This window comes from Hermetia illucens, chromosome 4, assembly GCF_905115235.1.
Source record: "Hermetia illucens chromosome 4, iHerIll2.2.curated.20191125, whole genome shotgun sequence".
NCBI classification, from domain to species: domain Eukaryota; kingdom Metazoa; phylum Arthropoda; class Insecta; order Diptera; family Stratiomyidae; genus Hermetia; species Hermetia illucens.
In genome coordinates this window covers 65,718,727-65,790,815 of record NC_051852.1, presented here as the reverse complement: position 1 = coordinate 65,790,815, position 72,089 = coordinate 65,718,727, and the positions used below count along the sequence as shown (strand labels likewise).

Sequence of the window (72,089 nt, the reverse complement as noted above, 5' to 3'; positions counted from 1 at the left end):
CTAACCAGTCAGCTACCCGGACACCGTTTCTGAGAATGGGCCCGTTAAATAAATGATCACTTTTTTAGCCATATACGAATGGAAAAATATGCGTAGAAAGTTTCTCCCATATGATGAGCACAAAACCTTTATACCCGGAGCGCCAGCTTCCGGTATTCCGACTTGTTTTTTATACCGTGTGCTTTCGATCACTTTGTCTAACTCAACAAGAGATTTAGGTTTCTAATTCAATACTTGCACCTTGATAATGTGCTAATGGTTTTTTTATAAATAAATCAGGTCTGTTTTAAATGGTTCAGCTTTTCTAACGCCATTCAGAGGATTGAAAGATCGATCCTTCAAGTTAGGTGTAGTCAGCCCACACAGCGCGCAGCGAGTTGACTTGACGATGATGTTGTGCCGCCACGTCAACCACGCCCCTACTTCCGATGTCACGAGACAGGTTCATCCGCTCCACGGCAGACTTCGGATGATGCATTCGGAATTTGGACATAGTTGTCCGTATCCGCCGCTGGACGTTTCCCAAATCAGTCTTCGTATAGGGCGATCTTCCGAATGCATAAGCCAGTGAAGGGCTATCGAATATATTCTATGCGCTTATTTTATTCTTCCCCGAGAGATGCGTTGTCAGTACCAGCTTTACACGTCGCAGGAATTGCAGAATTTCTAGGTACTTGTAGAAGTCTATCTCGATCATAGTTTCGATGTGGAGGTCACCATTGCTACGTCCGGCATGCGGCTCGTGATGACCTTTGCGGATGGCTTGGATTTCAACACCTATCTACTCAAAACTCCATCCGAATATCACGACTGTGCATGTCTACTATTCGCAACAGACTTCTAAAGTGGTCGTCAGTACCAGCGTATAACTTGATGTCATCTAAGTACACCAAGAGTGTCAGTTCGCCGTTAGCACCTAGGTCATACTTTATTGCAAAACCATACCCTCTAGCATCATTTAGTAGTCATGAAAGGGGGTTCAGTGTCATGCAACACCAAAGGAGGCTCAAAGAACCCCCCTGGAAGGTGCCCCTCCGTATATGGATAGGCTCTGAGGTATTAGTACCCTTAGATGAAGGCACTGATAAGGTGGTATGCCTCCCTTCCATGACTGTCGCCAAAAACTTGATTAGTTTCGGATCAGTGCGATACAATGTAAGACATCGATTAGCCAGGTATGCGGGACGCTATCAAAAGCCTTGGCATAATCGATATAGCAACTAACGAGGTTTCTTTGCGCCGAGGTCCACCAATTCGATATCCCTAAAAGTTGCCAGGCGTCCTGACCTACCCCATCGCTCCATCTCAGGCAGGGTCTGCCTCGTCTTCTTTTTCTACCATAGATATTGCCCTTATAAACTTTCCGGGCTGGATCATCCTCATCCATACGGAGTAAGTGACCTGCCCACCGTAACCTATAGAGCCGGATTTTATCCACAACCTGACGGTCATGGTATCGCTCATAGATTTCGTCGTTATGTAGGCTACGGAATCGTCCATCCGCATGTAGGGGGCCAAAAATTCTTATGAGGATTCTTCTCTCGAACGCGGTCAGGAGTTCGCAATTTTTCTTGCTAAGAACCCAAGTCCTCGAGGAATACATGAGTCTTGTACAGTAAGAGCTTTGACCCTATGGTGAGACGTTTCGAGCGGAACAGTTTTTATCGGTTGTGATTCTCGACCCTAGATAGGAGAAATTATCAACGGTTTCAAAGTTTTTGTCTCTTATCTTTATTCTTCCCGTTTGACCAGTGCGGTTTGATGTTGTTGTTTGGTTGGTTTTTGGTGCTGACGTTGCCACCATATACTTTGTTTTGCCTTCATTGATGTGCTGTCTTGCCTGCTCGATCTGGATGAAGGCAGTTTATACGTCTCTGGTCGTTCTTCCCATGATATCGATGTCATCAGCATAGGCCAGAAATTAGGTGGACACAGAGGATCGAACCTCTTACATTTACCTCAGCATCACGGATCACTTTGTCGAGGGCCAGGTTAAAGAGGACGCATGATAGGACATCTCCTTGTCGTAGACCGTTGTTGATGTCGAATGGTCTTGAGAGTGATCCCGCTGCTTTTATCTGGCCTCGCACATTGGTCAGGGTCAGCCTAGTCAGTTTTATCAATTTCGTCGGGATACCGAATTCTCTCAAGGCCGTTTACAGTTTTACCCTGGCCATGCTATCATAGGCGGCTTTAAAGTCCATGAAAAGATGGTGCAACTGATGTCCATATTCCAACAGTTTTTCCATCGCTTGCCGCAGAGAGAAAATCCGATCTGTTGCTGATTTGCCCGGAGTGAAGCCTCTTGGTATAGGCCAATGATGTTCTGGTCGTATGGGGCTATCCGGCCTAGCAAGATAGCGGATAATATCTTATAGATGGTACTCAGCGACGTGATACCTCTATAATTGCTGCACTGTGTGATATTTCCCTTTTTATGTATGAGACAGATAATGCCTCTTTGCCAGTCGTCAGGCATTGATTCTGTTTTTCTTTTTTTCGTAACAAGTTGTTTTCCGTGTAATGTTGTCAGCCCTACCCAACCTGGAGGACCAGTTGGTACAATTTGTCCCATTTTTAGGCGCGAAGACTCACCTTCATCCTTCTTCGTCTGCAGCTTTGCGTTGAGAAAGAGCTGCCAGCTATCACCACGTGGAGGTATAGATAGCTTTTAGTAGTAAAGCTGTTGGTGTTTGTTCGGCAGGCATTTCCCAGGTTTTATGCTCCATCGTGGGTACCAAACCACGTTTCGCCCTGGGACCTATACTTAGACCCACTGTACACGAGGCTCTTCATGTGCCCCCACACATAAAAATGCATGGGGGTTAGGTCTGGACTTCTGGTTGGCCAGGGTAAAGGCCCACCTCTTCAAATCCATTTATTGGGATAATTTGTGTCCAGCAAACTTGAAGTAGATTGAATGGGAGATCCTCCATTAAGTCGCCTAGATCACCTCTCAGGAAATGTTCGCAGTCTTCGCCGTTTAAATTGTCAGGCAGAAAGTAAGGCCCAATAAAATGATTAGAAATGACGCCCATCCACACATCCACGCTGAATCTTCGTTGTGACCCCTTGACTCTCTTCTTATTGGGATTTCCTTGTTCTTTTGGGGCCCAATAGTGAGCGCAGTGGTAATTCGTAATCAAATCTTTATCAAATTTTGATTCATTAGTCCACAATATTAATTTAAGGAAATGCGGGTTTTCCACATCAGCATTTAGCATAAAATTGCAAAAACCTAACCTTCTCGCGGAATCTCCTTCTTCGATAGCTTGTATCGGCGTGTAATGGTATGGGTATATGCCCGTTGTATGTACTGTAAACCGCACTTTTCATTGAAAGAGTGCCAGTTCACGGGCAACAATATTATCGGAAGTGGTTGGATCTAATCTAAATCGTTCCATTATCTCTTTATCTTGCTCTTCGTCATCATCAATGGCACGTGGCCTTCCCAAGTCTGTATGTCGTCTTGAAACAGTGTCTTCGATACACTCCGTCGAACACGCTCACATCTGGCACTCGACGCCCGGGATAGCTATATTATTTTTAAATCCCATGTAGCATAAGAAGCTAAGTTTTTTCTATAAGTAATAAAATCTTAGATTGTTATAGCTCGTTGGATAGCTGGTAAAACGTAGATCTTTTTAGGCACACGTAGATATATTTAGGCCATAAAGCAGTTGGAATATTTTTTGGAGATATCCTGTAAAGAAAATTAATTTTTTTGAATTTGTACTAACTTTTTTAACTTTCTATTGTCTACAACTACCTATTTAGTTAAGTTACGTACAATTATGGTTATTGAGGTCATAAAGCATCTTATTCTATATGTAAAAATTAAATAATAATAAAAATACGAGTCACATATTTCAAAATATCTAATTCAATAGTCGAAAAGTCGGCCATTTTTATAAAAAAAAAATTAAAACTTATCTTGAAAACAGTTAAGTTTGGGGTAGGGTGTTTCATAGTGAAATCAGTCAGAAATAATGGATACTATACGCCTTTAACAGATGTAGGTCGACTTCTCTTGTAGTCCTAAGCGTATTTGAATGGACCTTTGCCCCATTTAAACCTGGCGCATAATGTTTATGTATTTAGTTTATCAGACCATTCACTTGAGTATGAACCTGACATCCAAAGCCTTAGAATGCAAGAAATTTACACTTACACTCTAGTAGGGGGGGGGGGGCTGTTAAATAAATAACTTTATGTAAACAAGTATCGGTATGGGGAGTATTTTGGGGCCTAGATACTATGTGCATGGACCACCATATTTCTTTTGAAATATTTGAGTTTTTGGAGTAACTGACCATTTTCGGACACCGTGCTTCTCCCCTTGCCACCCAATATGAAAACCAATACCTGCTTCTTAAAGTACTAATCGAAACCTTTGATTTGGTACACCAACATGGCTATTACATACATGAAAATAGCCCCGCAGTTTGAAGCTAATCTCGCAAACAGATTCCCTTTACCAAGCGAACTTATGAAGCGGCGGGTTTTCGCACTCTTTTGGGTACTTTTTTCTTCTCAATGTATCCAGCAGAGCAGTTGTATATTGTTATTATATTTTTTCTATTTCTTCTTTAATTGAGACTATGCTTTAGTTTTGTTAATTTTGTCCAAGTGATAAGCCCACAGCAGCGGGAAAGCACAAACACCCTGACGAATTGCAAGATTCGAACCTCGTGCAACGAGATCGAAAGGCCAACGCTCAACCAACTTAATAATTATGCATTCAATGTAATGTATTTAATAATAACTATGGAGAGTTTTTAAGTAAAAGGAGCTGAATTAAATTAGACATCTGGATAGTGTCCTTTTAATTTCATTTTCAATTAGACATCTGGATAGTGTCCTTTTAATTTCATTAAGATCATTTTCTCTGCAGACACGGATATTTCGACCACTACCTAGAAGAAATGTAAGACCGTTCTATTACATTGTGGTTCGGGGGTCAATTTGTAGATAACGAAAATTCGGGCTTGAATTTTAGCTTCTGAGAACTTTGGGGAAAACATCATTCACTGCAAACTATAATTGCTTCAAATAAAACTCTTAGGGACATAAAAGAAGTATATTTTCTTCTGTAAATTAAAGTCCCATTAATAATTTCATGAGTTTAACATTTTCGATAAAATGTTGCTAATAATCTTGATAAGTTCAAGCGTACAGTAAAATTCCAAAACTTTTATAATTTTCTTTTTTAGGTTTTGTGTAAAATAAAACTTTATTAAAATTGATTCAATGTCTGGTTGTGTGTCTGTATATCAGCCCCGAAAACTGCTAGATCGATTGTCACGAAATTTAGAAAGAAGGAGAGAAGGGGGGTTCACACACACGTGGGGGTGGAGTGTATATTTTTTTCACCAAATACGGACATGTAAGTTATTAAATCAAAAGATTCCATCAAATTAGAAAATGGTCTTGCTTCTGATATTGGGCGAAACATTGAGGGATGAGGGCTCAAAATGTGTGCCAGTACATTTCCGTATTTTAGAAACTTATCCGGTAACCACCCTTCAGTTAAGGAAAAATCTGACACTGGTGCAAAACCCGAAGCAAATGTGTTTGTGTTCATCTTGCGCTAGAAACATATCACGCGTGTATATAAATTGATCGTACACATATTTCCGATTTACTTCGTGCACAAAAGCGTACATATATAGTACGTATATTGAATACTGGTGTACTAAGGTACAACTATATCTAAATTGGACACTGCCCGGAAACTTCATTAGCCATATACATTTTATACATACATACATCTGTCGTCTCGGGCAATTGATGCTGATATACAAATAACGAAAAAAAACTGAAAAAGGAAATGTAAAATGTTCAGCTGCGCTCCGCCGTTCATATATATTTATATATGGTTGTCCTTTACTTCTTGGTCGGATACACCGTGTCAACCACGCCTACGCGCCATCGCTCGCGGTTATCTGAAATAAGCTTCAGCTTTTTTGTTTCACACAAAACCTTCAAAAAAAGGGCTCCACTTCTGCCATGATTCCGGCCGTTCTGATTATCTGGAATCAAAAACCAAACCGCCATTTTAATTGAGACTTCAGGCTCTACATGGAACTAAAGATAAAAGTACAATTCCAAAAAATAACTTTTATGTGTGCTTTATAAAAAAACAATTTTTCGCACTATTTTTGGGCCTATATAGCTGATAAAAAAACTAACTAAGCAGTATGATTGTTTTAGTTCAACTTGAGCAGAATCAATGAAATAGTTTTTGAGATATCATGGCAGCAGCTTGAAAAATCGTGTTATGAGAAAGACAAGTTTGAAAGTTGTTATATATGTATAACACGCACCCCGTACACTCTCCTACTTGATTTTTATTCTCCGACACATTAGACGACTCCCTTAATGTCACGATTAATTGACGCATTTCAGAAGAAGTTTGCTTTCCGCTAGGAGCCATAATACTAATCGAAAAAAGTCAATATAAATATTGACCATATATCCAGACAATGTTTGCAAGACATAAAGTATCAAACAAATGTAAATAACGGGACTTTTTAAAGGTTTTGTTTGAAAGAAACCCTTATTAGAATCAAGTCGGTGTCTGTCACATCCGCTTTATTCGGAAAGGGCTAAACCGATTATCACGAAATTTGGTGAGAACGTGTGGTTTGTGAATCCCCTTACATGTAGCAAGTGGTGACATTTTATGTTGAGTTTAAGGGGCGCTCCTCATACATACGGTAGGGGATGAATTTTTTTTAACGGAAGGTACCATCGGGTTTTCTAAGAGAATCCAACTTGGCCTACTCATCCCTTTTAAGGACTCTGCACAGCCTTGAAGTCTCTCCTTTGCCTTTCAGTTCCTCACAGTACGGTCTAAAGGAGTCTCGTTTCGAACACCTAACGAGCCTCTCATATTCGCGCTGTGAGTTCCGGAAGTTTAACCAGTCTTCGTTCTTATTGCTTTTGCAAGCACGGTTCAGAAGTTATCTGGTTTATTTTCTGAGTTTTCAGTTCCCGATTCCACCAAGGAACAGTTTTACCGCTTTGGCCTTGGGTAATAGGACAAACCTCTTCGTAGCACTCTAAAAGTGTGCAGTTTAGAGTTTGAAATTCATCTTCTAGCACCAAAGGAATCCTTAGTCGCCTAGGGAGCTGTACTTTATTGCCAAGAAGTTCATTGAACTTTGTCCAATCCGTTTTTCTAGGGTTTCGTCTTTGTATTGCAAAATATTCGTCCGCATTAGTCAGATTGAATTCTAGGTATCGGTGATCTGACCGCCAGTGTATAATCAACTCTAACACTTTTGAGGTACGCTTCTTCTCGGTCTCACAAACGTAGGAGCGTGCCCTACGTTTGCAGCTGAAGTGATGAAATCAAATAGCCCCAATAAATATCTTGAACATTCGCATCGCAACCTATTAATAGTTCGAGACCATTTGATTCTGCATACGCTACCAGATCCAATACGTTCTTCCGTCGGTGGAGGATACGAAAAATCATAGGGTAAATAAGTGGAGGCAACTATGATGGTTTTTCTCTCGCCATTAATCTGATTTTGTACGATGACCGCAACTTAGTCCTGGAAACAGAACTGTTTCAGCATAGTTGCCTCTAACCGTCTTGACATCCGCACATATCTTCAATGGATCTTTCATCGTAGAAGATTCTAGCCTCTTACACCAGAAAAATGTAGGGGTAGTCCTGCAGTTTTATCAGCCTCGCTGCCAACAGATAGGAGAAGGCTTTGACATGCTGCAGGTTACTTTGACAAATCTTTATGTTTTTCGACATAAACTTAGTGTAATGTGTAATGGAAAACAGAAACGGTCCGCGTGTGACGAGGTTTCCCCCATATCGTACCGCCCGAGACTCGATCCCCTCGTCTTTGATTTCTCTGAGAAAAGCCGGACTTAGAGGTACAGCAGTTCCCATGTACTCAGGACATTCGTCTGTTTTCCATTTAGAACCTTGACTGGTTTTTGGTGTCCGGTTTGCATAGATTCGATCACTCGAACTCCGGCTTCTCTTCCGTCTGTTTCGTGCAAGGTGTAGGAGAAGTTACTAGTAAGTAGGATTCACTCTGTAGTCACACTAACATCCGCGGGCAGCTCCATTTTGGGAGCGCGCACGGAAGATGTTGCAATTTGCTCTATAGTGTGTGAGTCGAAGAACATCATTGTCCTTCGTTCTCAAAATGGAGATGATGCTCTACGGTTTGCTGATATTGAATTTCACTCTATCTAGGAAAAAGTGGAGCACCATATGGTGACTTCTCCTGAGCACATTCAGAAACCCTCCCTCCTTCGAGGGCCCGGTAACCAACACCCGGCATGTTCTGACCTGCGCAGCACAATAGTGAACTTGGGCCGGCCGCCAGAATGCAAAGCCGGGATTACCTGCTGGAGCCACTTTAAGCACTTAAAGGCAGTCTCATCAGGGCACTCCAAATGGAAAAGCCCATTACGAAAACCTTAATTTTTTAATTTTGGCTTCGTTCCAGGCTCCAGCATTTTTTTTCCACAGGCGTTCCCGGAGGATAGTAAATTGTCCCTCTGACATTTTACCATCTTTGGAGGAAACTCCCACGACACCAGGCAGACCTGAGGTTGCTGCTTACGCATACGTCCTCTTTCTTTCCCCCTTCGTGTTCGTATTCTTATGGGAGGTGCTAGCTTCATTGAAACTTCTCTTGCTGATTTGATCACCTCTCGGCACACCGGTCCAATCCGCGCGGGACTCGTGGATGTAAGCCCTGGTACGGAGCACAATAGAGTTGGTCAGCACAGATGTGTTCATCTTACGCTTCTTGCGGGCGTTCCCGCTGACAGAAGGGTCTGGTGCGTCCAGTGTGGATCTCACCGGGGTTACCAGTTTATCCCTACCTTCCACCGAAGATTCCACTTCCTCGCATCCGATTTCTCTGGACGTTCCCGCATCTTGTGGCATAGCCACGTCCATGTCGTCATTCCCAATATGCTCCATCTTCCTTCGCAGTGTCTTCTTCCGCCGCCGGCTTAGGGCCTTTCCAGTTCACGGTGTCCGGGCTACTTGAAGACATTTCCACATACCAACGTTAAACCAGTAGCGTCCACGTCACCAGCTTCCCTTTGTTTCGCTCCTCCCGCTAAGGGTAAAGGAGAAGGTTCTGACAGGCACGATTTAGCCCGTACTCTCCCCTCCTTAATGGAAATACACTACAAGATTACAGTACTCTGTAGGAGGTGTGGAGCTGTGATCAGCATTGGACTCGCCCGTAATTATTACCTTGATTTTACACAGGTACTAATTCACAGCTGAGTCGACTGGTATCCGACAGTCAGTCATGATACAAATCATACTGCTACCAGTGAGATTTGAACCGCGCCTTTGCGCTCCAACCACTGAACTATCCAGACACTGGGAAGGTGGGAACTGTAAGTAAAAGCGGTCTACGTTGAGTTTAGGGAGATATTTAAGGAGAGTGTAATTTTTTTCACCATATATGTCATGTGGAGTATCAAATGAAAGGTTTCGATTAATATTTTTCAAAGCTACCTTTAGCTTTGCCATTTGATGCTAAAGGGAAATCGTAGGTTGGAGAGGGATCATTTCTTTCAAGGACCCATTCTCATACGGTACTATACAGTGCCAAGATTCCGAAAAACCCTCTATACCGATATCTGTTCAAATGCACTTAATATATTATATAATATTATTACTATGATTTTTAGTAACTGGCTGCAAAACCCCCCTTACGTTAACCATAGAATCATGAAATTTTGCAATAATATAAGCTATCAGACAGACATGATTCTCCAAGTTTGATACCGAATTTGTCGCTTTTGGGTAAATTGTCAGAGATTGAATGTCAGCATCACACTAAAATGAGTAGTCTGACGTAATATATTATATGTACATATACGACTTGTTTTATTAGGTGTTTAAAATCTTTATAAATAAGCATTGATGTCGGATTGATGTGATTATGAGCACTTTAACAGTAGGTTGCTCCCTTAAGAACCAGGTATTTTCCTCCTCCATTCTTCAAGCGTTTGAAGTTGTTGCACTAAGTTGAGACATATAGGTAATTCACGATACACCTTTTTTGGGTGGGTGTATGGTTGGCCGTCAAGCACACTTTTCTCCAAAAAAAGCTTTACCGACTGGAACGAGTTAAGTGCTATGCTATGACAAGCTGATGTGATTAGATGCAGAAGTAATTTAGATTCACATTGGATCCTTGTTTAAAATATATGTAACTACTCTAAATATATTAGGTCATATTTTTCAAACGCTTTCGGAGGAACAATATATCATTTCAATTATAATATTCTTAAATTAACAATTCAAAATAAATGTTTCTCTTATATTTTCTTTTCAGTTAATCTAGAGCTAAAACAAGACATCAAAATGGATAGAGAAAATACATTATTTCCTTAGTGATGATGACAGCGTCATGATACATTAAAACCAGAGTAGGAAATAGGGATGAAGCACCAGTAACTTCGTCAAATGTAATTCTGTTTTATTCGAAATAAAGCTTCAAAGCAAATACTACCTAGAACGTAAAGGGTCAGTTGATGTTATTGCAGAAGAAACCAAAATAAAATGAGATTTAGGTGAACATAAGTTTTAATAAGTTAAAAACTGTACAAAAAAATAATTTTGGACATTTTGCTTCCATGGCTTTGAGATTTTTGAAAGAAAAAATATATTTCGCATTTTGAATATGCGTACAGTAATATTTTTATAGAGTTTTTCTTTTTTTAAACTTTCGATAATAAATGGTAGAATAAGTCTGAAAAATCATTGGTTTGAAACGGATATCATAAATCTACTTTACTTACTTTTTCCAATTTCTTAGATCAGATCTTGTTGAACATTGTATTTATAAACTATAGTAAAGAACAGCAATAGACGAAGCCATAAAACCATGAGGCAAAATTGAAAATGCTCTACATTTTCAACGAAAAATTCAACAGTGTGACAAAATAATAATGCTGCCAACAATCGTGTTTGTTTATTACTTTTTTAGTGTAGTGCTTCATTATTGTATCTAATTTATAAATTTTACCAATAATATCAATAATTTCTGATTATCTTGGGATTTTCTTTTCATTCGTTTTCTTATTTTATTGCATACAGAAATTCTATTTATATATATATACAAGCGATTGTTACTATATTTAACAATATATAAAATAAAATAATTCTAAAGTTTGAAAATGTATAACTCTTTGAAACGTAATTCAAACGAAAATATTCATTAAAGTATAAATTATTTTGAATAGTAACATGAAATATGCAAAAATTTTAAGGGAAGAGTATTTCGCATTAATTGTCTTTTTAGGAATATAGTAATAAACTTCTTAACAACAAAAGCAGTAGCTGGAAACATTGATTACATCTATGCTCTTCAAAGGTATTTAATTATTTCTATCAAATATTGTTGAAAAATATATCTATTTTTTCCCTGCTATAGTGCACTCATTTCCGACTTTCTAATGATTCGATAATAATATAATAGAGGAAAAATAAACATGTGAACTGAAAGGAATTATTTGAATTTGTTATTTATTTATTTGACATTTAAAAAATTATTAGATTTGAACAGTTCAGCGAACAGGTAAGTGATAGTCGAGTCGAATTACGGTTTTAAAATATTCTTCAGTTAGGTCAACGCAACGCCGTGTACAAGAATTTACAAAAAGGCAGGGGCGGTGATGTTGAATTTAATAAGAAAATTTAGATAGCATATATTATTTATTATCTTATTGAAAAAGTCATTCAAGGAGCCCAATTGAGGGTAGGAATAGAACCCCAAAAGAAACCCTTCTTGCACATAGGCCTGGTTCGAATCGAATTAGGAGCGCAAGATATGTATAATATTGGGTGGAATATCTCTGATTTACGAAGAGTTAGAAATAATATTGAAGTAAATGATAACATAGACAGGGTAAAACTGTACACGGCCATGAGAGAATTTGGAATCCAAGAATTTGAAAAATCTTTCAAAAAATCTGGACCATACCACCACATTTTATTTTTAACTAAGTCGATTGGTAACATGCTCCTACTATCGAAATCACCTGGATTTGATTTCGTGTTTGTGTAATACCTTTGTTCAGGATTGGAAATATTCAAAATCTCACTTACGCTATTATTAATGTAAATATCTCTACATAATACCTTAGTTTTTATCCAACTCAAGGCTATCATACTGTCGGAAAAGAGTGTAATATTTGGGTCGTGATTTAGTTTTAAAGTAGTTACTATCCATTTCATTAATTTAGCTAACAAGACAGTTCCATTTAGTTCTAATCGCGGTAAGGTTAATCCCTTTGTTGGAGTAATCATAGATTTGGAACATAACTTGAATTCATGATTTTCCTCTCTCTTGGTTCTGATATAAACACAGGCACCATATCCATCCAATTACATCAACAACTTCGGACTCATTCATTTCAAATGTTCTATTAATCTTTATATTCTCTAAAAGTCCAAGCTGAGATTTAACCATAGTTCACGTTTTTAATATTTCAACTGGAATATTATCATCCCAGTTTGATTCAGACTTCCATATTTGCTGCATTAAATATTTAGCCTTAAACGATGTTGGACCCAATAATCCCATTGAATCATATATCATTGAGATCTCACTTAAACATTTTTCTTGGTTATGTTATTCATATTGCAGAAACAATAATTAGGAAATTAAAAATAATCATGCAAGACATTCCATGATACACCTTGTACTTTTGAGTTGCATTTTGAATCAAACGCGTCTACACTCATTTGTGATATGTTTTTAAGGTTTTGTGTAAAACAAAACCTTATTAAAATCGTTTCAATGTCTGTCTGTCTGTCACACGCATTTTTCTCCAAAACGGCTAAACCGATCCGAACGAAATTTGGTGGACAGATGGGAACTATGGAATCCCACGCATACAGCGAGTGGCATAAATTTAGGTGGAGTTTAAAGGGGGGCTCCCCATACATGCAAAAGGGGGATTCAAAAATTTTTTTCACCGGATATAGTTGTGTAGGATATCAATGAAAGGTCTCGATTTGTACTTTCCGAAACTGACATTAGTTTTGGCATAAGTTGCAAAGTGCGTGAGTAAGGAGTCAAAATGTACGCATTTGAAGTGAGACAGGACTCATTTTCGGAAACTACCCAACCTAAAAATCCGGAAAAAAATCGAGGTGGTGCGCCTAGATGAAATCTAGGCCTCAAAATATGTCCCATTCCGATATCTGCTCAAATAAACTTACTAATAGTATATTACTACTTTTTAGAAATTTACTGAAAAACCCCCCTTAAATTCATCCTAAGACTTCCGAATTTTGTACCAGCATAGGGGACAATATTTCGTATATATGTGCTAAATTTCATGGAAATCAGGCAACTAACGCCAAAGTTATAGCAGTTCAAATTTAGCAATTTCGCGCGAGTTTACTGTTTCCAAAGCCATGCAAATCAAATGCTGACGCCATAATTACCCGGAATAATTGACATTCGCGTGGAATATTAAAGTCACATTTATGCAGAATCTATTTGCCTGCAGCCCTTTTTAAGGTTTTTTGTAAAACACTTATGTGAAATCTAATCTTCGAGAGATGTCCCATTCCGGTATCTGCTCAAAAAATTTACTAATAGTATATTATCAACTTTTAGAAATAGACTAAAAAACTCCCCTTAAGTTCATCCTAAGTGTACTAAAATTGCACCGACATAGAGGACAGCCTCGTGCATACACATGCCAGGTTTCATGAAAATCCAGCTATTAGTTGGAAAGTTATAGCAGTTCAAACTTATCAATTTCGTGCTAATTAACAGCATTCTAAGCCATACAAATAAGATGCTGACGTCATAATTAACGAGAATAATTGAAATTCGAGTGAAATATTAAAATTCCATTCAAGAAGAATCTAATTCTCCCTAGCCCTTTTTAAGGTTTTGTGTGAAACAAAACCTTATTAGAATCGAGACGGTGCCTGTCTGTCCGTCTGTCTGTCTGTCTGTCTGTCACACCCGATTTATTCGGAAACGACTGGACCGATTATCACGAAAATTGGTGAGAGTATGTAATCTGGTGATCCCTTTACATGCAGTAAGTGGCGCCATCTTGTGTTAAGTTTAAGGGGGGCTCCCCATACATGTGAATGGAGGGTGCAATTTTTTTTTTCACAGAATGTAGCCATGTAGGGTATCAAATGAAAGGTCTCAATTAGTACTTTTCGAATCTGGTTCAATATTTGATATTAGATGAAACATAGGAGAGTGAGGGTTCAAAATATGATCCACAAAAAGTGTAACAGGTCTCGTTCTCCGAACCTATCCAACCGAAAAATCTGAAAAAAATCACAGTAGTGCATCTCTACGAAATCTAGGCCTCAAAATATATCCGGTTCCGATATCTGCACAAATAAAGTTAATAATAGTATATTTCCACATTTTAGAAATTTACCCGGCACCCCCCCTTATGTTCATCCCAGAAGTACAAAATTTGGCATGCGTGTAATGAAGAACATAATGCACAGTGATCAAATTTGAAGAAAATCCAACGATTATTAACAAAGTTATAGGGGGTGAAACTTTACAATTTTGAACTTTGCGGGTAGTGCCTAATTCAAATAGATATAAGAAGTAAATCGAAAATATGGGTACGATAGATTTATATACGTGCATATATGTGTACAGTATTCGGTAATAGGCAGTTTGTTTGTTTAGGGTGAGTGTGATATCTATGGCTGTAATATGTTGAATTATGTTGAATTTGTAGCTGTATACGGACAGAAAAATGTGCGTTGAAGTTTCTCACATAAGATGAACACAAAACGTTTATACCCGAAGCGCGACCTTCCGGTATTTCGACTTGTTTATATTTGATGTTGGTTAAATTGTTTTCATTCGCTAATAATATTAACCTGAGGGCGTGAAGCGTATGAGGTTGACCATTATCAACACAGGGCTTTCCATCAAATGATTTATCTAAATCGCTTTCCAGAAAATAGAGGGCAATGGAATTTTTAGCTATATTACACGGAGCTGTCGTGCACTCGTCGCTCCTCACATCTTTTTCTTTTTCTTCAGCCTTCAGTTCGCAAGCGGGGTCGGCTCGTGGTGATCGGTTTCGTCATTTTATTTTATCAAATGCCTGATCAGGATGTAATCGCGAGACCTTTAAATCCCCATCCAGCGTATCAAGCCACCATTGTTTAGGCCGGCTTTTTGGTTGCTTACCATTGCTTTCGATGTTCTGATCAATACTGGTTGTTGAATTCTCGTTAGCGTGAATTACGTGACCACCCCATCGAAAACGCCTCTCTTGCAGTTTTTCCACGATCGATGCAAACCCATATCGATCGCGGATATTCTCATTTCAGACGTAATCAAAACGTGTCACGCCACCAGTGCAATGCAACATCTTCGTCCCCATTACCGCAAGACGCCGTTCATTGTCCTTTATAGTCGGCCAACACTCAGAACTATAGAGAGCGGCAGACGGACGACATTGCAGTAAATTTTAGATTTGGGACGTGCGCTGATACGTCGATCACAAAGAACACCAGTTGGGGAATGCCACTTCATCCAGGTTGCATTAATGCGTGAAACAATTTCATTACGCAGTTCGCCATTGGCTGGTAGCGTTGACTCGAGATTTTTAAATCGCTTAGTTCTGGGAATGGCAGTAACCTGCCCTTCGAGATGCTTAAATCGCTCAATTCTGGCAATGGCAGTAACCTGCCCAGAACTGAACGATTTCAATATCTCGGGTCAATGCTATAAGCCAATGGAGAACTACGTTATGCTCCTCACATAGGGAAGCAAAAAAACCTTTTATACCTGAAGCGTCAAGCTTCCGGTTTCCCGACTTGTTTACTATATCATAAGAGTTAGAATACCATTTGTGCAATTCAAGTTTTGCTTGTGATAGTATTTTTTTTTTTTGGGGTAGGGTAGGTGAATGCATTTACGCACACAGTGTTGGACTCCCGATTCGGTACGTCGTCGGACTACCAACTAAACACCTCCCCATCGTCAGAGAGCTAGCCTGGAACCGTTTGTCACATTATTTCGGACTAGTCCCCGAACTCTCCCGCTTTGTGGAGCCTTGTGATAGTATGCTTCAAAAAATTTGCTCCCGTTACTAAATCATCCATATAAAACTCAGAAAGTATAATTTGGCTTTCTAAGGGATATTCCCTCTTATTAAGGTTTTGTGTAAACACAAAACCTTATTAAAATCGGTTTACTGTCTGTCTGTCTGTCTGTCCGTCACACGCATTTTTCTCGGAGACGGTTATAGCGATTGACACTAAAGGTGGGAACTGTGAACGCTCACGCATACAGTGAATTACATCCTTTTATGACGAATTTAAAGGGGGGTCCCCATACATGCAAAAGGGGGGTGTAAAATTTTTTTTCATCAAATATAGTCATGTGGGGTATCAAAATAAAGGTCTCGATTAGTACTTTACAAAGCCGATCTTAGTTTTGACATTCGTTGGAAGGGTGGGGAGCGCGGGGGGTTGAAAGTGATCACTTCTTTAAGGGGGCCATTCTCAGAAACTACCAAACCGGAAAATCTGAAAAAAATCAGGAGGCTGCCACTATATGGTGCCTAGCCTCCGAAATACCTTCCATGCCGATATCTGTTTAAATAAAGTTAATAATAGTATATTACTACAATCTTTTGTAATTGGTTGGAAACCCCCCTTAAGTTCATCTTAGTAGTAGTAGTAGTAGTGAAATTTTGCAGCGATATACTCCATAATATAGAGCATGATCTTGCCAAGTTTGATAGAAATCGCACTATTACTAACAAAGTTATAATACCTCAAATTTGTTGCTTCTTTGAAAATTGAAGACTTTGAATGTCAATATCACCCGAAAGTGGATACTCTCACATAATATATGGATATATTACGTGCTACGTACTAAGAAATACACAAAACTTTTCGTACCTGAAGCGCCCAGCTTCCGGTTTCCCGACTTGTTTAAATTAGCAAGGGATTGTAAACATTTTACTGCAAGATATGGAGCATCCGCGGTACCATAGGTAAGCGTTAATAATTCAAAAATTTGTATCTTTTCATTTCTATTCGGACGTCACAAAATCTTTTGATAACAGGTATCTAATTCGTTCATTAAAATTTGACGGTACATCATTCTAATGTCTGCAGTTAATACATATTTATATTTTCTAAATCTGATTAAAATATCAAAAATATCCTGTTGCAATTTCGGACCTAATGACAAACTATTTAAGGATATGCCATTAGATGAGATGCAAGATGTATCAGAAACCACCTTCAGCTTAGTCGATTTAGTTGAAGGGCGCAATGCCCCATGATGTGGCAAAAAGTAGCCACTAAAATCATTTTGATTCGATGCTAATCTCGTGTTTTAAGTTTAAGTACTCCATCATGAACTCTGAATAATGTGTATTCAATTCATTATTTGCTAGCAATTCTTTTTCCAATCCTAAAAATCTTCTCAAAGCAGTTGTATACGTGCTTCCTAAATTTTTAATGTTTTCATTGAAATGCTGCTGAACAATAAATCTACCTTCATTAGTCCCCGAACTATAATATTTTTTTTCAAAAAGCAATTCTATCTGATTATCTTTTTCAATCTTGTTAGCTTGAATAGTTTCACATTCCCAAAATCTATTTACAGTTTTATTTAATTCCGTTAAATTTTTTCTTTTCTAGACTTTTTTCAACATCTAAACATAATGAAACTTTGTCATTTGATTTTGTGTTTGTATGACCGGTTACCATCCAGCCAAAAACAATGTTCTGAAGCAGTAATCCCTTAGTCAAATTTAGCCTACCTCCTTTTAAAAAGTCATAAAAGCATTCAACGCCTAACAAAACATTAATAGTAGCTGATATAAAGTAATTAACATCCGCTAACCTATCATCCCCGATGAGTAAAAAAAATTTAGGCATATTTTGTGCTGGAACATTATTCATAATTCGGTCTACACATAGAAAGTTCAAATGCTTTGTGTAGGTATTAAAGCTTATGCGTGCATTAATAGATCTCGAAATGTTAGACTCCTTGCCATTAATTCCATATACGTTTATGTTTTGATTTTGATATATATTGAAATTCATGTTTCTCAATAATTCAGATGTTATAAAATTTGACTCAGAACCTGAATCTAAAATAGCAGCAAACATTATTACTGTCAAATAATTTCAATAATACAGTTCCAATTATAGCCTGATGAATTTCGTTTGATTTGAATGGTAGATGACACATTATTTACATTACATTATTTAGTCATATGGGATCATTATTAACAGTCGTTTCCCTCCTTGGCTTTTTCTCAAGTGGCTGCTCTTGATAAATATGCAACAATGTATTATGCTTTAAATTACATTTTTGACACCCTCTTTTAGTACAAATATTGGAGCAATGTGAAGGTTTCAAATAATTGAAGCATGCTTTTAAATTCTTAATACTATTAATTCTATCTTTTATACTTAACTTTAAAAATTCTGGACACTTATAAATTATATGGTCCGATTCATCGCATTTGATGCCTTTCATAGTGAACTTATTTTGAACAACCATCACATTTGGTTTTTTAAACAGCTTTTTGATGTTGCCTTGGCTGGTAGATGGACGCATTTTTGGTTCAACATTCTCTTAGATTTGACACTGTCCCAATACAAAACTCTTAAAGTCATTGAAGGATGGATCCTCAATATCTTTGGTTTGAGTTTCCCAATGCTTCTTCGTCACCAAATTCAGTTTATCAACTTCCACATGCACAAAAATTGCATTCGAAGAATTCACCGGTATATCTAAAACAGCCAAAGAATGAACTATTTTATTCAAAGATGTTACTAACTTTCGCAAATCAGTATAATTCTCCCGATAAACTCGTGGATGCGCAAACAATGACGATTCTGTTGATTAATTTTTTACGACTGTTATATCTGTCTAATAAAGTCTTCCAGGCGAAATCATAATTATTGTTTGTCACACTGAGATGATCAGTTGATTTAAATGCTTTACCTTTCAGTACACTACGAAGATAAGCAAATTTATCTACTGGATTCAATTCATTTTTATGCACAAGTGACTCATAACTATCTCTAAATGGTGGCCAGTTTGAAATATCACCATCAAATTCTGGCAACGACATCTTGGGTAATTTAACACTTCTTTCCCTTCTTGCACTTGACTCCCTTGTCTTTGAATGAAATCGCAAAGGTGAAACACTAAGATCACTATTATTAGTATTTCTCTTCAAACAACTCCACTTCATTTTCATCACTTTCACCAATTTCCTCTAATTTTTCGTGAACGCTTTCAAATTTCTACTTCAGTTCCTTTATATCATTGAGCCGTATTTCAATCTCCTCAAAGGATTTTTCATCCATGTTTTCCAGAAATTTCCCAAATCTCTGCTACTTTGCACAGATGTCCATCGATTTTTGCTTCAATAATTCACTCATTTTGACACAAAATTTTACACAATTGCAAGACAATTAATTAGTGCCGCTAAATCCGGCTCGAAGCACCAAAATGTAAAGTACTTAATTTCACTTTTTGTGATAAAATAAAACAAATCTATCTAACTTCTTAAGGTTTGCTGTATTCTCCTCACGTCGTATCTATAGCAATCGTATTCTACTCGCTGGTATCTAAAACAATCGTCTTTTACTCGCTGGTATCTAAAACAATCGTATTTTACTCGCTGGTATCTAAAACAATAATACCAGATCTTATCTTTTTCGAGCGTAAACTAGACTCTGAAGGGTTTCAAGCTAAACCTGTTTTCACACAAACAAATATTTTTACAACACATCTATTTTGGAGGATTTTCGTTAAGATCCATTGCCAATTATCTTGCCTGTGTAGGATTGCAAGTTATAGTAACAAGTTAGTACGTCTACTAATTGCGTGTTACCATGCTCGTCCTACACGTTTAACTAAACCTCTTCCAAAACTTTTATGTAATTACACAATTTTCATCTGATTCCGCATTGATAATCAACGAGTCGGAGACACTTCAACTCTAATTGCACATTTCGAATACGAAATAAGTGAGGTATAAATTTCATATTTTGTCTCAGTTTAGCTTGTACATTTTAAACACGCATTTCATCATTTAACATATTCCCGGCCGGGGAGTGCATTTATATATATTTACCTTTTTTTCACATTTTGGTAATTTTAAAATTGGTTTTAGTTGTTTTACGGTGCAGGGCTTCGGAAACCGAGTGCCGGCCGTCGATATCCAACGACTGCAGTGCCTCAGTAGTGGGAAACTGACTATTGTGGCATCTAATGCTACAAGAGATAATGGTGGAGTGGAAGTTAGGTCCACAACGGATCCGTTTAGGAGGAGTTCGAAGCTTGGGAGATCACCACCGATGACAATGGTTCCCTTTGGTAGTCGATATTCGTTGCGGGACTCTGAAAGAAACATGAATAATCCCTTGATCGACATCATTCCTTGTGGTGCAAGGCGCGAGAGTAAACGGGAACATACCGGAATGGAATAAATGAACTGTGCGAATTCATCAAGGAGAGGTGTAATATTCAACTTATATCAAAGAAAAGAATTCCCAAGCGTCAGGTGGGAAGGTCACAAGGGAAACACAGGTGACGCCTCCCCAAGATAAGTCAGGCGGGAAAACGGACTAGAGACGGTACCAGCGAGCCTCTAGGACCGCAGCAAGTCCCGAAGAAGGCGGAGCCGGCGAGAGTACCTACGAAAATCGGTAATCTCACGATTGCAGCCGCAACACCTGCAAAAGTGGAGGAAACCAACGCTCGGAGGCCCAAACATTGGATTAAGGTGAGAAACAAGAGAAAAAAGGATAAAAAGAAGCACCGCCCGGAAATAATAATTATTTCCAAGAAGGGAAATATGTCCTATGCCGACATCCTCCGAAAAGTGAAATCAGACTCGAAATTGATGGATTTGGGAGACAGTGTAAGCCATATCAGGCGACAAGTCGACCGATAACTTCCGCGACAAGGTGAAAAAGGTATTAGGAGAGGAAACTCAGGTAAGAGCTCGGAAGCAGGAGATAGTGGTTGAATGCAAGAACCTAGATGAGTTCACCTCACGGGGGGACATGTGTGCTGCGCTAAAGCAACAGTTCAACCTTAGCGATATAGACCAGAATGCAATAAAAAGGATGAAGAAGGCATATGGCGGCACTTTACCGTGGGCAAGGTAAGAATAGGTTGGGTCGTGTGCAGGCTCAGAGAGCAAATATCTCTAAAGAGATGCTTCAGAGAATCGAATGTGGATGTCGTGGTAATTTGCGAGCCGTACAGAAACCACGGCAGTGTGCCTTGGGCGATGAATGCGTTTGGCAACGCCACAATCTGGGCGTGCGGAAGACAAGCCAATCAGGAAGTGGTGTTCCTTGTTACTTGGCTCGGCTAATCGAGAGTTACCTTTCGGACAGACTTCTCTGGTACGAGACGGACGAGTACATTGTGACAGCATGTGTGCCTTAAGGACCTGGTATTGGGACCACTGCTGTGGAACATAATGTACGACGGAGTGCTTGGCCTACGCGTGCCGGAGGAGACAACGCTGATTGGTTTTGCGGACGACCTGGCGGTAGTTGCAATTGCAAAGCATCCCAAGGACGTGGAGCTTTATGCAAATGAAGCCATTCATACCATCAAGTCATGGTTACGAATGGCCAAGCTGGACTTGGCGGACGAAAAACGGAGCTCATTACCAATCGTAGGAAGAACAACACGGTTACCATCCGGGTTGGTAATCGTGAGGTCGTCTCAAAATCGGTTGTCAAATACCTGGGGGTGATGATCGATGCCAAACTGAGTTTCAAGGAACACTTGGATTATGCGCGGGAGAAGGCAGCAAATGCTAGCTCATCACTTGCAAGGATGATGCGTAACGTGGGAAGGCTGCAGTATAGTCGCAGGCTACCCATCGCGCGCGTGGTGAAATCTATCCATAAAATATATATATATGGATTCCGACGAATTCTAGAAATACCTCGGCATATTGCAAACAACAACACCTGCTGTGGCAATAATCAAATCTAAGCTGCTGGGTGAATTCGAACGGCGTTCGGATCTTGTCCTGAAAACTGAGCTGTTCGGGAATAATAAAATCATGCCAATTAACACCTTCGCTATTCCCATCCTTCTTTATACTTTTGGTGTGATGCAGTAAAGTAATACGGATTTAGAATCTGTCAATAGACGAGTATGGGTAGTTCTTGCAAATAACACCATGCACAATAGTGCTGCCGAGAAATTGAGGATTGCCATCCCACCTCATCAGGAAGAAGTGCATACTCTTCGTGAGTTTTTCTTTGAGAGACAATTCTCTAGCCAAATACATCAGGCTACCGTTATGGCAGATAATAAATTATCTACTTTGAATTTGAAAACAGAGAATGGGATCCCATGTCCATTCAGTCAGTTCAGTCCAACAGAAGATCGACATGTGGAAAGTGAAACCCATTCACGGAGGTCATATAAAGAATTAGTTGTTGTCAGGCATTGACATCGAAGCCTCCAACAATTGGTTGACTAATGGCGTACTTTTCTATGAGACCGAAGCATTCCTAACTTCAATTCAGGATGCTTCGTTCCCAACAGAAAATTATAAATGGTACATTCTTCACGACTCCTCAATCATCAACTCCAGTTGTAGGTTATGCAACTGTGAAGAGGAGACCATCCAGCACATAACATCTGCGTGCAGGATGTTGAGCAGTACCGAGTACACTAATGGTCATAACTCCGTCTGCAAGATTCTCCATCAAAACCCTGCATTGAAATATAACTTAGTGGCAACCTACCATCTTTATTATAAATATACTCCGCAGAGAATTTTGGAAAATGATCGAGTCAAACTACTGTGGGATCACACTATTGCCACCGACCACAGTGTTAATCACAGACCCGATCTAGTTTTGCTTTTCAAGGAAGTTTCGAGGAAATCTTGAGTTATTCCACAAATCTTTAATGCAACGCGATTCGTCAAACTGGCGCAGGAGTACAGCTTGGTAGCGATAAATATGCCTTCGATCTAACCAAGCTTTTAGATTTCGCAAAGCCCTTTTATAAAGTCTATAAACTTGTTGTTTATGGGTTAAAACCGCAGAAGGAAATCAATCATAAAAACTTTATTTAATTTTATAATTTAAATAACTTTATTACATAAAGTGGGCGAGAAATTCAAAACTTTGTCTATACTTTTTTCTTAATTGACATTTCAAAAATTCATTTTTTAAATTCCATTCTTTTTCCGACCTAATCCAGGCCTATTCTGCCACAGAGAACACCGGTGGTGGCAACTGTCAATGGAATTAACAACATTCGAAATTTATTTATTTTATTTGTTAACGCCGCTGCGCCACATCACTCTGCCCCAGATGAAACCTAGGGGTTTCAGCGACTGAACTCGGAACTGCGTTCCCCATCACACGGCGAAGCGAACACGACGTTGAGTTGGGGCGCAAACGGGTTTCATCCTGGAGACCGAGACCGATCTCGAGCTGGAAAAAATGCTCTCCCCGCTCGAGAGCACGATACGGGCCTTCGTATGGAAGTTGCAGCGGCTTCCGGACAGCATTCGTCCTGATCAGGACGTGCGTGCACTTAACTACTTTAATGTGGTGAAGGTTGTCTTTCAGCAGGCGCAGCAATCCCGAATCTGTGAGACCCGATCCCTTGTCGAAGACCGGACCGCTTGGGAGTCTTGGGCTCTCCCCGTATGCCAGCTCCGCGGGGCTGGCAGCAAATTTCTTTTGGCGGGTTGTTCGTAGTCCGAGCAGGACGAGAAGTAAGGCCTGAGTCCAGGAAGGATCATCGCGCGCCATAATGCCGGCTTTCAGTGTCCGGTGTCCATTGGATTGCGGGTGGTAAGCCGTGGTTCGCTAACGTTTGAATCTCAGGGGTTTGCCTAACACTGAGAAAAGGGTGGACTCAAATTGTATTCCCTGTTCAGTGATAATCATTGCAGAGACGCCGAAGCGAGGGATCCACACTTGACAGAGGCTTCGGCATAAGATTGCGCCGTAATGTCCTTCAGAGGCATTGCATCAGGCCACCGCGTAAATCTGTCGATGATTGTAAGGGAATGCTTGTAACCGTGCGAGGCTCGCAAAGAGCCTACGATGTCGAGGTGTATGGTGTGCAACCGCTTGGTAGTGCGGGGAAATGAGCCCACTTCTTTTCTTACATGCCTGGTGGTCTTACACTTTTGGCATGCGATGCACTCTTTGGCTCAGGAGTTGATGTCCTTATTCATGGAGGACCAGAAGTATTTGCACCTTGTCTGGGTCGGGCTGTATTCCTTCAGGGGAAATGAAGTGGCCGAGGAATTTCACCAGTGTCTGGAAGTACTTGTATTTATCAACGTTTAGGACTAAACCGGCCACAAGGAGACGTTGAAAATGCACTCGAGATGGGCTAAGTGCTCAGACTCTGGGGAAGAAGCGATCAAAACATCATCCAAATATACGAAACAGAAGTCGAGGTTTCGCAGGACTGAGTGAATGAACCTTTGAAAGGTTTGCGCCGCATTGCACATTCCGAAAGTCATCCGTGTGAACTCGAAGAGTCCAAAGGGTGTGCATATTGTCGTCTTTGGAATGTCTTCAGGAGCTTCAGGGATTTGCTGATAGGCCTTGGTTAAATCTAAGGTCGAAAAGATGCGGCAGTTTGCGAGATGATGCGTAAAGTCAGGGATGAGTGGAATAGGATATCGGTCTGGAACAGTCTGCGCATTTAGCCTTCTGTAATCCTCACAGGGGCGCCATTCGTCGTTTGGCTTAGGAACCGTATGGAGTGGGGAAGACCAACAGCTGTCCGAAGGTCTGCAGATACCCTGTTGCATAAGTTGTTCAAACTCTTTCCGTGCATTAGCCAGCTTCTGGGGTGGTAGAGGACGCACCTTCGAGCAGATAGGGAAACTAGTATTGTTAATGTGGTGCTGCACACTGTGCTTCACTGGTTTAGAGAGACTACATTCAGTAGTAATCTGGCTGAATTTTTGGAGGAGTGCTCGAACACGAGAGTCAGTAATGTCCTCCAAAAGTACGGAAAGATTGTTATTAGGAAGAGATGAGATTTGGTCTCACGAATTAAGGGTGGTTGTAGAGTCTGTAAGGGACCTGTTCTGCAAGTCCACCAGCAACCCATAGTCTCACAAGTAGTGTTTGGGAGTATTAAAATATGGCACAGGTCATCCTGACCTGCCTGTGCCTGGATTTCCTTTTCTACCAGCGCCCGAGGATTACTGTAGCGTCGATCCAGAAGTTCCAAGGCCTTCTCGTAGTTCTCCCCATGCACTCCTAGGTGTTCTACGACTCTCCTCGCATCACCTTTTAATTTGCTCTGCAGCATCATTAGTCTCTCTAGTCGCCCAATATCAGATCCTTCATAGACTGATTGAAAGATACTACGGAAAGACTCAAATTGACGAAGGTCCCCATCAAACAAAGGAATATCAGGGACTGGTGACAAGACGAGGTCTATGGTCGCGATTCCAATAAGGATTGACTTCGGTCCCGGAGTTTCTAAGGCCAAAGCCTCTTGTCGGCAACGGTATGTCACTAAAAGGCATGTTCAATTCATCGCGCACCCTGGGGAAACAAACTCTAGAGAACAAGTTTTCCGGTTGTTTTGTCGCGTCCTCCATCTCCCCTCGAGCATCATTAAGCTCTGCTGAAGGTCCGGGACGCGGACTTGATGTTTTCCTACCACCTGTGATTTCTACATCGACTGGCGATAAACACGACCAATCAGCTCCTTAGTCGCATTGTAATTACCGATCATTACGGATAATTTATTTTCTCGAAAATAAGTAATGTCCTTAGAAGCGTTTTGGCGAAGAAAGTGGCTATGGCCGGCGAGGAAATCCCAATAAAGCTGTTGCACTTCTTCCCATGCCGCAGCAAAACGCTCCCGCGTCCTTTTTTCTTGTCGGAGCTTCACTGGGGACTTCCTTACACTTTCGAGTTTGGCATCCTATCTGGTTCGACGGACCAATTGTTTGGGAGTATCAAAATATGGCACAGATCATCCCAAGTCCAGCCTAGTATTTTACTAAGCGCACTTATTCCTTTGGGAATGACGATCTCCTGTCCCTCGCTGCTGAATTTAGATGATAGTCTGCAACTCCTCTACTTGGTTACTCTGCAACTCCTCTGCTACTCCAACTATTAACTCACTCTTCTGCAACTCAAACTATTAACTCACTCTTCTGCAACCCAATTACTCCCCAGCTACCCCAACTACTAACTCACTTCTCTGCAACTCAATTACTCCTCAGCTACTCGAACTACTAACTCACCCGATCAATAAAAAACTCCAATGATTTCCACCTCGCTGCAACTTAAGTACCTAAGAATTAGGTACTAGCATTGAGGAAGGAGGCACGTGGTCTCCGAAAGGAGACGTGAAAAAATAAAAATATTTACAGGATAAAGGAAAAAACCTAGTTCTTTTTTACTTATATTGTTTGTTGCTTCTTAATACTGCAACAGTCAGCCGACGGGCGATGTCGTCAGAATATGCTCATGTGTACTATGGTGCTGGTGACGACATAGTTTGATAGCAAGCCGGAACACGGAATCAGTATCTACGAGATAACTGCGCCTGCTGAGAGTCATAAATTGTTAGCCGACGTGGTGCTGCATTCTGGGTGGCGGTCGCAGGACCCTCCGCGGATCTAGTTTTTCGAGGCAGGCGCGAATTTACACTGGATCGCTTTTTCGCCGAATCTGCGATGGTACCAACAAATGCTTCGGTCCGTAGGTTGTCCTGACGAGCTGCTACCCGATCGCCCTTTTCGAGCAGACCGCGAGCGAGCTCGCGACTGAACGCTGGGTATCCAGCGTCGCCCTCATTTCAGCAATGTTGGCCACTAGCGCGGCTATTTCACGCTTCAGCACGCCAACTTCGTCAGAAGGCTGCTGAACGTGCACCTTATCAGCCCCAGCTGCCAGCGCCTCCAAAGAACAGGAGACGCACGCGAGAACCGCCTGGGTGCTCTCCGGGAGTTGTCACAGGCAGAGTGATTTCAACAAATTGCCTCATTTCGCGAAGCAATTGGCTGGGAGTTCGATCGCCCAATGTCAAACCTGCCAACAAGCAATCCAGCTTACCTGACTTACTTACCGACAGGCGTTTGATCAACTCGAGCTTCAACAGTGTGTAGGAGGCCGATTTCACAATGTCCGCCACCAGGAGGATGGACTCCTCATCCAGACCTACAATCGCGTGGTTAAATTTGGTCGCGTCCGCCGTTATTCCGGACATCTGGAACAGTGCCTCCAAATGGACGAACCACAGTTCCGGATTCCGTCGCCAAAATGAAGGCACGCGCACGGCGAGAGTCCGACGGGCCTGCCGCGTCTTTATTGTCAAACGACGTAACTAAAGCAAAGTTAGTGACGCGAGTGTTGTCGAAGACGCAGCTGTACCGAATTCTAAAAAGGCCCTGCTCTGACTACGGCAGACCGCACCCACAAAAGCCCGCACGAGCGAAACGAAGACACCAACAACGCACCCAGAAGCGAATGCGTCGACCAAAATGAAAAGAAACTCTCCAGAAGAGCGAAACTCCACCGATAAATGATATGTCTTCCGGTGGTTTAAAATTAATTGTATATATAAAAAAAAAAACAAAAAATAAAGTAACACTAATAACTCCGCCGTAGCCGGTCCCAAGCCCGGTTGTGAAAGGAGGAGGGATGGATAGCTTCAGTCTGAATGGCTGTATGCCACCGCAGCGTCTCAGGGGGTAGGTGAGGAAAGTGCAGGAACTTTGCAGTCTTGCAAGCTACTCACTGAGGAAGCTATCCGCACACCTGGCAGTTAGGTATAAAATGCAAATCCATCTATGAGAAGAAGGAATTTAAGGTCCAATACGGATAACCGGCGGAAGTCGTCTGACTTGGTGATTGGGTCAGGCTCCCGTAATGGACAGCACGGCGTCGAAACCGCTAGTCGTGGGGCAGTTCGACGTCTAGGTGTCACGACGACCAGGAGCATTGCTCCGCCTGCTGCAGCTGTTTCGCCACAATTTATGGCGACGACTTCAACAGGTTCGCGTAGGCATTGGATGAAATGGACTGAACAAATGAACCTCTTCATCATCCGCTCCTACTACGAAATAACGGCGGGGCGAGTACATCTTACCGCCCCTTGTTGCATCAGAGATTCGTCAAGCGTTTCCCGCATGCTGAGTGGATCATCGCCGAAGGCACCCGCCATGCCAATACGCCTGGCATGAATTTTGCGGATGTTACCAAAGAGGAATTTCGACGAGCCATAAACAGCTCGAAGAACTGGAAGCGCCCAGGTCTGGATCGGGTGCAAAATTTCTGGTATAAGAAATTTACCAGCGTACACAGTCGGTTGGCACGCAGTATAAATGAGGTCATGAGTCGGCCGGAGGAATTTCCACCCTTCCTCAATGCGGGGATTACCTACCTTATCCCTAAGGACACGGTGCAGGACCCCGCAGATACAAGACCGATTACTTGCTTACCATCCCTCTACAAATTCATCACGTCCATTATTAGTGCAAGGATCGATGCGCACCTCAAAACCAACAACATTCTGTTCGAGGATTAGAAGGACTTCCGAGTTGGGTCAAGGGGTTGCAAAGAGCAACTCATTATCGACTCGGTAGTTATAGGACAAGCAAGTAGAGGCCAAAGAATCCTCTGTAGTTGCTATATTGATTATGCTAAGGCTTTTGATGGCATTCCGCATACCTAATCGATATCCTACATCTGTATCGCATTGATCCGAAAATATTAAAGTTTCTGGCGGCAGTCATACCACCTTATCAGTGCGTATATCTGAGGGTGCTAATACCTCAGAGCCAATCCGTATACAGAGGCGGACTCATTAAGTTCCCTTTCGTTTTGTGTGACACTGAACCCCCTTTCATGGCTACTGAATGGTGCTAGAGGGCATGGTTTTGCAATAAAGTATAGCCTACGTGCTAAGTGCGAACTGACACACTTGATGTACTTAGATGACATCAAGCTGTTTGCTGGGACTGACGACCATTTTAGAAGTCTGTTGCGAATAATAGACATGTTCAGCCGTGATATTCGGATGGAGTTTGGATTAGACAAATGACGAAGAGCAAGCAAAGCAAAGGTCATCATCAGCCGCATGCCGGACATAGCTTTGGTGACCTCCACATCGAAGTTATGATCGAGACAGACTTCTACAAGTACCTAGGAATTCTACAAGGAACCCATGCTCGAGTTGGTGATCTGAAGGATGCTCTGCTGTCCAAATTCCTGTGACGTGTAAAGCTGGTGCTGAAATCGCATCTCTCTGGAAAGCATAAAATAAGCGCGTTGAATGTATTCGCTATCCCTTCACTGGCTTATGCATTCGGAATATTTCCGCGGACAAAGACCGATTTGGGAAATGTACAGCGGCGGATACGGACAACTATGTCCAAATTCCGAATGCATCATCCAAAGTCTGCCGTGGAGCGGATGAACCTGCCTTGTGACACCGAAGGAAGGGGCGTGGTTGACGTGACGGCATATCATCGCTAAGTCGACTCGCTGCGCGCTTATTTTTACAGCAAAAAGCAGGCGAGTCCCTTGCATGCGGCTGTCCGTAAGGCAGAGTGTGAACTGACTCCACTTAACTTGAAGGATCAATCTTTCAATCCTCTGAGTGTGGTGAAGTCGAACTAAGTGCGAATCGATGAATGGAAGTCGATGGCAATGCACGGTAAACACGTGAATTGTCTTTGGCAGCCATTTGTCAATTTGCGTTTGTCGAACAGATGGCTGTGTGCTGGTGAGCTTTTTGCTGAGACAGAGGGGTTCATGTGTGCTATTCAGGACGGCGTGGTCTCCACCCAAGCTTATAGAAATCTCATCATGAAAGAACGGGTGGAGAACGACCAGTGAATGTGTAGTTCGGCGTTAGAGACGTTGGACCATCTCATTTCTGGCTGTACTGTTATGGCACCGGTGCAATACATCACCAGGCATAATGCTGCATGTAAGGTCATCCATCAAAACCTTGCATACAAGCATGGGCTGATCACGTGGGTATGTCCGGTTTACCGATATGAGCCGCAAACAGTACTTGATAGTTCTGCTTACAGCATCTATACTCTACATAACCTGCCTGACGTACTGTTAATTGACAAGACGGGTCGCTCCGCGATGTTGCTATCCCCCATAATAGCAACATCGAACGGAAATACGTGGAGAAGAAATTTGGCGTCTCGAGCAGGTGGTTATAGTTCCCATAATATTGTCAGCTAGAGGTATTGTACCTAAATCCCTCACGGCTTCCCTTGATGTCCTGGGACTTTCGCACAGTCTGGTTCAAACCATGCCGAAGTACACCATTCTGCATACGTGCTCGATGTTGCGGGGAGCTCCCGAGGATTCTCCTATTAACCTACCACCGGCCACCACCACCAGCGCCCCTTTAGTTTTTAAGTAGGTAGGATCGTCCGAGCTTGGCACTTAGTGCTAGTATTAGGTAAAATCCGGCGTCTGCCGAGATTGTGATAAGTCGGGAATAGTAAGTAATAGTATAAATACTCAAAACTTAAATTTTTCCTTCGGTGGCTTGCAGTGGCAGCTTTTTCTTTCTTGTGGTTGTGGCTCGTTGCGGCGACGTCGTCGAAGCCAACTGGTTGTTGAGTTTGTCTCCCCGAACTGGTTGCAGCCGATTTGCTGTGATATTATATGATGCCGACGACCGGACAGTTGATTTGAAGCACAAATTGGGTGAAACTATTCAAATATCACTGGGCAGGTAGTAGACTTCTGCAAAAATTGGAGACACACTAGCGTGCAAGGCCGTTAGTTAGGGCCTCAAATTTGAGGAAGGGGCAACGAAAATGTCCGCCGGTGGCACTTTGACAGCTCGGGCTCTGGTCGCAGCTTTTCCTTGCTCGGGCGAGTTCTTCGGGGTCACCACTTTCGAGGAAATCCAGAGCTTTCCGCAAGTCTTTAATGCACCGCAATTCGTCAAACCGTTTCCTCAGGAGTACAGCTTGGTAGCGATAAATATGCCTTCGATCGGATCACGTTTCTAGATTTCATAAAGCCCTTTTATTAAGTCTACAAACTTGTTGTTTATGGGTTAAAACCGCAGAAGGAAATCAATCATAAAAACTTTATTTAATTTTATAATTTAAATAACTTTATTACATAAAGTGGATGAGAAACTCAAAACTTTGTATATACTCTTTTCTTAATTGACATGTCACAATTCATTTTTTTTTGTCACATTCACTATTTTTTTCGACCTAATCCGCCACGGAGAACACCGGTGGTGGCAACTGTCAATCGAATTAACAACATTCGAAATAAATTTCGAATGTTGTTAACCCCACTGCGCCACAATGGAAAGTTTGACCTACTATACCTTTGTCAGTAATTTTTTACGAAATTTTCTAGTAGTATGTGCTATACCACTTTCTATGCTGCTGCAATATTTCAAGCTGCTGAAGTGAGGGCAATTTAGAAAAATATATTTTGATGCCTAGATCTTATGTTTATCATTGTGACTCTGTGTGAGTCCCGTGTTACTTTAAGATTATACTTTTCCAATCACTTTCCAACAAATATTAAAATTACTTTACTACTTACCTAAAAAAAATAGTAACCAAGACTTTTTATTTGATAACCCATACGAATATATTAAAAAAAATATGCACCGTCTCTCCATTTTGGGAAGTACCAGGTGAGGTAGTGAAAGCCTTTTTTGATCAACTTAACCCCTGTGTTACCACTCGGGCACCCGCTAACTATAATAGATTTATTTAATTAATTTAGGTCAGGAACAAAATTGGGTAATACCCTCTCGGATCTTCACAATTTTTCATTTTTATAACTAAGAAAGCCGTCGTCGCTTGACTTTTTTTAAAAGTTTGGGTGCAAGCCCTAAGCGAGGGGTCCGTGGACCAGGAAAGAGGGAGTAAGTTGCTCCCCATTTGGTCCGGTCCTGCATTAAGTTGATGCGGACTTAGGACCCCATCATTCTCAAAACGAATATTTCAGCTCTGGCCAAGCTCTGGTCAATAAGGCGGATTTGCGCTCAATATAATTCGTAGGCATGTCGTGTTCTACGAATTATATAAAGGAGCATTCAACATCTGCGAGCCGCTACGGTCACGCTGCTCCCAGGGTAGAGGTGAGGCAGCGTCTGACGATTTGCCTCTGCCCTGGTAAGAAACCGTAAAGCCGTCGTCGCTTGACTTTTTTTAAAAATTTTGAAGTTGAAAATAAGTACACATATAATTCACCTGGATACCCCTACAAAAATTCATGTCATTCATATATTATATCATAAAGCAAAAGTTTTTCTAGGCTTAAAAATAAGCAACTATTAATAAACAAGTTGTGATAGATAATATTCGTTTTTAATTGTTTGTAAACTAAGTCCAATGATTGTAATAACTGCATACATCGCGGCAACTACTCATCTTGATTATCCAGCCCAAGATCCAACCAGATGGAATAGCGACTCGGATGTAGATGAGTAGATCCCGCTATCGAACAGGGTAAACACTGAAGTAGAATAGCAACAACCACAGAAAATAATGAAAAATCTTTAATAGGATTGAATCAGCAGATCTATAAACAAAAAAAAAAATAGATTTAATTCTTCAAAGCCACCTTCAACAATATATTAAGATCCAAATGTTCCAAATTATTTTCTAGAATTACACAATGGGCCGTGTAACAAATGGCTTGATATTCAAGTGATTAATAGCATTTAGTGATTGGAAATATTTTATTGGAGCAGATTTATTTTCTTTATTTCATTAAAGCGTGTACAACCGCATTTGCATTCAGCGCTTTCAAGTCCGTATACGTCTGCCCTGTCCCAATAAAAACAATTGGTTGACCAGTGATGTAAGTCATTGAAATTGCAGCTCCGACTTTATCGTCAATTGTATCAAATTTTGTGAGAACAATTCCATCTATAATATGAGGATTATTACTGGATGAGAAGTCTGCTAAAGCTTGGTTGAACTTCACAAGTTGATCGACAGCTTCGTTACCTACAAGGGCCTCGCCAACAAATAATACCAAATCAGGCTCATTCACCTTAATCAGCTTAGCCAATGCACGCATAAGCGGTTCATTGTCCTGCATTCGACCTGCTGTGTCAACCAGAACAACATCTATTCCGGAATCTTTTGCAAAACGAATAGCCTCCATAGCAATACCGGCTGCGTCTTTTCCATATCCCTTTTCATAGAGCTGGACCATAATACGGCCAGCATGTTTTTCTGGAGGATGTAGTGCATTTAAATGTCGCGTGTGAGTACGTAACTGCTCTACAGCACCTGCACGGAATGTATCACAAGCTGCAATCAAAACATTGAAATTATTTTCAATCAGCCAGAAGCAAATTTTCGCTAAATTGGTTGACTTTCCCACACCATTCACTCCACAAAATGTCATTACATATGGTCGACAATTTTTCCTTGCTTCTAAACAATCACGAAGAATGTCAACTCGTCTTTTTGGCGATAAAATCTGCACTAACGCCTCGTTCAAACTAGTCCTAATCGTAGTCGCAATTGTATCAAATGTGCCAATAACCTTCCCTTCTAGCTTCGAAGCAACTGATTCGCAAAGCTTATGAGCAATTTCTGTTGCTACATTTTTGGCAATCAAATGGTCTCGCATTTTATCTAGGATAGGTGCCATAAGATCTTGTGTCAGACTTTTAGAGCCGACAAGACCTCTAAACAAATTGAACAAAGTCGAAGGCTTTTTGGATGTGATTGTTTTACTATGTCGTTTTTCATACTCAGATATCTCTTCACTTTCTGATTCGTGATTGTCAGAGTAATCCTCATTGTCGCTTTCGATTTCAAGATCTTGTATTCCGCCTTTCATGGTTCCAATAATCTGAAATTAGAGTAATATTTTGGTGTTGATATTTATTTTTGTCAAAATGGAGGAAAGCATCAAATTCAAAAGGCCTTATCTATTGTATTATTGAAATTCCTTTCTAAAGTGAGTATTGCATGTCAAGCTTGGAATCTTGATAAATATAGATTGGATTGGGCTTATTGCTATTTTTAGGAGTACCTCAACTATTAAACGGCCAAAAAGGCATCAAGATATCTTTTCTGTTTAAACTTTTTAATCAAATTGTAAAATTATATTATTTACATTATATTACGATTCCAGGGGCATATTGTGGGTTGCAGGTTAATCTTGTAAATATGTAAGTAGCCGCGGAAAAACAAAATGGCCTGATTTTGTATTAGCTCCTCTGTTTCTTCTACTTATTTTCTCCATCTTGGGAGGTAAAAGACTCTTAAGAGGTTATATAGAGTTGTGATGGCTGGGAAAGCAACAGGACTTGAAGACGTCGCATCTGGGCTCTGGAAAGCAAAAACCTTGGACCCAACAGGCAGTCCAGCAGATTGTTCAAATTACCGCCCGATCCGGTTGCGCTCCCATACTATGAAGATTTTTGACAACCGTATTCGGGACATCGTTGAAATAATTGTAAATAAAGCAGGGTTTGTCACAAAATACGGAACTATCGACGCGATAAACGCTGCGCGGTTACTCATAGAGAAACATTGTCATCTTTACATTGTATTTCTGGATTTACTGGATTGGATGGACCTCATCTTGTAAGCTCTATGATGTATCAACATTGCTTCATGTCTCCGTTGATGCTCATCAAGGAAGCGCCCTCTCAACAGTCTTCTCTAATCGTGTTAAGAATACTGTTACACGGGGCATCCAACGTCCAGCGTCCTATACACTGCTTTGTGCCGATAATGTTTTCCTAACGTCTAATAGCAAAGATGATCTCGTGAATCTGAATAAAACTATGAAACAGGCACAATCACTGTCAATGGCAGTGACCTACCCAAAACTGAGCGGTCATGCTATCGGTCAATAATGAACTGCGTCTTGAAATTGCTTTACACATTAGCGCAACCTACCCTGTGAGTTGGACCTTAAGAATACACTCAAAGGCTTCCCTGCTTGTCGACTAGAGGGATCAAAATTTGTGGGCAACCCGCAAATTTTAAAACTTTATTGCTACCGAAACGCCAATAACGTCTCGGACAGGGATTGACTTTACCGCAACGTCCTTGGCCATCGAAATCGGACTATGGTTGGTTTCTGAAATATGCACACGCTCCTCGACAACAATGGCGAGGGTCCTCAGAATGCTCCCTTTCGCTAACTTGAGTCGGAATTCTAAGGATATAAGCTAGACATTCTGGGCCTAAGCGAATTAAGATGGTGGGACTCCTCTCCCTCTTGCAGCTACGAGCTTGCTCGAAACCAAATGATGGCAGACGCGAATCCGGGGACGGTTCGCTTTTGACGGCTACCACAAGGCGCGCTCTCTTGACCTGGGAACCGGTTACTGACAGACTTCTCACTGCATGATCCCGATTCAGGTTGAGGAGCATCACAATTGTAAAGTGCTACGCACTCAGAGAGACACATTGGGATCGTGATGGGTGTAGGTTTTGTTTTCCGGATATGCGTAACAAAAGATGCCCCTGCATCTAGGACAATTCTGAGAGTCAAGAAACCCAAAGCGGTGCATCTATTGTCTGTAGCAACCACCGTGTCCTATGAGGAACTGGATAATGTGGTAGTTGGTCTCCCCATGTTTCCGCTCAAGCCACACGATAGTGTTGGGAATCAGCCTGTGCGTCCGCAGACACTTCGTAGATTCGTCCCATCGGTGCTGCCAGAGATCATGCGACCCTGAGCTTGCCACATTTCTACGCTCTGTATGCCCCATCAGCCGGTAAACTGAGCTCACCTGATTTCGTCTCTGAGAGTTTGCAACTGCCTCTGCCCACACAGGTGACGAGTAAAGCAGGATGGAACGCAGCACCCCGGCTAGCACCAACCTCCGACAGTGTTTAGATCCACCAATATTCGGCAACAGCTTTGCAAGTGCAGCGGTGGCACTGCCTGCCTTTTGGCATGCATATTCTAGGTGCTCTCTAAAGTTCAATTTGGTGCTAATTATCACCCCCAGGTATTTGATAGTCAGCTTTTATACGACCGTATATCCATCGACCTCCACTTTCACAGTGTTATTTTTCCTGCGGTTCGTTATTAAGACCGCTTCCGTATTTGCGTACGGTCTGGCCTTTTCTAGTCAGAAGTTTACCACTCTCACGGTATCCGTCGCGCAGGCCTCCACATCTTCTGGTTTTTTACTGTTACAACCACAACTAGGTCATCAGCAAAGCCGATAATCGTAGTCCCTCAGGGACGGGAGGAGGAAGCACCCCATTATACATGATATTCTACAACAGGGGACCAACTATCGATCCCTGTGTACAATGTACTCTTTTGGGCCCTCATCCGTCCCGTACCAGGGAGTCCCCTCTGAGAGGTAGTTTTCCACCAAATTCTCTAAATACCCGGGGACACTTATGTCAGCCAACTCCCCTTTAATTCTGTTCCAGCTGGCAGAGTTAAACGCTTTTTTTGACATCCAGCGCCAACACGGCACAGCAGCCGCCAGAAATTAGTGCGCTTTTGCCAGGTTTACTACCGTGCTAGTTGCGTCCACCTTAGAGCGGGCACGTTGGAAACCAAACTGGCGTTCCCACAAACTATTGCTGGCTTCGACGATGGATAGGAGTCTGTTATAGATGACTCTCTCCATCATCTTTCCCATTGTATCCAGCAGGCATGTAGGATGATACGACGCTGGGTTTTCAGAAGCAACACCAACTTTTGCTTTTTCCACTGGACAGGGAATATTTCTTCCTTCAGGCACACCTTGAAGGTGTTGGCGAAAAGGTCAGGGCTAGTATTCACTGCCAGTTTCAAAGCTCGTTTGGGGAGTCCATCCAAACCCGGGGCTTTATTGTCACCGATCCTACCACATATTTCCCGCAGCTCTTCGACAGTTACTGGAGGTATTATGCTCTCAGATTATAGTGATCTCCGGTCTGCTAACCCTTTTGTCGGCTTCCTGTCCTAATGCCTTTCCGATTTGGCTTGGATTTCTTGAGCTCCAGCACAAAATCTCCCTTGTGGGACCGACAATTTCTCCCAAGTTCGGGGTCTGCCTTCACTCTTCTGAGAATGCGAGCATATGACCCTTCACCTCGTTTGGAAATGATAATCACCTCGGGTCATATCTTCCTCCGATCTTTTCTTCCACGGTTTCACTTTCCTCCAGGCTTCTGCATCCGCTTTTGAAGGTCCGGTCTCTTTTTCCCCCGCTCCGCGTTTTTGGGAGTTGAATCCTTTTTTCTTTCGCATTTGCTGCCTGTTGAGTGGTTTAGCTTTTCGCGCAACCCCTTCTCCGGTTTTTCCCCTTTTGTATTTTGAGCAGGTGTTACCTGAGTCGGGTTCAATTTTTCAATCGACGGCTTCCCCCCTCGTTCTTCCTCTTATCATGCCCCATATATTCTGGTGAATGTTCCTGCGTTCCTGTATGAATTCACATAGCTCCATGATCTATTTATCCAGGGCAGATAGCTCCGGACTGATCGTTGCCTAAAGCATCACTCGGTTCATCGAAGACTCCCGCTGCACACTTCCCACTGAAGGTAGCGATCGCGGGGGCTTGTGCCCGTATAGGAGGGGATCTGCAAAGAATCGAGCTGCTTCTGAACGGGTCCGCCGATGGACCCAGTTTTAGCCTGCACGCTTGTAACATTAGATGCCACAAACCAACGTTCCCAATACAGAGGCACTGCGGTCGTTCAATATCGACGGTCGAAAGCCCGCTTGCCCATCCCCAAAAACCCCCGGTACTGAATTTTCGAAGCTCTGCACCGTAACTTTATTCTCCTTCTGTTGCATGTTTGGATGCTACAAACCAACGTTCCCACTACAGAGGCACTGCGGTCGTTCAATATCGACGGTCGGAAGCCCGCTTGCCCATCCCCAAAAACCCCCGGTACTTTATTCTCCTTCTGTTCCATGTTTGGTTTTATTTCTGGATATCCTTCCCATAGCTAATTTTTATCGACGGACAGGCTTTTTGTTCCCACCTACCCGTTATGTCCATACACGCACATCTTCGGATGCGTTCATGTGCATGCAACCGCCGAGCATTCCCTAATCCGCACGGAAGGACACAGGATATATATAGTTAAAAAAGCTCACGGACCCTCTTCCCGCCCAACCGGACCGAGGGGTGACCAAACTAAGGATGGGCTGAAGGCAACATCCAAAGGCCCGCATCACAGTGATGATGCGTTTCAACGCAAAGCGACCATCCGAAAATGTATTGCTACGACCCCGATTGTCGCAAACACTTCAAGCAGTGACGCGGTGGCTATAATCTGCAGAGACACATCTTAAGTGGAAGTCAGTACGAATCAAGATTGAAGACCACTAGATCAGATTGTTACCGGACAGGACTCTTCGGTTGCAAGGATAACCGCTTTTTACATCTCCATGTACGAGTATAGTCCAGACCCCCCTGGGATACTGCGATATTTTGCGGCTTCCAAGCCTGCTTCATATCGTCCGCCAAAGGGGCGTAGTTTCGGATTTTTTCTTGATGTTTTGCAACAGTGTTCCGGTCCAATGGTACAGCTACATCGATTATGAAGCACGTTCGTTCTTTCTTGAGAAGCAGAACTAGATCGGGTCTGTTGTCACTAACACTGTGGTCGGTGGCAATAGTGTGGTTCCACAGTAGTTTGGCCCGACCATTTTCCAAGATTTTCTGTGAAGTATGCTTGTAGTAAAGATGGTAGATTCCCACTAAGTTATATTTCAGTGCAAGGTTTTGATAAAGAATCTTGCAGACGGAGTGATGACCATTGGTGTACTCGCTACTGCTCAACATCCTGCACGTAGATGTTATGTGCTGGATGGTCTCCTCTTTGCAGTTGCACAACCAACAACTGAAGTTGGTGATTGAGGAGTCGTGAACCATCCTGAATTGAAGTTCTTTCACATGTCGATCTTCTGTTCCATTGAAGTAACATTTGACATGGGATCCCATTCTCTGTTTGTCAAGTTCAAAGGAGATAATTTATTATCTGCCATAACGGTAGCCTGATGTAATTGGCTAGAGGATTGTTTCTCAAAGGAAAACTCTCAAAGAGAATGCACTTCATGGTAGTGCAATATTTTTAAATTAAGTACCCCCCTTCCTCTGTAATGACGTAGAATAGTGCTCCTCAATTTCTCGGCAGCTGTATTGTGCATGTTGTCGTTTGCAAGAACTACCCTTCTCCGTCGGCTGACAGATTTCAAATCCGTATTACTTCACTGTATTACACCGAAAGTATAAAGAAGGACGGGAATGGCGAAGATTTTGATTGCCATGATTTTATTTTTCCCGAACAGCTCAGTTTTTAGAACAAGATTTGGACGCTTTTCAAATTCCCCCAGCAGGCGAGGCGTTGTAGGCGTTCAAATCCATACCCTCAATTTGGATGTATCCTTCGTCAATATACATTAAATGACTCAATGTTCATTTCGACAATATGCCAAGTTTGGCTTGGAATTCGTATTTGCTTTCATGCAAAAGATGGGATATGGGATTCAAAACCAAACAAAACCATAGGGGGCTTAGAGAGTCGCCTTGGAAGATGCCACGCCTGATTGGTATCTCTCCTGATGTTTGTGAGGATATCGATAGCTTTGTGCTCCAATCCTTCATTACTGTTCTCAGGAGAAGAACCACATTTGAGTTGATTTTGTACAAGCGTAGCACTTGTAGTAGCCACGAATGCCATATCGAGTTAAAGGCTGATTTATAATCGATGTAGGCTGTCGAGAAATTTCGTGTTCGGTGGACAGCCTGCTTTACAGCTACCGTATCAATTATAAGCTGCTCTTCACAGCCTCGGGAGCCTTTTGTGCGTCCGTTTTGCTCCTCAGCTATCAACTTATGAACATCAAGATGTTTTGAGATGTTTGCGTACAGAACTGAAGTGAAAACTTTGTAGATGATAAGAAGACAAGTAATTGGTCGACATTTTGAAGAGCAAGACGCACTCTGTTCCTTGGGGATGAAGAAAGTTATCCCCTTTGTGAAAAATTCTGGAGCTAATTTGTGTCCGGATAGCTGAGTGGTTAGAGCACAAGGCTGTCGTACGGAAGGTCGCGGGTCAAATCTCACTGGTGGCAGTGAAATTTGTATTGTAATTTGCCGTCGGATGCCAGTCGACTCAGCTAATGAGTACCTGAGTCAAATCAGGGTAATAATCTCAGCGGAGCGCAATACTGCCCACATTGCCTCCTATAGGCTATTCTGTAGTGTACCGTTACGGTCTTGCATGAAGTGCTCTAACACACTTCAAGTCCCTGATCTAATATGGATTGTTGCGCCAACGATTATTATTATTATTAATTTGGGATCGCCAATCATCTTATTAAAATGATTTGCCAATACCCTGTGACTGCTCTTGAACCGCTTCAGCCAGAAGCTGTGAATCTTGTCAACTCCTGGCGACTTTCAATTACCTGTCTTTTCAAGGGCTGCTTCTACGTCAGTTTCAGTTATGTCAGGCATGGTCCCTTCGAGGAGGGCCTCGCATGAACACCTAAGTTGTGGGAGCCACGCTGCTTCTAAATTGCAACGGCTTGGTTCGCTCCAAACACTTTGCCAGAAGTCTTCTGCCTGATCCACATCCAGGTTATTTTCACGTTTCTGGAAAAACAAGGTGTTGTCCTTCGTTGAATGCTTTTTAAGGTTTTGTGTAAAACACAACCTTATTAAAATCGATTCAATGTCTGTCTGTCACACGCACTTTTCTTCAAAACGGCTAAACCGATCCGAACGAAATTTGGTGAGCAGATGGGAGCTATGAAATCTCACGCATACAGTGAGTAGCATAAATTTAGGTGGAGTTTAAAGGGGGGCTCCCCATACATGCAAAGGGGGGATTCAAAAATTTTTTTCACTGGATATAGTTGTGTGGGGTATCAAATGAAAGGTCCTGATTTGTACTTTCCGAAACTGACATTAGTTTTGGCATAAATTGCAAAGTGCGTGAGTAAGGACTCACTTCACTTGAAGTGAGACAGGACTCATTTTCGGAAACTGCCCAACCTAAAAATCCGAAAAAAATCAGGGTGGTGCGCCTAGATGAAATCTAGGCCTCAAAATATGTCCCATTCCGATATCTGCTCAAATAAATTTACTAATAGTATACTACTACTTTTTAGAAATTTACTGAAAAACCCCCCTTAAATTCATCCTTGGACTTCCGAATTTTGTACCAGCATAGGGGATAATATTTCGTATATATGTGCTAAAGTTCATGGAAATCAGACAATTAACGCCAAAGTTATAGCAGTTCAAACTTAGCAATTTCGCGCGAGTTTACTGCTTCCAAAGCCATGCAAATCAGATGCTGACGTCATAATTACCCGGAATAATTGACATTCGCGTGGAATATTAAAGTGGCATTTATGAAGAATCTATTTATCTGCTGCCCTTTTTAAGGTTTTGTGTAAAACACTTATGTGAAATCTAATCTTCACGAGGTGTCCCATTCTGGTATCTGCTCAAATAAATTTAGTAATAGTATATTATCAACTTTTAGAAATTGACTAAAAAACTCTCCTTAGACTCATCCTAGGTGTACCAAATTTTGCACCGACATAGAGGATAGTCCCGTGCATACACATGCCAAGCTCCATGAAAATCCAACTATTAGTGTCAAAGTTATAGAAGTTCAAACTTATCAATTTCGTGCTAATTAACAGCATCCTAAGCCATACAAATAAGATGCTGACGTCATAATTAACGAGAATAATTGAAATTCGAGTGAAATGTTAAAATTCCATTCAAGAAGAATCTAATTCTCCCTAGCCCTTTTTTATATTTGATGTTCGTTCAATTGTTTTCATTCGCTAATAATATTAAACTGAGAGCGTGAAGCGTATGAAGTTGACCATTATCAACATAGGGCTTTGCATCAAATGATTTATTTAAATCGCTTTCTAGAAAATAGAGGGCAATGGAATTTTTAGCTATATTACACGGAGCTGTCGTGCACTCGTCGCTCCTCACATCTTTTCCTTTTTCTTCAGCCTTCAGTTCGCAAGCGGGGTCGGCTCGTGATGATCGGTTTCGTCATTTTATTTTATCAAATGCCTGATCAGGATGTAATCGCGAGACCTTTAAATCCCCATCCAGCGTATCAAGCCACCATTGTTTTGGCCGGCTTTTTGGTTGCTTACCATTGCTTTCGATGTTCTGATCAATACTGGTTGTTGAATTCTCGTTAGCGTGAATTACGTGACTACACCATCGAAAACGCCTCTCTTGCAGTTTTTCCACGATCGATGCAAACCCATATCGATCGCGGATATTCTCATTTTAGATGTAATCAAAACGTGTCACGCCACCAGTGCAATGCCACATCTTCGTCCCCATTACCGCAAGACGCCGTTCATTACCCTTTATAGTCGGCCAACACTCAGAACTGTAGAGAGTGGCAGACGGACGACATTGCAGGAAATTTTAGATTTGGGACGTGCGCTGATACGTCGATCACAAAGAACACCAGTTGGGGAATGCCACTTCATCCAGGTTGCATTAATGCGTGAAACAATTTCATTACGCAGTTCTCCATTGGCTGATAGCGTTGACTCGAGATTTTTAAATCGCTGAGTTCTGGCAATGGCAGTAACCTGCCCAGAACTGAACGATTTCAATATCTCGGGTCAATGCTATAAGCCAATGGAGAACTACGTTATGCTCCTCACATAGGGAAACACAAGACCTTTTATACCTGAAGCGTCAAGCTTCCGGTTTCCCGACTTGTTTGATTCCTACGGATGCGATTGGACATACCGCAAGTTTGTGGTTCAGCCCCTCGCTTGTACAAAATCAACCCGAATGTGGTTCTTCCCCTGAGAACAGTGATGAAGATTTGGAGCATGAAGCTATAGGTATCCTCACAAACATCAGGAGAGATGCCAATCAGGCGTGGCATCATCCAAGGCGACTCTTTAAGGCCGCTGTGGTTTTGTTTGGCTTTTCTGCATGAAAGTAAATACGAGTTCCAAGTCAAACATGGCATATCGTCGAAATGCACATTAATCATCCCGTGCATGTCATCTCGTGTGTCGGATCCTAGGAATCGACTTTTTTGGCATCAATTGTATCTACATATAGTGTAGAATATATGGGCAAAGTGAGTTTTTATATTCGTAGTTGTTCGGAAATTACAGTGTTAAACAGGTAAAATGTCACATGCCAAGTTTATGTCGATCGCCGTAAAGAAGCGCTTTATCGTTTCAAATGACTTCGCTAAAATCATAAAAATTGAAGCCAAGGATTTATTTCGGTATCTTCAAGAAACCTAAACTTTATGGACTAGGTATTGCAGATTAATGATCAGTTAAGATTACTTCACTCACTTAAGATTAAAAATCCATTCATTGAAAAAGCGTTTGCGTTTTTCTCGAAACTGCAAGTTGAAAATCTGCTGCTGCCATAGCCCAAAATCTATCCAACGAAATTCTTTGAAATTTTCAGGACTTATTCAGAACATATTTTCACGGTCCGCAAACTAGGTTAATTGCGATTCATTTAGTAGTTTTTTTTATTCACTAAAGAAGTCTTGAAAAAACACAAAAAAAGTTTAACAAGGGACCAACAATTTAGCTTTCAATATTTTTTAATAATCCTAGTTTGCGAATTGTGCTTAGGTTCGCACGTAAAAATTTTGTTTACATTTTTTCTTTAAGGTGATCAGGGCGCCCTCTAGCGTGCGCAGCAGAAAAACAACTTTCTTTGGAGATCGGTGTATATGTTGCTCTGTATTTCAATAATGAACTATGCTATTGGGCTGAAAAAATTACTACGCATGCTCAAGATATTAGTAAATATATGGTGAAAAATTCGCAATTCGCAATAGTTTTTCACAAAAAATTTCTAAAAAAAGGCAAAAAACAGCCTTCACACGAGATGACCCCCTTAAGTCATTTAATGTATGTTTGACAAAGATGAAAACCAACGAATTTGAACGGCGTCTGCACCTTTTCCTTAAAACTGAGCTGTTCGGGAAAAATAAAATCATGGCGATCAACGCCTTCGCCATTTCCGTCCTTCTTTATACTTTCGGTGTGATGCAGTGGAGTAATACGGATTTAGAATGTCAATAGACGGGTAAGAGTAGTTCTTGCAAACAACAAAGTGCACAATAGAACTGTCGAACAATTGAGGATCACTATCCCACTTCATCACAGAGGAAGGGGGGTACTTGATTTGAAAACATTGCACTACAATCAAATGCATTTTCTTCATGAGTTTTTCTTTGAGAAACAATCCTTTAGCCAAATAAATCAGGCTACCGCCATGGCAGATAATAAATTATCTCCTTTGAACTTGAGAAACAGAGAATGTCGAATGTTAATTCAGTCCAACAAAAGGTCGACATGTGGAAAGAGAAACCCATTCACGGAGGTCGTATAAACAATTTGTTGATGCCAGGTATTGACAACGAAGTCTCCAACAAATGGTTGACTTATGGTGTACTTTTCTATAAGACCGAAGCATTCCTAACTTCAACTCAGGATGCTTCGCTCGCAACAAAAATTACAAACGGTACTTACTTCATGACTCCTCAATAACCAACTTCGATTGTAGGTTATGCAACTGCAAAGAGTACCGAGTACACCAATGGTCATAACTCCGTCTGCAAGATTCTCCATCAAAACCTTGCGTTGAAGTACAACTTAGTGGTAACTTACCGTCCTTACTAGAAGTACACTCCGCAGAGAATCTTGGAAAATGATCGGGTCAAACTACTGTGGGATCACACCATTGCCACCGAGCACAGTGTTAATCACAACAGACCCATCAAAATCTTGCGTTGAAATGTCACTTAGTGGCAACCTACCATCCTTATTATAAGTATACTCCGCAGAGAATCTTGGAAAATGATCGGGTCAAACTACTGTGGGATCACACTATTGCCACCGACCACAGTGTTAATCACAACAGACCCGAGTTAGTTCTGCTTCTCAAGGAAGAATGAGCGTGCTTTATAATCGGTGTAGCTGTGCCTTTGGACCGGAACACTGTTGAAAAACAGCTAGAAAAAAACCCGAAACTACAGCCCTTGGCGGACGATATGAAGCAGACTTGGGGACTACAAAAGTTCGAAGTAGTCCCTGTGGTAATTTCAGCAACGGGATTACTCCCGCAAAATTTACATAAAGCGCTGAAAACGCTCGATCGGGCTTCTGTCTCGATCCATGCTGTCTTCAAATTTAAATCTATGTCTGTGGAAATTATAACCACCACGTTACTTCTTGACGTGTTTGCGACCGTAGTAGCGGAATTTGGAAAGTCCTCGGACTGACATAAGTATCGATGCTGCAAACGACCATCGAGGAAAGCAGCAAACTACAACAGCGTTTATTTCATTGGGGAAACATATAAATGAATTTTGTGAGTTCATTAAAGAGAGGCAGGACTCTGATACGTGGCATTTAGTTGTCCTATATTAGAGCGGTGGAGGAGAAAAACGCCCAAGCGCCATGTGGCAAAGTCACGCGGGGACGCACGTGATGCCTCCTCAAGATAAGGTAGTTGAGATCGCGGGCAAACGGAGTAGGTATGGAATAAGTGAATCCAACAAGTGACCAAGAAGAAAACAGTTCTTTGCCGAAGAAAACTGCGCCGGAGAAAGTTTCGGGTAGTTTTTCCATTACGCCCCCAACTTAGAAAAAAAGGGGAAGAGCCCACAGCTCGTAAATCCGAAGAAGGGACAAAAAACGGCGGAAGGGAAAAAGGAAGATTCGTTCGGAAATAATCATTATTTCCAAGAAAGGAGATAATGCCTACGCCGATATCCTTCGGAAAATCAAAGCCGATCAGGAATTGACAGACTTGGGCGGCAGTGTGAGTCGTACACAAAAGGAGGATCTGATGCTGGAGCTAAACAAATCTAGCGGGAAGACAGTGGATAGTTTTCGCGGTAAAAGACGAGTGCAAAGATCTAGACGAGGTCAGATCACGGGAGAATATCTGTGCTGTGCTAAGGGCACAATTCAATCTTAGCGACATAGAAGAAAGTACCATCAAAAGGATTATTAGCTTGCCGGTGGAATCAGGGATTAAACTGATTACCGCGGGCAAGGTAAGTATAGGTTGGGTCGTGTGCCGACTTAGGGAGCAAGTATCTCCTAAGACATGATTCAGATGCCTCGATTTCGGTCACTTTGCAGCAGCATGTACTGTGAACATGATAGGTCGGGAAGGTGCAGGAAGTGTGGAGAAAAGGGCCACCTTATCAAAGACTGCACGAGAGATCCATCCGATGCATGTTGCCAAACCATTCAAGAAACAATGGCATTCTCAGGAGCCGACTTTGTAAGGGGAAAAGTCAACATCGTCCATATCTAAAGCTGTTATGCACCTCCATGTTTGGTTTTATTTCTCGGTATTCTTCCCATAGCCAATACCTGGCTGTCCATACATGCACATGCATGCTTATGACACATTCGCCGAGCATTCCCTAATTCGCACGAAGAGACGCACTTGATGGGAGATTTAGTAACTCCACACAGGATATATATAGTTAAAAAAAAGCCCACGGACCCTCTTCTCGCCCAACCGGACCGTGGGGCGACCAACCTAAGGATGGGCTGAAGGCAACATCCAAAGGCCCGCAGCACAGCGATGATGCGTTTCAACGCAAAGTGTGTGCGACCATGCGGGAATATATTGCAACATCCCGATTGTCGCAAACACTTCACGCAAGGACGCGGTGGTTATAAACTAAAGGGACATAATCTTAAATGGAAAGCAGTACGAATGTAAAGCGAAATCCACCAGACCAGACTGTTACCGGACAGCACTCTTCGGACTATAGCACAGGTTGCAAGGATAACCGCTTTTTGCATCTCCATGTATAGTCCAGCCCTAAGATCGAGCGTTTTCGGCGCTTTATGTAAATTTTGCGGGACTAATCCCGTCGCCGAAATCACGACTGGGACAACTTCGATCTTTTGTAATCTCCAAGCCTGCTTCATATCGTCCGCCAAAGGACCGTAGTTCCAGATTTTTTCTAGATGTTTTGCAGCAGTGTTCCGGTCCAACGGTACGGTTACATCGATTATGAAGCACGCTCGTTCTTCCTTGAGAAGGCGAACTAGATCGGGTCTATTGTGATTAACACTGTGGTCGGTGGCAATAGTGTAATCCCATCATTTTCCAAGATTTTGTGCGGAGTATAATTCAAGTAAGGATGGTAGGTTGCCACTAAGTTATATTTCAACGCAGGGTTTTGATGGAGAATTTCGCATACGGATTTATGACGATTGATGTACTCGGTACTGCTCAACATGCTGCACGCAGATGTTATGTGCTGGATGGTGTCCTCTTCACAGTTGCATAATCTACAACTGGAGTTGGTGATTGAGCAGTCGTGAAGGATGGATCATTTGTAGGTTTTTGTTGGGAGCGAAGCGTCCTGAATTGAAGTTAGGAATGCTTCGCTCTCATAGAAAAGTACACCATTAGTCAACCATTTGTTGGAGGCTTCGATGTCAATGCCTGACAACAACAAATTTTTGATATGACCCCCGTGAATGGGTTTCTCTTTCCACATGTCGATATTCTGTTGGACTAAACTAACTTTCGCCATGGCATCCCATGCTCTGCTTTTCGAGTTCAAAGTAGATAATTTAATATCTGACACGACGGTAGCCTGGTGTAATTAGCTAGAGGATTGTTTCACAAAGAAAAAATTACGAAGAGAATGCACTTGCTTGTAGTGTAATGTTTTTAAATAAAGTACTCCCTGCCCCCCTTCCTTGGGGAAGTGGGATGTTGATCTTCAATTTTTCGACTACTCTATTGTGCGTTTTGTTGTTTGCAAGAACTACCCTTACTCGTCTATTGACAGATTCTAAATCTGTATTACCCCATGATTTTACTTATAGTTGTCAATCTTATCAACTCCTGGCGTCTCCCAATTACCTGCTTTTTCAAGGGCTGATTCTACGTCAGCTTCAGTTACGTCAGGCATGGTCATTTCGGGGAGGGCCTCGCATGAACAAGTATGGAGACGAATAACCGTGGCAGCTGCAACGTAGATCAGGCTATGAACCTCTGTAGCAGTAATATCGCTAGCCAAACGATCAGCCAAAATTCTGTCAACGGCAGCAATGATGTTAGTAGTTGCCGAGGTAAACTTTAGTTTTGGAATCTTTAGCCTAGCGTCTGGGAGAATTTCAGCATATTCTGTGAATGCGACCTGGAATGTGATCAAAACTTCATTATAAATTGGGTCGACATCCCCAGTCACTAAGTTTCTTCTGATTACTGGGTTTTTGGAGTGCCTGATATAAGGAGTATTCGAGGTACTTCTTTGTTCACTCCACACCGAGCTCAAGTAACATTTCGTGGAAAATTTGTTGCCTAGTTGGTAGGACAACTCGATTATGTTTCAGTATCATCCGGTATTGATTGACAACGTTCCATTCCGAAACATGACTTAGTTCCGGAAAGCGGATTATAAACGCGTTATGGAGTCAGTGTCTGCATCCTAATAGATTCCTCTCCAAATCTGTGGCACGGTAATAGGCGCGGATAAAAAATCCGTTGAATTGATTCGCCCAAACGATATGACGCATCAAAGGGTAGTATAGGTCCCAGAGCGACTGGATTGGCACCCACGATGGAGCATAAAACCTGGGAAACGATTGCTGAACCAATATCAAAGGCTACCAATACAATACAATACTACCAACCCCTATCACCACCTCCACGTGGTAATCGCTGGGAGTTCTTTCTTAATGAAAAACTCGAGACGGATAAGGATGAAGGAGTCTCTCGCGCCAAAAGGGGCAATTGTACCCTACACGGAAAACCGAAGTTACGAAGCCACAGAAGGCGCCTGAGTTTGGATGGACTTTACAACGACGAACCCGGCAAAGACAACGGAATAACGACTTACACATTTTCTCAGGAAATGTGCGCTCTCTGTATAGACCATTTGGGCGATACCCTGCCCCAATAAAGTCCGGATAATCATGCATATTTTATGTTATAAATTCAACTATATTGAATAATAAAATCAAATTTTATCAAAATAATTTTTTCCTATGTTAACCTGCAAACCCTTCAGCCGTACTGTTATGCGTATTTCGAAAGTGGTAATTGTTTATATGCACGCATTGTGTGAGTCTATTTCCCAACCAGCTGTTTGTTCCAGACACAGGCATTTGCGTGTCTGTTATCGGAGACAGACATTTGGCTGGTACAGAAGCCGACTTTGTGTGAAGCACACATTTGTCTGTCTGATGTCATTTATATGTATGATCTCCGATACAGCCAGACAGACATTTACCTCACACAAGCACAGAAGAAGACGATGTCTTTGCTTTGAAGTGCATTTCTTCACAAAACAATTCTTCAGGCTTGGAAATATCTTCCGAGTTTATACCCTTTTTTGTCTACGACTGCAGCGCGATTTCAGTTTTAAGGTTTTGTGTAAACACAAAACCTTATTAAAATCGGTTTACTGTCTGCCTGTCCGTCACACGCATTTTTCTCGGAGACAGTTATAGCGATTGACACCAAAGTTGGTAGAAAGGTGGGAACTGTGAACGCTCACGCATACAGTGAATTACATCCTTTTACGTCGAATTTAAGGGGGGGTCCCCATACATGCAAAAGGGGGGTGTGCAATTTTTTTCATCAAATATAGTCATGTGGGGTATCAAATTAAAGGTTTCGATCACTACTTTTCAAAGCCGATCTTAGTTTTGACATTCGTTGGAAGGGTGGGGAGCGCGGGGGGTTGAAAGTGATCACTTCTTTAAGAGGCCATTCTCAGAAACTTCCAAACCGAAAAATCTGAAAAAAATCAGGAGGCTGCCACTATATGGTGCCTGGGCTCCGTAATGCCCTCCATGCCGATATCTGTTTAAATAAAGATAATAATAGTATATTACTATATTTTTTTGTAATTGAATGGAAACCCCCCTTAAGTTCATCCTAGTACCATGAAATTTTGCAGTGGTATAGGCTATAATATAGAGCATGATCTTACCAGGTTTGGTGGAAATCGCACTATTACTAACAAAGTTATAATACCTCAAATTTGTTGCTTCTTTGAAAATTGAAGACTATGAATGTCAATATCACCCGAAAGTGGATACTCTCACATAATATATGGATATATTACGTGCTACGTACTAAGAAATACACAAAAACTTTCGTACCTGAAGCGTCCAGCTTCCGGTTTCCCGACTTGTTTATTAAGGTTTTGTGCAAACACAAAACCTTATTCAAGTCGGTTTACTGTCTGTCTGTCTGTCCGTCACACGCATTTTTCTCGGAGACGGTTATAGCGATTGACACCAAATTTGGTAGAAAGGTGGGAACTGTGAATGCTCACGCATATAGTGAGTTACATCCCTTTACGACGAATTTAAGGGGGGGTCCCCATACATGCAAAAGTGGGGTGTACATTTTGTTTTCATCAAATATAGTCATGTGGGGTATCAAATTAAAGGTCTCGGTTAGTACTTTTCAAAGCCGGTGTTAGTTTTGACTTTTGTTGAAAAGGTGGGGAGTGCGGGGGGTTGAAATTGGTCATTTTTTTAACGAACCCATTCTGAGAAACTACTCAACCGAAAAATCTGAAAAAAATCAGGGGCTGCCATTATATGATGCCTAGGCTCCGAGATACCTTCCATACCGATACCTGTTCAAATAAAGTTAACAATAGTATATTACTATAATTTTTAGTAATTGACAGGAAAACCCCCCTTAAGTTCACCCTAGAATCACAAAATTGTGCAACAATGTAGGCTATAGTATAGAGCATGATCTCGCCAAATGTGGTGAAAATCGCACTATTACTAACAAAGTTATACTAGGTCAAAACTGTCGCTCCTCTGCAAATTCAAGACTATGAATGTCAATATCACTTGAATAATATATGCATATTTTACGTGCTACATGTTAATGGGACAAATGCACACTCAAATCTCTTTATAAAAGAAATATACAAAACCTTTCATACCTGAAGCGTCTAGTTTCCGGTTTCCCGACTTATTATTATTATATTAAGTCCAGCTCCTCCATACATACGTGCAGCATGATCAGAACATTAAGCCACTAATATTAGCTATCTAGACGAACACTAACTTTTCAATACAAAAAAAGTCATATTCGCATTTGGAAATATTAATTCAAGAGAATTCGTATTCACACTCAAAAATACGAATACGTTTGTATTCACGTTCGGACGTAAGAATGCAGCCGTGTTCATATTCACTCACTCATACGAAAATATTCACTTATTCGAATACGAATATATTCGGTGGTGGTCAAAGGGTAGTATAGGTCCCAGGACGAAACTTGGATTGGTACCCACGATGGAGCATAAAACCTGGGAAAAGCTATCTCCACTTCCACGTGGTGACCGCTGGGAGCTCTTAGTTAACAAAAAGCTGCAGACGGAGAAGGATGAAAGCCAGTCTTCCGTTCCTAAAAACGGGATAAATTGTACCAACTGGTCCTGCAGATGGACAGTTGAGTAGGGCTGACAATCCTACATGAAGAACAACTTGTTACGAAGCCGCAAAAGGATCCTCAGACTGGACTGACAACACAACGCCGAACCCGGCAACGAAAACGGAATAACGATTTGCACATTTTCTCATGGGACGTGTGCTCCCTGTAGTAGATCATGTACTCGGAGTAGGTTTCTTAGACAGCCAAAAAATGAAACCTGCTGTTATCGGCATTGAAAATATAAGCACTCTGCACTTGTGACTTGTTACGTTGCCTCTCATGCCTTACATAAGAATAACAATGAAATGAAATGGTCGTTGGGAGTACCTGGAAAGCGGTCCAAAAACATACGTGCACCTCTCCAGACGAAACTGCTTTTAACCAAATTCACAACGCGCTAATTGAAAGCCGCCACCTCTCACTCTTGATGAATGTCAAAACATAGAGGGCTGCCAATATAGACTCGGATCACTATTTCCTTGGCATAGTGCTCCGGGCTCGAATTACAACACCGCTTACAATTCTGATAATCAGGTGAGAGTGTATACTGAAGTCACAGTGTAGCCCTCTGTAATATCTATAACTACAGAAGCAACGAGACTTTACAAAACTATAGCCAAAGAAGGGGCAATATCTTCTGGCTGTTCGAAGGAGGATGGTAATGTGGCGCAGCGCGGTTAACAGCATCGGTGTTCTCCGTGGCGGAGTAGGCGTTGATTTTCGAAATGATAGAAGTTAGGAAATGATTATTGACGTTTTGTTTTTCAATTAAGAAGAAGGTGCGTCTGGTAAATTAAGAAAATAACATTTATATCAATAAGATTATTTGAGTTTAATTTTCTATGCACATTTTATCGTGGCATTAAGAACGTATAAATTAATAAAAAGTCGTGTACAACTCGAACATTTGAAGTCATTAAAATTACCAATCGGTTAGTTGATGCCATCGAACAGTAGATCCTATACGAGCTCAACAAATTAGAGAGGAGCTCTATCGTCTCAAAAAGATTCAAGATCGTAATAAAAACGGTGGAGAAGGTCATAGACAACTACATTAGAACTAACGTTGTAAAGCCTAATCCCCTATATATGTGTCAACACGCTTACCAGGCAGGACGTTCCACCGAAACTACTCTGTATCAGCTGACGGATGTGCTATGGGATGCCATAGAAATAAAAGAAACAGCAGCAGGATGCGCAAAATGCTAGAGAGTAGGCAAATAGAAGTACTGACAGGTACAAATTCTATTGTCATGAGTACTACTCAAGGTTGTCGACATGGCGGGGTGTGCGGACAATATTGTTTTAATCTGTAGTGGCATATAAGAGGATACCCTATTTAATAGAATCCAAACTGGATTAAGGGTTACTAGTGCTTTGTCCAGAAAGGCGGAACTGCGTATCAATCCAGCCAAAGCCACCATAGTACCATTTACTAGGAAACGTAAGCTTGATCAACTGGGAGCCATAAGCTTATATAACATGGAGGTGAAATAAGAAACAGAGATCAAATACTTGGGAATTACGCTGGACCAAAAATTACTCTGGAAGACACATGTCGGAAACACTTGCGGGAAAGCTACAAGGGCTTCCGATGACTTGCAGGTCCATAGCAGAAAAAAACGGAGTTGCACCCCGAAGATACTATGTTGGTAGTAAGTAGGTAGGTAGTAAGGCCAATGATTACCTACGGGTCGGTAGACGCATGTCGGAAACACTTGCCAGAAATCTACAAGGGCTCTGACGACGTGTAGGTCCATAGCAGGAAAAAAATAGAGTTGCACCCCGTACCCCCTATGGGGCGGTAATCTGGACAGGAAGAACTGAACTCAGCACACAGGTCAGGGAGTTACACAAACTCCAAAGACTGTCTTGCGTGTGTATTAGTGGGACAATGAGGACATGCCCAACGGCAGCACTGGAGGTCCTTCTGAGATTAACCCCTCTCCATCTACGCATACCGATGCAGGAGGTCACAGATGTCCTGGAGATGTAGCATCCACAAATCATGTTCACAGTTACCGGAAAGGCGTTATTGCCCCAGCCGCAAGAAAAGTCGGAAAGACTGGTTCGACCATGAATGTAAACTAGCAACGAAAAGTAAGAATGCCTCATACCGTACAATGTTGCACTCTCGAAGAGACTTATCATGAACTCCGTCGAGTAGAGAAGCGACTTCAATGAAAGAAAAAGAAAGGCTAGGAGAACGAACAAGTTTGTGAACTCGAAGAGTACAGGGAGCAGCCAGACGCGCAAGTTTTACCAACAAGTCAGCTTTATACACCTCGATGCTCATTCTGCCGAGACAAAGAGGGAAATCTGATTTCCGACAGAATGGGCATATTGGAGCGATGGGTTGAGTATTTTGATGCTGCTCAACAACCAAAACATCGGCGAGTTGGAGGTCCCGCCAACTAAAGGCCTCGGACAAATGTCGCCATCACCAAGCATGGAAGACACAGTCCGTGCAATCCACCGGCTTAAAAATCATGAGTCGCCAGGAGCCGATGGAATTACAGCTGAATTGATTAAATATGGCGGCGACCAAATACACCAAGCGGTTCATCAACTATGTTCAAGGTGTGGGACAGCGAAACAAATGCTGATCGCCGGCAACGAGACATTATCAGTCCAATACATAAAAAGGGAGACATCACGCAGTGCAGCAATTATAGAGGTATCACGTTGTTGGGTACCATCTATAAGATATTTTCAGTTATCTTGCTAGGTCGGATAGCCCCATACGCCCAGGACATCAACATACCGAAGAGGCATCACTCCGGGCAAATCAGCAAAAGATTAGATTTTCTCTCTGTAATAAGCAATGGAACAACTGTCGGAATATGGGCATCAGTTGCACCATATTTTCATCGACTTTAAAGCCGCCTATGATGGCATAGCCAAGGTAAAACTGTACACGATCATGAGAAATTTATAAGACTGACTAGGATGGCTCTGACCAATGTGCGAAGCCAGATAAAAGCAGCAGGATCGCTCTCGCGACCATTTAACATCAACAACCGTCTAAGACAAGGGGATGCCCTATCATATGTCCTCTCTCACCTGGCCCTGAAGAAAGTGATTCACGATACAGTTGTCAATGCAAGAGGCACCATCCTCTTCAAATCCACCCAACTACTGGCCTACAATGACGATATTAACATTATGGGAAGAGCAATTCGAAATGCAGTCTACTCTCATGCAGATCGAGCAGGTGGCGCGGGATCTTGGGAAGACGAAGTACATGGTGGCAACGTCAGTACCAAAAACCAAAGAAAGAACATCATCGAATCACACTGGTCAAACGAAATCAATAAACATAGAGAGGCTACAACTTACAGATCGTGGAGAATTTCTCCTATCTAGTGTCGAAGATAACAACCGATAACAGCTGTGACGATGAAATTCGCGCTTGGTTGTTGGCAGTCAACAGAGCCTATTTCAGCTTACAAAAACTGTTTCACTCGGAACGCCCCACCATAGGGTCAAGGCTCTTACTATACAAGACTGTGATCTTACCAGTCCTTATATATTCTTTGGAGACTTGGGTTCTTAGCAAAAAAATTACAAATTCTTGGCCGCGTTCGAGAGAAGAATTTTTGGCCCTCTACATGACGACGGATAGCTCAGTGGTTAGAGCACTAGGCTGTCATACGGAAGGTCGCGGTTCAAATCTCACTGGTGGCAGTGGAATTTGCATCGTGATTTGACGTCGGATACCAGTCGACTCAGCTGTGAATGAGTACCTGAGTCAAATCAGTGTAATAATCTCGGGCGAGCGCAATGCTGACCACATTGCCTCCTAGTGTACCGTTACGGTCTTGAATGAAGTGCTCTAACACACTTCAAGGCCCTGATCCAATATGGATTGTTGCGCCAACGATTATTATTATTATTATTACATGACGATGGACGAACGACGAAACCTATGAACGATACCCCGATGGCTCAACAGATTGCGGTGGGCGAGTTATCTAATTCTTATGGATAAGGATGATCCAGCCTAGAAAGTCTATAATGGCAATATCTATGGTGGAAAAAGAAAATAAGGCAGGTCCTGCCTCAGATGGAGCAATGGCGTAGGATAGGATGCCAGACAGCCCAATCAACTTAGATTTAATTATTGCTATAGCAGGTATTGTTGCTTGTAATGTGCAGAAGGTATTTGTAGACGTTGTCCGAAACCATACCTTCAATTAGGATGGAATTTTGACTGTATCCTTCGTTCTCGGTTGGTTTTCTCGATACAATTGTTTTCATGCGACATTGCTTCAAAGTTAACTGCATGCGGATATCCCTACTGAACTAATGGTGATGACCAGGAAGAGCGCGAAGTTGGTTCTCGTCTTTGGCGTACGTTGTCAATATATATTAAATGATATAATGTACATTTCGACAATATGCCATATTTGACTTGGAACGTCTATTCTCTTTCACGCAGAAGATAGGATAGTGGATTCAAAGCCAAACAAAACCACAGTGGGCTTAGAGAGTCGCCTTGAAAGATGACAAGTCTGTAAAGAATCGGAGCTATCGGTATAGCTTCGTGCTCCAATTCTTCACCGCAGTTCTCAGGGGAAGAACGACATTCGGGTAACACGCTGCCGAGATATTTTGGTTTTGGTGGAAAGCCTGCTTTATAGTGACCGTAACAATTATAACCTATTCTTTACAGCGCATCCTCTCCCCTCCGCAGCTGTTAAGTTATGAACATCAAGCGGCTCCTCTAGAGATACCTTCCCTACTTTAAGAGGTAACCATGGCACATTGTAGAACTAGGGCTCCCCTGCAGGTTTGACTGGTTCCCCACTACTTGTGGGAAGAAATTGGGGATAAAAACATTTTAAATTCTTTTGATGGGACCCCAGGGACACAAGGACAATATGGCTATAAGGGACTCCATAAACCCAATAGTCAAGGCAAGTTTACTAGCTGAGGATGTCGACTCAATTTATAATGAGACTTTGACCGCATTGCGGGTCGCATTTACAGATATGCTGAGGTTCTTCCAAACGCTTGGCCAAAGATCCCAATATTAAAGTTTACTTCGGCAACTACCAACATCATTGCTGCCGTTGATAGAATGTTTGCTGTTCCTTTGACTAGGTAGATTACTGTCACGCGCAGGATTTTACCGTTCTGGGTATCGAAGTCGAAAAGTTGAGAAAGGAGATTGGCGTTGCCCCGTAAGCACTTCTTGGAAATCCAGCACCAAGAGTGCACAGATGCATTGCAGACATCGTTGGAAACTGCCATCTGTCAAATGATGTGCCAATCGAAGAAATCCTCGAAATGTTGAAGCAGGACTTTGCGGCAGGTTCCGATCGTAGGTACCAAAAGCGCTTGTAGCGAAGGGCGGCCAACTCCTTGTTCTTCCAGAACCAACGAATATTTAATAAAAATCTCTGCAACTCCGCTCCAGAAAGAAACCTCGATCTGGATCCAGCAGAAAACTTCTGAAGAAGTGTTTGGAGCCAACCCAGCCGTTGCAAATCAGAAGCAGCATGGCCCCTACACCTTACCCGTTCATATAAGTTCACGTTATATGATGATGACGTCATGCACATCTTAGAGTGCAATAAATTTACATGAAATGCAAAATTTAGATCTATAATTTTCTTAATAATAGTAATTCAATTTCGTTCCGACTTATAAGTATATATATATATATATATAATATAATATATTATATGATCCCTTATATCAATTCCAAATCTTGTACTTATTGAATGAAATTAAGGATGCTTTCGGGTAAATTTCCAAAATATAGTAATATACTCTTATTAACTTTGTTTGGGCAGATATCGGAACTGGGTGCATTTTGACGCCTAGATTTCGTATAGATGCACCATTGTGAATTTTTCGGTTGGATAGGGTCTGAGAATGAGACCTATTTCCCTTTTTTGCGGCACACATTTTGAGCCTTGACTGTCCTATGTTTCGCTCAATACCAGAAATAAGATCAGTCTCATGATGTCTGTTGAGCCGCTTCCCAGTAAATCAGGTGTGACAGTCAAACAGACATTGAATTGATTTTAAAAAGGTTTTGTTTCACACAATGCAAGTCGGAAAATTGGAAGCCGGACGGTTCAGGTATGAAAAGTTTCATGTGTTTCTTACATAAAAATATTGAGTGGACATTTGTCCCATTAGAAACTAGCACTCAATATATGCATATACAGGGTGCGGCAGCATAACTTCCTTTTTTAAAATGCGCGCCATTCAGTTAGTTGATGTCATAGCGGAGCGTTAGTGGTCTCGTTCAAGAGGGGATACTGTAAAGTTTTGTCCCGACATGGTTCAGTCGCCATCATGCGTTGGAATAGTGAGGAGCGTGCCTTTGCCGTTGAGGTTTACTTTTCAAGCGGATGTTCGGTTATTGCAACACAGCGTGCATTTCGGAATCACTTTAATTTAGCCCCGTTGGCTCCCGTCCCAGACCGCAAATCAATTGTTACATGGGTCAATACATTCAGATAAACTGCAAGTGCGACAAAAGGAAGAACTGGAGTCCCTCGGCTCGTTAGATCACCTGAGAACATTGAAAAGCAGTGAGAGCGTCAATGTTGCGATCGCCAAGGCGTTCTGCGCGCAAACACGCATCTGCCCTTGGACTATCCGATCGTTCTGTGAGAAGAATTCTTCGTGATGATCTTCATTTTCATCCCTATAAGATGGCGATAGTGCAGGAACTTTCAGAACGTGACTTCAATTCTCGGATGAACGCGTGTGAGCTTCTTCTTGATGTCGTTCCCGAGGGTGCTATTGTTTTTTTAGCGATGAAGCCCATTTTCATTTGTGTGGGTCGGTTAACAAACAAAACATGCGCTACTGGGCTGACACCAACCCTCGACAATTGCATCAAAAGCCTTTGCATTCACCCAAAGTCACAGTGTGGTGTGCAATTTCCTCAGCTGGAATTATTGGTCCCTGTTTTTTTGAGGAAAATGAGGTTACAGTGACAGTGAATTCAGACCGGTATGTAAACATGCTACAGAATTTTTTTTTCCCACGGCTAGAAAATTTGGATTTGGGGAACACTTGGTTCCAACAAGACGGTGCAACAGCACACACTTCAAGAGCATCGATGACTGTTTTGAGGGAACACTTTCCAGAGCGCCTTATCTCAATTAGAGGCGATTTGGAATGGCTGGCACGCTCTCCCGATCTGTCCCCTTGTGATTTTTTTCTATGGGGTTTTTTGAAGTCCCGTGTTTATGTGAACCGTCCAAGAACCCTACAAGATTTGAAGACCAACATCCAAGAAGAAATTGCCAACATAACACCTGCTATGCTAACAAGAGTCATGACAAACGCCAGAAATCGGTTTACGCAATGTATGGAAAATGGGGGACGTCACCTAACAGATTTGATCTTCAAAACTTTAGACATGTACCTACATTATAAAAAATAAATTAATATTTTCCAATGCATACAATAGTTTTTATTGAGTTTTGAAAAAAGGAAGTTATGCTGCCGCACCCTGCATTAGGTTGTTGCAAATGAAATAGCCATTTTGGTACTAGCATTTCAAACGACTGTAAAGCTTATAAAAATCTATCTATTTAGTCAAAATAGGTGCCAGTCGATACAAAACACTTCTCCCAGCGAGATTGAAGAGCATGTATGCCAGTTTCGTAGAAGTCCAACTGCCGGGTGTTGATAAATTCGTCAAAGGCAATTTTGACAGCCCCCTCGTTTCTAAATTGTTTTTTCCGCCAAAAAATGATCCAAATGCTTAAAAAAGTGGTAGTCGGCTGGCGGTCCGGTGAATATGGAAACTTTTGGACCGTTTTTCTAGATACATGAGGTCGTGCATAGTGGTGAAGGAGTAGCACACCATCTCTGTTGACCAATCTCGGCCGTTGAATACTCAATTTTTGGTGCATTTCCTCGAGCCCCGTTTATCGTTTCTCCAGGTGCCAAAAAATAATAGTGGATAACTCCAGTTGTTGACCACTAAACAGTCACCATTACCTTCTTCGGATAGAGGTTCGGTTTCGGCATATGCTTCGGTGGCTCATCAGCATCTAGCATATGTGCTGATCGGCGAGGATTGCCGTATAATATCCATTTTTTACCACAAGTCACTATTCTCTACAAAAAGGGATTGCTTTTGTTGCGGGAGTGTAAAGAACTGCAAATTTCCATTCGAAGCGTCATGTTTTGCTCCGTAAGGGCATGCGGAACCCATTTGTCGAGCTTTTCATCTTTCCAAGTTGTTGCAAATGCCGGGAAACTATCGAATACTGCACACCCAGTTTCTCTGCAATGCCTCTCACAGACTGACGTGTGTCGAATTCGACTAGCAAACGCAGCTCGTCGTTATCAATCGATGGTCCTGGATGTCCACGTGGCTCACTTTGATGATTTACGTCACCTGACTGGAATTTTTCGAACCACCGCCGTGTGGTTCGTTCGCTTACCGTATCAGATCCAAATGCGCTGTTAATGTTCCTGGTCACCTCCGCTGCTTTATGACCGAGTTTGAACTCATAGAGAAAAAGTATACGTTCTTGGCTCTTTTCCATCCTGTTTTCCTTTTTATTCACTATTATCACAATGATGATCAAAACCGAAATGACTCCTTGATTAAATGTAGGAGTATTTATACTTCATTATCCGACACCAACAGTGGCAACTGGTGGTGGTTTGATACAGCAAAATCGCAACTTACTTCACTGATTGCCAAATCGGCCATTTCAATGTTATATGAGAATATCCCCTTCCTCGTGATACTGACATTCAAAATCTCTAATTTGCACAGAAGCGACAAATTTGACATACTATAATTTTGCTAGCGATACTGAGATCTTATTGCCTACATTGTGTGTGTGTATGTGTGGTGGGGGAGAAGCTACAGGTTCTGTGCACTCAGGCCGTGTAGACCCATTGTACTCGCCACCCCGTCTAACGGAATATTCCGGATTCGTTAACGTATCGCAAGATTTTCGTTAGTGGATGTAATGCTACCCGTCGCAACTGGAGAACATCGGCACGAAAGACCTGATGCGTGCTTAGGCGGGGCATTCACATAGGAAATGTTCAGTGGATTCCGCTTCCTCATTACAGGCGGGGCATTCACATAGGAAATGCTCCGTGGATTCCGCTTCCTCATTACAGGAGGGATACGTATCATTTTGAGTAATTCCTATTCTGAACATATGCCCAGCTAGTGAATTATGGTCTGTCAGAATGCCCACAATACACCTGCAAGTTCTCCTGCTTTTCGACAGGATAAACTTTGCGGTGCGCACGTACGGTTCTCGCAGGAAAAGTTTGGTGTGGGAAGCTTATTCCCAGCTTTTGAAAACAGATTTAGCCAATGCTACTGATACTCCAATTGCTAATTCCGGTCCCGGCATAGGGGAGATTGCCCCTCTTTCGCTAAAGCATCCGAGATTTCTTTTGCCTCTACACCACAGTGGCCAGGTACCCAGAGTAGTTCATCCGTATTGAATCTAGAGACAGAGTTCAAGCGATTTCTGCATTCTTGAACGATTTTCGAGGTGATCAAAGGACTACTCAACGCCCATGCCCATGCAATGCAGTTTGGCTATCATTGCAGATTACGATGCGTTTGCCCTTCAACCGCTCGTCAATCACCCAGTTTGCCGCCCTTAGGATCGCATAAAATTCGGCTTGAAAAACCTTTGCATATTGTCTCGAGGAAAAGCGCACTTCTCGTTTTTATTCGGGAGGTAGAACCCAGAACCCTCTTCTGTTTCTGAGCCAACGGTGTAGAAGACTTCCGTATATCCCGCCACGCATTCCTCTAGAACTTCCCGGTTCTCTCTACGTTTCAGGGTAACTTCATATCTTCTACCAAAGAGATGTATGGAGACAAGAGAATCGGAAGGCATTGAAAGAACTGGATTCAGTCCTCCCAGTAACTCTTCCAATGCTCTGTGCCCCTACATCCGTTGTCTCCCCATCTAGTCGAATTAATCTATGAGCTGCTCTCATTCCAGGGCTTTGAATAAATATATCCAGGGGCTGCAAATTGTGTAGTGTATTCATAGCTGCGGCGGATGTCGTGCTCATGGAACTAGTGATACCCAGACACACAGTTCTTTGCAGTGCGGCTAGTTTACGGTGAAAACCTTTTTGTCATTGCCTACATTTAATTATTAAGAATTATAGTAACATACTAATATTAGCTTTATTTGAACAGATATCGGCATAAAGGGTATTTTTGAGCCTAGGTACCATACAGCGGCGCGCTCCTGACTATTTTTTCAGATTTACCGGTTGAGTAGTTTCTTAGAAAGAAATGATTAATTATAGCCAATCGCACGCCCCACCTTTCCAACAGATGTTAAAATAAAGACCGGCATCGGAAAGCACAAATGGAGACTGCCCCACATGACTATATTTAATGGAAAAAAATGTACAGTTCCCTTTTGCAGATGTGGAGACCCCTTTAAATTCGACCTCGAATGATGTACCTGACTGCATGCGTGAGCATTCATAATTTCCACCTTTCCATCAAATTTCGTGACAATCGCTATAACCGCTTCCGAGGAAAATGCGTGCGACAGACAGTAAAATAAATTTAATAAGGTTTTATTTCACGGGCGACCCGTTTCCAAATAAATCGGGTGTGACACACGGACATACACAAATCAATCAAATCAATCAATCATCGATCAATCAAATCGATTATTAGGCATCAATCTATTGCTTTTTAAGGTTTTGTGTAAACACAAAACCTTACTAAAATCGGTTTACTGTCTGTCTGTCCGTCACAAGCAGTTTTCTCGGAGACGGTTAAAGCGATTGACACCAAATTTGATAGAAAGCTGGGAACTGTGAACGCTCACGCATCCAGTGATTTTATCCTTTTACAATGAATTTAAGGGGGGTCCCCATACAAGCAAAAGCGGGGTGCCTGGGCTCCGAAATACCTTAATAATAGTATATTACTATAATTGTTAGTAATTGGCTGCAAGATCCCCCTTAAGTTCATGCCAGCACCACGAGCAACAATATAGGGTATAACATAGAACATGATCTTACCAAGTTTGGTGGAAATCGCACTATTGCTAACAAAGTTATAATGCAAATTCAAGACTATTAATGTCAATATCATCCGAAAGTGGATATTCTCACATAATATATGCATATATTACGTGCTACGTACTAAGAAATACACAAAACCTTTCGTACCTGAAGCACCTGCAGCTTCCGGTTTCCCGACTTGTTCTTACTTTTGACACTTTCTTTGATTTTCTTTAAAGCACAACTAGAGGTTATTTTTTACTATTAGAATATTTTTCTGTGATTTCAAAATTTCATTAGCATATACATCATCATCATCATCAACGGCGCAACAACCGGTATCCGGTCTAGGCCTGCCTTAATAAGAAACTCCAGACATCCCGGTTTTGCGCCGAGGTCCACCAATTCGATATCCCTAAAAGTTGTCTGGCATCCTGACCTACGCCTTCACTCCATCTCATGCAGGGTCTGCCTCGTCTTCTTTTCCTACCATAGATAATGGCCTTATAGACTTTTTGGGCTGGATAGTCCTCATCCATACGGATTAAATGACCCGCCCACCGTAACCTATTGAGCTGGATTTTATCCACAACTTGACGGTCATGGTATCGCGCATATCGTAGGCTAGCGTTATGTAGGCTAAGGAATCGTCCATCCTCATGTAGGGGGCCAAAAATTCGTCGGAGGTCCACAGGGATGACATACCGCGATTCCTGCACTGCGCGCCAAAGCCCGTTGTTGTTGTAAGGTTTTGCATTACTAACGGGATTCTTGACATCAGCCCATAAATTCTTAATAGGATTAAGGTCTGACGATTGCGCTGGCTACTTCAACACTTCCACCCTAATGCCCTGGAACGATTTCTTCGCTTTTTTGCGTATAATCGCAATTGTTTTCAGTAGCTTTGTACTGATGAAGGGGATAAGTTGCTCCCCAAATATATATATACACTATAAAATAAAATTGTAGTTTGGAGTAAGCTTAGCTGCTGGGGGAATTTGAACGGCGTCTGGATCTTGTCCTTAAAACTGAGCTGTTCGGGAAATATAAAATCATGGCAATCAACATTTTTGCCATTCCCGTCCTTCTCTTTACTTTCGGTGTCATACAATGGAGTAATACGGATTCAGAATCTGTCAATAGACGGGTAAGGGTAGTTCTCTAGCCAAATACATCACGCTACCGTCATGGCAGATAATAAATTATCTCCTTTGAACTTGAAAAGCAGAGAATGCGATCCCATGTCCAATGCTACTTCAGTCCAACAGAAGATCGACATGTGGAAAGAGAAATCCATTCACAGCGGTCATATCAAAAATTTGTTGTTGCCGGGCGTTGACATCGAAGCCTCCAACAAATGGTTGACTAATCGTGTACTGTTCTATTAGACCGAGTATTCCTAACTTCAATTCAGGATGTTTCGCTCCCAACAAATTTATAAACGGTACTTTCTTCACGACTCTTCAATCACAAACTCCAGTTGTAGGTTATGCAACTGTGAAGAGGAGACCAACCTGCACATAACATTTGTGTGCAGGATGTTGAGCAGTGCCGAGTACACCAATGACCTAGTGGGTTTCAGTCTTGATCCGTATTGTCTTCGATTCATGAACCATGTAGTGTAGAACCACCACGTCATTGCTTGAAATGTTTGCGACAATCGAAATGTAGCAATACATTTTCGGATGGTCGCACACACTTTGGGTTAAAACGCATCGTCGCTGTGATCCGGCCTTTGGATGTTGCCTTCAACCCATCCTTAGGTTGGTCACCCCTTGGTCCGGTTGGGCGGGAAGGGGGGCCAGATGTTTTTCTTTTTAACTATATATATATATATATGTATATAAAAAACCAAAAGGGAAACTAAAACGTCCTCATGGACCCCGCCGCTCATATAAGTTCGCTTTATATGATGATGACGTCATACACGTCTTCGGGTGCCATAAAGTTACCTGAAATGCGAAACTTTGTTAATAATAGTTGGATTGCGATCAAAGTTTTCAGAATTATGTCCTATCTTATCGAATATGCTGATGCCAAATTTTGCACCTCTGGGATGAACTTAAGGGAGGCTTTTCCAGTAAATTTCTAGAACCTGGTAACATACTAACTTTGTGCAAATATCGAAATGAGATGTACTTTGAGACCTAGATTTCATATAGATGCATCACGGCGAGTTTTTTCAGATTTTTCGGTTGAATAAATTCTGACAACGAGACCTACTTTTAGGGGCACAATTTTTGAGCCTTATTTCCCCTATGTTTAAAAAAAAAATACCAATCGAGCTTTTTCATTTGATATCCCACATGACCATATTCTGTGAAAAAAAGAAATTTACACCTCCATTCGCTCAACACAAACCGTCGCATTCCCACCCTACCCCCACTCCTTCTGGGGATGGTATCCAAGAAACAGCAATTTGATTTTCAAAAATGGGTGACGGTTACGAGTTCTCATCGGGGTTGAAGAGGGGGTGCACTCAACGCAAACACTCGGAAATACAGCTAATGTTTGCAAATGGCATCGTTTGCTTCGACGAATAATATATAGTATTTCACACCCACATTAAAAGTGCAAAGGTGAGTGTATCATTAGACTGATTTAAAAGTTTTTGCAAATATACTAACGGTATATGCGTAAACTATAAAACAGAACTTACTTGATTTTCCGCAGTGAAACAGTTCTGAATGTCTTCCGGTTTATCTTTCGACCTGTCTAAATTAGGTAAATCACGATTTGAACCACCTAAGTCCCACACTCTGGGTTTTTTCATAGTCTTCTCTACTGGCGATTTTTTGTTATCCCTGTTTTTTTTACTATTATTTGATAGTTTGTCAATCATTTTCTTTCTATTAGCCATTATAATTTCTTCGGTTATTGAAGGTGGTGCCATATTCACCTCTAGTTTTGAATCCATAATTTTTACCGACTTTTTAGTGGAAGCGGCCTCCTTGTCTACACCTTTATGCTCAATCATTGAGGCAACAGTCTTTTTGGATTTTAGTGACTCATTAAATGAACGCATCTGCTTCGGAATTTGCATTTTTTGTCGATTCCATCTCTCAGTTTCTTCCAGAATACGGTGAAATTCTGCCGAAAATTCGTATTCCATAAAATTTCGACTTGCTGACTCCAGTTCATTCTTGTACTTGTCTCTAAATTCAAGGTGAATATTACTCAGGAATTTGTCCACATAAGAAAGTTGGAGAATTTTCTGGAAAGCTACGACAAACACTAGTTCGAACTCGTTATCAAGTTTATATTGGAGGGCGAGTTTGTCGTGTTCAAAAATACTGCCTCCACCACGTTCCTATCAAAAGAAATTTATTAGATCTGTTGTCTCGAATGTGCATGAAAAAGGTTCAATTAAAGAAAGTGTCGTTACTTGCAAGATGACACTGCGTATTAATGCATTTACAGAAGGTGCAAAAAGCTGATTTGTTCCCCTGAAACACCACAAAACGATTCCTCCTTTTGTGAAAATTGTAAATAAATCCAACATTTTGTTGCTTCGCGATGGGCAGTTTGAAAAATTGGAACCTTTAGTAGTTCAAAAATAGTTTCACAAGTAAGCACGTTTAACAACAGATGTTTAGAATTATTGGTGACGTTTCGTATTTCGCGAACACGTTGCTGTCAACTGTCGTTTATTTTGACTGAAACTAAACTCACGTACAGTCCATAATAAAATTATTGCTTTCTCATCCATGGCGGCTTTAACATATGTTCAGACAGGCCGAAGATACTGTAATTCTGTTCGGTAATAACAAGCCGGGGATCATAACTACGTGCATTTCAAAACATATCGTAAAGTTATTCATATCCGAAAGAAATCAGAGTCAAAAAGTCGCTTCTAGTAAATTAATCTCAACACGAACTGAGAATCTTTTTGAGTTTACGATCTAAGACAAATATGTACATTAATTGCAGAGCAGCGCATTCTACTGCGGGTGTATGGACACAGACTGGAATTTTTTTTATGAAAATGCTTTATTTCCATATCAACATGTTAATTATTTTTTTTTTTTCTTAATGCAATCATTTACCTGATGGTTTTTAAGGTTTTGTTGAAAACAAAAAGTTTCTAGGAATTAAAACTCAACACCGTCTCCTCCGCTAGTAGTATTTTTTTATTCGACATATACCAATATTCAGGAACAAAAAAATTTAGCAGGAATCCTGCTATTATCAACAAAATTTCAGGGAGTCAAATATTCCTTCTTTCTCGTCAAACCGCTGTTGCCTAAGAGACAAAGTGTCAGTATCTAGTCGAAGTAAATATCGAGTCTATCGGATGTATAAATAGGCAACGGTTCTTGACGCATGGACGGCGTCAGGACGTAAGTAAATTAGTATGAGTAAATCAAATACGTGTCTGCAAACTTCAAGGAAAGAACGAGGAACTCGTGAGAGCCCTTCGGGAAAGGCTCATTGATATCTGCGCTCTATAAGAAACTTGATGATCTAGTGCCAAAAGCTGCGACATAGAACGCGAACGGTAAAAATGGCTATAAACTTTTATATTTCGATAACCCACACACTCAATACGGTATTGGCATTGCCATCTCTAAGGTGTCCCGTGATGCCATTTAAGAAGTCAAACGATTTGATAACCGGTTGATGAAGTTCACCATTATATCAACTGATCGCACTATTCACTCCTTCACCACGTTTGCATCACAGACAGGTCGAACCGATGTCGAGAATGTCAATGCAAACACCTGAAACGTGCCTCCTGAAGACTATATCGTCATTGCAGGCGACTTTAATGGTCATGCCGGTAAAAAGGCCGAAGGCAACAGGTGCCACGCGGAAAAGGGTTTGGAGCGCGCGATTAGGGCGGCGAGCGTAAAGTTAATTTTACGGACACCCATGACATTGCATTTGCGGATATATGGTTCATCAACGATTGTCTCATCTTCCTACATTTTATAGTTGGAACAGTAAAAAGCAAATCTATTCACATAAGATACCAAATTTTACCACCATCACTGATTGCAAAGCCATTCCATATGAGACCCTCGCATCTCAACATCGGAACGTGGATTGGTACCCATAATGGAACATAAAACCTGGGAATCATCTGCTGAAGCAACAGCTCCAATAAAAACCCTAAATCCGCCTTCACGCAATGACGGCCGGGAGCTCTTTCTTCACAAAAGTTGCAGACGGAGAGGATGAAGGAGAGTCCCCACGCCTAAAATGGGGACAAATTGTACCAACTGGTCCTCCAGGTTGGGGGTTGGGTAGGGCTAACAACCCTACACGGAAAAACGATGTTACGAAGCCACGAAAGGAGCCTCGGACAGGATGGATCTTACAACGACGAACCCGGCAATGACAACGGAATAAGGATTTACACATTTTCTCATGGAACATACGCTTCCTATACAGAGATGGAGCTGCCAAGCAGCTAGCCGATACCCTGGCCCAATATAGGGCTGACGTAGCAGCGTTGCAGGGGATGCGTAAGACAGGGACCGGTTTCCTGGAGAATAGCAATTACACCATATATGATATTATAGCGGTCATCCAGTAAACAATATGCTCGGAGTAGGTTTCTTAGCCAGCCAAAAGATGAAACCTGCTGTTATCGGCTTTGAAAACAAATTTAGAAATATAAGCTTCATTAACGTTCACGCCCCTACAGAGCAGACTGCACAGTCGGAGAAGGATACCTTCTATGAGGCAGTAGAACAAACCCTCGAAGTTTGTCTCAGATATGATATCAATCATACTTGGGGATTTTAACAGCCAAATAGGGACGGAGCCCGTATTCAGACGATACGTTGGCTCTCATACGCCATCTCTCAGCCTTGATGAATGTCAGAACACATAAGGGGGCCAATACAGACCCGGATCACTATCTCGTTGGCATAGTGCTACAGGCTCGAATAACAACACCACCCAGAATCCCCTCTGACAATCAAGTGAGAGTTAACACATCAACAACATATCCCTTCCAGAAAAATAACACCCTATAGGAGGGAAATAGAAACCGCAATAACTGCAGTCAACAGAGATCTTGGAGATAAAGCATCAACAAATGACCTTCACAACCTGAAGAACGTTACCATAAATACGGCCTCAAACATGCTTGGCCCCAGCCGCAAAAAGAGTCGGAATGGCTGGTTTGACGATGAATGTAAGCTAGCTACGGAACGGAAGAATGTTGCATACGGAGTAATGTTGCATTCTCAAAGCACGGGGGCACGACTTATCACGAACTCCGTCGAGCGGAGAAGCGACTTCACAGACGGAAAAGGAAGTCTGGGAGAACCAACATGTCTGTGAAATCGAAAAGTACAGATGCGCCAACAAGTCATCAGGATGAAGCCTTACACACCTCGGTGCTCATCCTGCCGAGGCAAAGAGGGAAATCTGATTTCCGACAGAATTGGCATAGTGGAGCGATGGGTTGAGTACTTTCATGAACTACTGAACAACCAGAACATGGCGGCTTGGAGGCCTCGCCAATTGAAGACGACCGACAAATACTGCCATCACCAAGCGTGAAAGACAGTCCGTACAATTCATCCGCTTAAAAATCATAAGTCGCCAGGAGCCGATGGAATTACAGCCGAATTGGTTAAATATGGAGGCGACCAATTACACCAAAAGGTTCATCAATTGTACACAAGGTGTGGGACAGCGAATCAATGCCCAACAACTGGCAAAGAGGCAATATGTGTCTCATCCATAAAGAGGGAGGTAACACGCAGTGCAGCTATTATAAAGGCTTCACATTGGTTAGTACCATCTATAAGATCTTCTCAGTTATCTTGCTAGGTCGGATAGCCCCATACGCCCAGAGCATCATCGGGCCATACCAAAGAGGCTCCACTCCAGGCAACAGATCAGATTTTCTCTCTGCGGCAAGTGATGTGTTGTTGGAATATGGCAATCAGTTACACCATCTTTTTATCGACTTTAAAGCCGCCTATGCCAGGGTAAACTATACACGATCATGAGAAATTGATAAAACTGACTAGGCTGACCCTGACCAATGTTCGAGGCTACATAAAAGCAGCAGGATCATTCTCGAGGCCATTCAACATCAACAACGGTCCAAGACAGGGGGATGCCCTATCATGCCTCCTCTTTAATCTGGCCCTGGAGAAAGTGATTCGTGATGCTAAGGTAAATTCGAAGGGTATGATCCTCTTTTAGCTCGCCCAACTACTGGCCTATACTGACGATATCGACATCATGGGAAAAACGGCCCGAGACGTACAAACTACCTTTATCCAGATCGAGCAGGCGGGGTGAGATCTTGGGCTGCACATCAATAAAGGCACAAAATGTATGATGGCAACGTCAGCACCAAAAATCAACCAACCAACAACATCAAACTGCACTGGTGAAATGGGAAGAATAAAAACAGTAGACCGTTGATAATTTCTCCTATCAAGGGTCGAAAATCACAACCGATAACAGCTACGACCATGAAACCCGCGCACGGTTGTTGTCAGCCAACAGAGTCTATTTCAGTTTACAAAAACTGTTTTGCTCGAAACGTCTCACCATAGGGTCAAACCTCTTACTGTACAAGACAATGATATTGCCAGTCCTCATGTATTCCCCGGAGACTTGGGTTCTTAACAAGAAAAATTGCTAACTCTTGGCCGCGTTCAAGAGAAGAATTCTCCGAAGAATTTTTGGTTCCCTACATGAGGATGGACGCTTCCGTAGCCTACATACCGACGAAATCTCTGAGCGATACCATGACCGTCAAGTTGTTGCTATGGGCGGGTCACTTAATCCGTATAAATGACGATGATCCAGGCCGGAAAGTCTATAAGGGCAATATCTATGGTAGGTGTTTGGGAGTCTCCTAATAGGACGCAGATCGCACCCAAGTCCAACCCAGTATTCAACTTGGCGCGCTTAACTCTTGGAAGCGATGGAGTCCTGGCCCTTGTATTCATCTGTTGTTGCGGCGAATACAGCTGTGGAAATGATAAATTGTAGAAAAGTTACGTTTTTACCAGTTGTTTTCCTTTGGTTTCAATGAATGAACAAAACACTTCTCTCTTCTTTCACTAACACTTTTATTCATCTTTAACTACTATACTGTTTCTATTCTTACACCAACTTTCTATCGCTCGTTTTAATCTCGATTACTCCGAAGACTTCTAACACTCAATAAGACTCCAATAAAAACTCAATACATCTCCGCTTAATACTCAAAAAACTCCCGTCCATACTCAAAAAGAACTCCCCTTAATACTCAAAAAGAACTCCCGTCCATACTCAAAAAGAACTCCCATCCATTTCCAAAAAGAACTCAGCTTAATACTCAAAAAGAACTCCGATCCATTTCCAAAAGAACTCCGATCCATTTCCGCCTCGCTGCAGTTTGAATACGCCAAGTCCATTCGCAGCAACCCGGAACTTAGCTTTGTTTGTAAGGTCCGACCAAACAAAAAACAGTATACACAACAGTCAGCCGATGGGCGATGTCGTCAGAATATACCCATATGCTATGGTGCTGGTGACGACATCGCTCAGTAGCAAGCCGGAACACGGAATCGCTTGCATGTTGCACATTAGCACATGTGCATGTTGTACATTAGCACATGGGCAAGGTTGCTGTTGTTTGTTGTGAAATTTAATCAGTCAGCAACGCACGCTAACCTTGCAGCAATCACTGCCGGTGATTGCTGATGCTGTTGATGCGGACTTAGGCGATCGATGGTTTGTGGGAAATCGCTCAAACATTCTCCCACCCGAGAAAGCTTCCTGCTGAGTCGTAGGATTTTGATGACGATCATAGTAACTTCTGTTGATCTGCTTGCTCCAGATGAGTAAATTCTGTGGTCTTTGAACTTATTACCTATTATTACAAAAGATTTGTTCTTACGAATTACATAACGAATTGCAAGACGTGTAGACTTCGCACTTATTTTCTAATGTTACAAATTTATTTCTTACGGAATATACATAATAGTTTTACCAAGCTTACAAAAATCTTTACATGATGCTTATCAGTTACGGTAATGATTGTTTTAAAATTCTCTCTTGTTTTGAAAACTACCTTGCGAAGTAACGATTCAAAATTTCCTGTTCATTAATAAATTCCTTACAGTTTTTTTTTTTTAAATGGAAGCTACTTTACAACGTAATAACAGTTTCTATTTAATTTTCTGTTGATTAGTAACTTCCTTACAATTTTTAGATGGAAGCTACTTTACAACTTTTCAACATCGGTTCAATGGCGCTCCCCAAACGACGTCATTTCGTCCATCTTCCACTTTTGTTAGTTTAGTAAACTATTACTACTGTATTTTCGTTAATTACTCAACAACAATACTAAAATCAAACATGCATTAAATTAAAAACAGTAAGGATCATGAATCTTAGGCCGCGGCCTTAATTCGTGACATGGAATATATTTTACATTGCCGTGAAAAACTAGATACTCACTTCAACTACTATATTTACAAAAACAATACATATATACAGTGCACCTTCTTGATAAATTTTCTCGTTCGATTGAAGTGGTGATTCCTTCGCCCCTCAACCTGATGGTACTCGAGATCCGTGATATTAAGCATCAAGGATGCGATTTTAGCTTGCTGATTCTGCAAGCCCTCTATCTCATTACCAATCACGGCATCTCGATAACCCATGTATACCATTGCC

At 41.8% G+C, this 72,089-nt stretch overlaps 2 protein-coding genes across 13 annotated transcripts in view; one reads left to right on the top strand and one right to left on the bottom strand.

Moving 5' to 3' along the window:
* LOC119655729 (spectrin beta chain) overlaps positions 1-11,519 on the top strand; it is a 135,135-nt gene extending 123,616 nt beyond the window's left edge. For all 12 annotated transcript variants that reach the window (XM_038061768.1, XM_038061779.1, XM_038061774.1 and 9 more), the window contains one exon: positions 10,344-11,519. In XM_038061768.1, the coding sequence (XP_037917696.1) occupies positions 10,344-10,347 (4 nt within the window). In that variant the 3' untranslated portion in view covers positions 10,348-11,519. The remainder of the gene's footprint in view (positions 1-10,343) is intronic.
* Positions 11,520-32,545: 21,026 nt separating this feature from the next.
* Positions 32,546-66,096, bottom strand: LOC119654923 (signal recognition particle receptor subunit alpha homolog). Its single transcript, XM_038060573.1, has 3 exons — positions 65,830-66,096; positions 65,104-65,754; positions 32,546-33,874 (listed from the first exon to the last, which is right to left on the bottom strand). The coding sequence occupies exons 1-3, from the start codon at positions 65,944-65,946 to the stop codon at positions 32,768-32,770; spliced, it is 1,875 nt and encodes a 624-aa protein (XP_037916501.1). The 5' UTR covers positions 65,947-66,096; the 3' UTR covers positions 32,546-32,767.
* Positions 66,097-72,089: the final 5,993 nt, after the last annotated feature.

Excerpts from the sequence above, each read along its gene's own strand:
- LOC119654923 (XM_038060573.1), bottom strand. The coding sequence starts at position 65,946 with ATGTTGGATTTATTTACAATTTTCACAAAAGGAGGAATCGTTTTGTGG. Across the intron at positions 65,755-65,829 it reads TACGCAGTGTCATCTTGCAA|GAACGTGGTGGAGGCAGTAT; the intron begins GTAACGACACTT and ends TTCTTTTGATAG. Across the intron at positions 33,875-65,103 it reads GTTTCACTGCGGAAAATCAA|ATTATTGGAACCATGAAAGG; the intron begins GTAAGTTCTGTT and ends CTCTAATTTCAG.